The 72,089-nt window shown below is 42.5% G+C and overlaps 1 protein-coding gene across 1 annotated transcript; it reads left to right on the top strand.

Moving 5' to 3' along the window:
* The first annotated feature begins 17,171 nt into the window (after window positions 1–17,171).
* LOC139383756 (leucine-rich repeat transmembrane protein FLRT2-like) lies at window positions 17,172–68,924 on the top strand. The gene is made up of 2 exons (XM_071128318.1): window positions 17,172–17,242; window positions 64,596–68,924. Exon 2 carries the CDS (start codon window positions 65,157–65,159, stop codon window positions 67,203–67,205), a length of 2,049 nt encoding a protein of 682 aa, XP_070984419.1. The 5' UTR covers window positions 17,172–17,242; window positions 64,596–65,156; the 3' UTR covers window positions 67,206–68,924.
* Window positions 68,925–72,089: the final 3,165 nt, after the last annotated feature.

The following is a 72,089-nucleotide window of genomic DNA, read 5'->3' as shown; positions in this document are numbered from 1 at the left end:
GTCTGCCCAACGCATCACCGGGGGCACACTGCCTGCCCTCCATTACATCTACAGCACCCAGTGTCACATCTCCTACTAGCTCTGACTTTGCTGATAGCTATTTATTGAGAGGAAATGTACTTACTATGACTGTGAATGCACTAACTGTAAGTCTCTATGGATAAGACTGTCTGATAAATTACTAAAAATGTAAATGGCCAAGAAGATCATCAAGGACCTCAGCCACCCGAGCCACAGCCTGTTCACCCCGCTATCATCTAGAAGGCGGAGACAGTACAGGTGCATCAAAGCTGAGACCGAAAGACTGAAAAACATCTTCTATTTCCATGCCACCAGACTGTCAAATAGTCACCACTAGCCAGCTTTCACCCAGTACCCTGCCTGGATCTTTAGTCACTGTTACCAGCCGGCTACCACCAGGTATTCAATCCTGCACCCTAGAGGCTAGTGCCCCATTGAGTCATTGAACACTGGTCGCTTTAAAAATGTTTACATACTGTTTTCCCACTTCATATGTACAGTTGAAGTCGGAAGTTTACATACACTTAGGGTGGAGTCATTAAAACTCGTTTTCAACCACTCCACAAATATCTTGTTAACAAACTATAGTTTTGGCAAGTCAGTTAGGACATCTACTTTGTGCATGACACAAGTAATTTTTTCCAACAACTGTTTACAGACAGATTATTTCACTGATAAATAACTATATCACAATTACAGTGGGTCAGAAGTTTACATACACTAAGTTGACTGTGCCTTTAAAAAGCATAGAAAATTCCAGAAAATTATGTCATGGCTTTAGAAGCTTCTGATAGGCTAATTGACATCATTTGAGTCAGTTGGAGGTGTACTTGTGGATGTATTTAAAGGGCTACCTTCAAACTCAGTGCCTCTTCACTTGACATCATGGGAAAATCAAAAGAAATCAGACAAAATTGTAGACCTCCACAAGTCTGATTCATCCTTGGGGGCAATTTCCAAAAGCCTGAAGGTACCACGTTCAGCTGTTCAAACAATAGTGTAAACACTATGGGACCACGTAGCCGTCATACTGCTCATGAATGAGACATGTTCTGTCTCCTAGAGATGAATGTACTCTGGTGCGAAAAGCGCAAATCAATCCCAGAACAAAAGCAAAGGACCTTGTGAAGATGCTGTAGGAAACAGGTACAAATGTATCTATATCCACAGTAAAACAAGTCCTATATCGACATAACCTGAAAGGCCGCTCAGCAAGGAAGAAGCCACTGCTCCAAAACCGCAATAAAAAGCCAGACTACGGTCTGCAACTGCACATGGGGACATCTGGTCTGATGAAACAAAAATAGAACTGTTTGGCCATAATGACCATCTTTATGTTTGGAGGAAAAATGGGGGCGCTTGCAAGCCGAAGAACACCATCCCAACTGTGAAGCACGGGCGTGGCAGCATCATGTTGTGGGGGTGCTTTGCTGCAGGAGGGACTGGTGCACTTCACAAAATAGATGGCATCATGAGGATTGAACATTTTGTTGCTATATTGAAGCAACATTTCAAGACATCAGTCAGGAAGTTAAAGTTTAGTCGAAAATGGGTCTTCCAAATGGACAATGACCCCAAGCATACTTCCAAAGTTGTGGCAAAATGGCTTAAGGATAACAAAGTGAAGGTATTAGAGTGGCCATCACAAAGCACTGACCTCAATCCTATAGAAAATGTGTGTGCAGAACTGAAAAAGCGTGTGCGAGCAAGGAGGCCTACAAACCTGATTCAGTTACACTAGCTCTGTCAGGAGGAATGGGCCAAAATTCCCCCAACTTGTGGGAATTGTGGGAAGCTTGTGGAAGGCTACCCGAAACGTTTGACCCATGTTAAACAATTTAAAGGCAATGCCAACAAATACTAATTGAGTGTATGTAAACTTCTGACCCACTGGGAATGTGATGAAAGAAATACAAGCTGAAATAAATCATTCTCTCTGCTATAATTCTGACATTTCACAATCTTGAAATAAAGTGGTGATCCTAGTTCACCTAAGACAGAGATTTTTTAACTCGATTAAATGTCAGGAATTGTGAAAGACTGAGTTTAAATGTATTTGGCTAAGGTGTATATAAACTTTTGACTTCAACTGTATGTACTGTATTATCATCCTATTTATGTACTACAGTACACACCTTTTCTATTAATATACAATTCATGTCTATACACACAATCATTATACATACATGTATATATTTCTATTCCAGACTCTGACATTGCTTGTTGTAATATTTCTATATTTCTTCATTCTTTTTTTACATTTTTTTACATTTCTGTGTATTTTTGTGCATTGTTAGGTGCATTGTTAGGTGTTTCTGCACTGTTGGAGGTAAGAACATTTCGCTACATCTGCGACAACATCTGCAAAGTATGTGTACAGGAATGAACCCTGAGCAGGGCTGGAATGAACCCTGAGCAGTGCTGGAAGAAGTCCATGACTGCGGCTCCATTGGCACCCTATATAGTGCATTCATTTTGACCAAACCCCTATGGGTAATGCACTACAATAGAGAATAGGGTGCCATTTGGGATGCAGATCATAACACCAGAACCCTCAGGGGGGAAACAAAACATGGCCCCAACCAGCCAGCAAGGTTATTATATATATTTATTTACTATATACATTATAGATAAGGTTCCAGTCAATATTATGTATAAATATTCAACTGAACTTTTGATGAAATAGGATAAGCTTTTCTCCTGCTTCATTGGTGGCTGCTGTATGCTCTCACTTTAAGAGGAGTTTTGTTTCTTTCATTCTTTTTTTCCCTCCACCAGCAGAAAAAGGGGAAACCATTTTGTAGAGACCTTTTCAATGCCATACACTTCTTCCACCGTAGGCTTAAGTTGAGCTCACCCTAAAGCATGTTGTCATTTTCCAGGTTTCTTTATGAGCACTTTGAAACAATATGCTGAGCTTCCTGAATTGTACGGGTTCGGGGGGCTTTAAGTTAACCACAGTCTACAGTGTGCATATGCACTGACGTGGACAAAAATGTACACATTATAAATCAGCGTATAGGAAATTGAATGAAGCCTCTCTCAAGCACTGGTAAAGGCAGCTTGTACAGCATTTTGGGTCATGGAATGCTTAGATACACAAGCAAATCTAACCATTCGCTGGGTAAGAGCATGACTTTTTCTTGGAGAATCATGAATAGGCATCCAAGTTACCCGAAAGAGCAATAGAACAGAAGATAATTGTATAATAACAAGATGGCCTGAAAGTATAAAGAAGACTACAAGAAAATTGGAACAAAATTATCCTTCCTCTTGCTCGGAAACCAAAACCACATCTGTCATTGTTCCTTAAATAACCTTTATACTTTGTTGTGTTTGTCTTATCTCAACAAAGAAGCCAGAAATAAACTCTGCTTGGCCAGAACAAACAGAGTCAGGAATGTGATTGTAGGGTATGAGGTCAGACCGCCTGGAGGTGACTTGTCTGGACAACCAATCACAGACAGCATCAGCTATCACTGTCTGAAGCACAGAGCAAGACCCAGATATCCAGGGCCTGATACCTCCTACAGGAGCAGCTGATACGCCCAGTGCTGGGCTCGACACTGGGCCTGGTGCGGAGTGGAGCTGGAGGAGCTTGGCACCAGACAACTCTTGATGTGTTTGCCTCTGTCAGCATCAGGCTCCAGACAGGCCTGAAGCACATAAAGGCTCCAGTAATGATGAGCAGAGCTGACAGTCCTTGTGACTAGTCGCCTAGTCATCTAGGTGCCTTTGATCAAACCGACAGGGGAGATGACTGGCGGTTTCAGGAATAGAACATACCACTGTTGATCACCAACTAAGAGGGAGGAGGAAAAGGGCCATTGGAGACTATTTACACTATTTAACTAGTTTGAGTTTCTTGTACCTTCCAACTGGGCACAAACTGGTTCAATCAATGTTGTTTCCACGTCATAAAAATGCTATGTCATGACGTTGAATCAGCGTGGGAAACTGATTGGATTAGCAAAAAGTCATCAATGTAAGGGAATTTCGGGAATATTAGCCTTTTTTTCACCCAACTTTTAACTTAAATCCAATGACATGGTATGTTTGTTGTTATTGATATTAATTGACAACGCAATCAAATATAAATCAAAACTAGACATTGAGCTGATTGAGCTGAAGTCTGTCCACAGTTTTATGCAATGATCATGGTGGGAAATGGTGATATTCCATTCACCATTTGAAACTCAGTCTGGGCACAATTTCTCCCTTCAATGAGCGTGAAGACTAATCATGTATTCAAGTAATTTATTGGAGATGACTAAAAACAGCTATCTGAAATATGGAAATAGGACGTACAGTAATGAGGTCTTTTTTATTAGGTTGTTCCTACAGGTTAAGTTATTCTTGACTCATTCCCCTGAGCATATTGTCCTCTGAGGATTCTGAATTACCATGTTACAAATTATTTGAGTTACTGATGTGACATGTAATTGCATCCCTCGGGTTTGTAAACAGCATTGTGTTGAGCAATCATTATATATTCCATGAACAATCTTAACTTGTGTAATACAATATGTACCATGTTGTTCAATGATAGGAAAAAAGGTAACAGATGAATGTGCTTAAAAGTAAGATATCCTTGGATACTCTGAAAACACAATTCTGTAGCCATTTTGAAATGCTTGGTGGATATGATTATAGGTAGACTGTAAAAATATCTAACATGCAGTCAAATATTTATCAAAAGGTTTGGCTTGCACATTTAGAATGGCCTTGGCTGCCTAAACTGTTTGAACAGAACACTGAAATCAAGGTGAATAAAACCAAATGTTATATATGTGAGAAAGTTGCTGATTTAGTCCAAAGTGTTGATATATTTCCTGCCGTAACGAGAAATGGGAAATGGTTGCGAAATATCTGAGTGCTGATATGAAAACACAACTAGAAGAAAAATTGAATACTGGAAGTGATGAATTGAATACGTTTAAGGCTCCTATCCGAGTCAAAACAGCTGTTGAGTCTATCCAAAAACAAACTTTCTATAAACAACATGTTTTATGTGTATGAATCATTCTGAAACCATTATCTCCAGGCTTTTTTCAGTCCGCTTTGTGGTCCTGACTCCATGTTATTCCGGGAACATAAAGTCTTTATGTGTGTGATAAAAAAACACCCACTGTTAATACATGAAGTCTCTCCACAGACACTAACCTGAGGAAATTGCACATTAGAGTACTCAGTCCTGATACCCTCCCCTTCCCACAAATTATACCTTTAACAAATATAAACCTGTCCTTTTATAAACACATTTTCAGTTCTCATCAATCAAAGCTTTGGAACACTGCTCCAAATACAACGGTTTTGTGCTTTAGCATTGTATTCTTACACATTTAATGACTCAGGCAATGCTACTAACATGTATCAACAAAATATTTATCGGTCCATATCTTCTTTACACTTTTATATATATAGTAGAGTATGTGAGAGAAGGCATGGCCATGTTTATGGTCCACTTATCGGTTAATGACAGTACCTCTCAGATGTTGTAACAAATGATTGAGGCTGGCTGTCACTTACTGTTCCCTATTCTACAGGTGTTGCATTTCACGGTTCATATTGCAGGTAATAAATACGCTTTTCTATGCTAGTAAAGAACTGTCAATCCAGTGCCAAATGATGGAATTACCTGGCTATTCAAGCCCTCATAAATATGGTCCTTCGTTACCAACCAACTCTCTGGGAGGTCTACAGGGCCCCACTGCTAAGGCCAATAAAAACGACAAAAAGAGAGGTGTTTTTCATTTTTACCACCTCAAAAATTCAGATGTAGGATTTTAATTTGAGGCAGCAGGAAAATAATCCTGCAGCAACAGGAAATGTGAATTATTATGTGGATTGTAATTAATGAACATTTTTGTAGGGATTGATACATTTTTTGTTAGGGAAAATCAAGTATGACATTTCAAAGTGGAATTTACAAACTTTAAAGCCTTTTAAAAACTCAAATACACCACAACTTTGCATTTCCTGCGTTGGAAAATTCTCAACAACAAAATAGTGATCAAATTAAGATCCTACATCTGTATGCAAACTGGACTATTGCCATACTGAACCAGCTTTTATGGATTTTATTTATTTCATTTTATTGGAATTAATGGAAGCAAACAGATGCCCCATGGCAGTATCTCCCCAGTGAATGACCCTACTACTGTTGGCTCACCTCCCGATGTTGACGAAAGGATGCATGCCTGTCTCTTCTGTTGCACTCACTCCAGGAATGGCTACATAGGTAAAGGGAAACATACATAATGCATGCATATAGCTAGAGTACAGAATATTCCTGAATAGTACAGCTAAATAGTCTTAAATAGTTTCCAAAGCCATGAAAAGATGTGGAAAAATAAACTATGGAAATCATCAATTGAAGAAATATTAATCATATTATTTTTCACCAGAAAATTTCAAAAACTGATGCCATTTAGGGTTCAGCAGCTGTGAAATGCAGATTAGTTTCCAGGACGTGTAGCTATATTGCATTTTCTTGTTTAATTTTCCATTTTACTGGGATTAATAACGTGGCATACTTCACATACAGAGTCCCCCAAACAATACATAGCAGAACAAACACTTAAAGGGATAGTTCACCCAAATTGTAGAATTAGACATTGGTTTTCTTACCCTGTAAGCAGCCCATAGACAAGGTATGACAGCAATCCATGTTTCGGTTAGTTTCTCTGGCACCGTTTCCACATGCTAATGTTTCAGCATTTGTGGCACAAATCCTATTCAAGTCATAGGATGGATATCAGGATTGTTTCTGCATCTTGGGTGAACTAGCCCTTTAAGCCTGTTTAGGGTGCTTAGAAATAATGGGGTTTTAATCGCTTGTTATCCACTTGGCTAATGTTTCGGAATGAGCACAAGGACATTGTTTTGTCTCGCCCACATATTTAATGAGAAATGATCCGTGACAAGAGAGATCATAAGGCCCATAACATCTCTTCTGGCTCAGTCATACTTAACGGACAGACAGACAGTGATTTAGACAACACCCATAACACCTATTTTGGCTCAGTGTGATACTGACAGACACACAGCGAGTTAGACAACACACCCAATGACACCACTCTCAGCTTCTTAAGAAAATGTAGACATTTATTTGGAAAAGTTAAGATGGGCACTGGAGTGTGTTATATAGTTTAGATCAATCAATACCGCTTGATGAGTTGATTTGATTTACCATGCCATGTGATGTTAGTATTGTCTCTGTTGCTTTTTATTGTGCAACTACATTTTATGACTTGACCAACAGTCAAGCATCAGATGAAAATCCAGGACCCACACATTTAAGAAATATGCTACGTTTCTAGAGATGTGTTCATTGCTAGGAAGTGAATGTTGACAAACTGTCATAGAAATCACTACAAGGTCCAGCAAATGCTACAGTTGTACAACTGATGTACAAGGCAGTTGGCACAACTGTACAAAAAGGATTCCAGTGATGTACAAATGTTGTGGAGACGCCACAAAATGGTTATTGTAATATGTTTGTGCAAACAGACTCTCCCAATCAATGCGTCAACCTTTAGCTGCACAGTTGTACAACTTGAATCCATGAACAGGGCCATGAACACCATTTAAAGTGTCACTTCTCTCAGCATCTATAACACAGATATCCCTTGTCACTATAACAACAGCACTGCTTTTGGTCTAAATCTGTTCACTTTTCCAATGCCGTCTTCCTTACTGTTACCATTCACAATGTTGAAGCTTTGAATTTGATCATTTTTTGTCTTTATAATGGCCATTTGGTAACACTTGACACCAAGTGTCATAACATGGTATGACATGGTCACAATCATGTCATAATATGTCATAACAGCTGACAAACTTGCTATAACCTCTCATAATATGTTCCCAACACTGTCATGACATGTATTTACACCTGTTGTGACATATATTGAGTTAATTTCTGGCTGGTTATGACACACTTACAAATTTGGTTTATCCCTGCTAAGAAGTTTCCTTTCATTTGAAAAGTTTGTTTCTTAAATTCTTTGTTGTTGTAATGAATTGTTTACAGTCATGTGTTTTTCATCATATTTTAAACAACTTGTAAAATACTCTGTCAAGAAGCATTATTACCATCTTGTGTCACTTTATATGGACTTAGAAAATACACTTTATAACACTGTCAAGAAGCATTATTACCATCTTGTGTCACTTTATATGGACTTAGAAAATACACTTTATAACACTGTCAAGAAGCATTATTACCATCTTGTGTCACTTTATATGGACTTAGAAAATACACTTTATAACACTGTCAAGGAGCATTATTACCATCTTGTGTCACTTTATATGGACTTAGAAAATACACTTTATAACACTGTCAAGAAGCATTATTACCATCTTGTGTCACTTTATATGGACTTAGAAAATACACTTTATAACACTGTCAAGAAGCATTATTACCATCTTGTGTCACTTTATATGGACTTAGAAAATACACTTTATAACACTGTCAAGAAGCATTATTACCATCTTTTGTCACTTTATATGGACTTAGAAAATACATTTTATAACACTGTCAAGAAGCATTATGAACATCGTAATCATGTAAGCCAGATAGGCCTATCACGTACATCAGTCATCAGTCAGAAAGAGGGTGTCTTGCCCTGCTCCTGAAATCTGCTCCTGCATTCATCTCAGTCATCAGCAACAGAGGATTGGGGTAGCAGTTGCAGGCTATCAACAGGTTCACATGTTATACACACACACACACACACATTCCTGCTGTGGGATGTATCTACACAGACAATAGCAGCACATACCAACCCAACACACAATCCAATAACACCTAACACGGTTAATTTCCTGCAATCCGCAGGTGTAACACTATATTTGTGTCTGAACAGTTAGAGCAAGTGATGTATCGAGTGTTACACTCTAATGTCCTACCTCCTGGGGGGAGAGAAGGGGGATTCCTATGAATAATTCTCACATTCGAGCAGAACATACCGAGAGTCTTTTCTTTGAGTGCTTGTTCATTGATATACATAATGTACAACATACCGAGAGTCTTCCCTTTGAATGCTTGTTCATTGAAATGCATAATGTACAGTATGGGATACTGTCATTGATGTTCCCACACATACCAGTCACACACATTCCTAAGGTGTTTTAGAATAGTGACAGAGTGCTATTTGTTGTATTGTATGTCCTGTATAGATGATCTCAAAGGTATGACTTGTTCTGTACAATGCAGGTTACACTACAGCCTTCCTAAATGTCTAGGGTTCCTGCAGACACATAAAAACATGTTTCATTTAACAGATTGGGCATTGTGCCGTAGTCTGTAGGATCGAACGCTGATACATATTCCAGTTCTTTACTTTAAGGTGTTTATGACCAGTTGGTTTATTGGTTTTGGACAGTATGACATAACACATTTGTTGACAAATCATACTGTCCATTTCAGTTGGTGTTATACTTTCTGAGATACAGTAGCTGTTCGATCATTCAGCCTACAGTAGCATGTGTGATATAGGCCTTCAATATAGGCCTACATTCCATGAGACTAATGCAAAGAACATGCAGGGCTTGACATTAACCTGTTTATCCACTTGTCCTTCGGGCAAGGAGGTGACTGAAAATGTTGTTGTGTTGTTTGATGCCAGAAACCACTTTACAAAATAAAATGCATTATTATTCCCATACATTATTACAGAGAATCAGACAAATCATGTTACTCTTTGCCTATTGGCTACTTAGCTAAATCAAGCCTGTCTCAAAATACAACACTCTTTACCCGATTCACTTTTCAAAGATGGGTAGAAATGCACATGTTTTGTGCTCTTGTAGGAAGCAATCACTCCCATCATTGCTGACTACAAAGTATCTTTAACTGGGATAATAATTCACTAACTAGCAAAGGATATGAACAGATGTACAAATGTGCATTGAAAGTGGCTAATACTGTGTTGATTTGATCACATTTCCAACAGTAATGGGAAACGTTGAAACTTTTAAGGGAGAACATTTGAAAGATGTTACTTTTGACTTTATAGGTTGGTAATGTAAGCTTCTTCTAACCCATTGCTTTCTACTACACATAATAATACAATTAGGTTAAATCTTTACATTAAAACCAAAGTCTGTCATATTTCCAGTCACTCCAATTTATTTATTTTAATACCTAAAACAGAACTGTCACAAGTTCTCAACTGGCAGCTTCTTTAAATAGTACCCGCAAAACACCAGTCTCAACTTCAAAAGTGAAGAGGCGACTCCGGGATACTAGCCTTCTAGGCAGAGTTCCTCTGTCCAATTGTCTGTGTTCTTTTGCCCATCTTAATCTTTTCTTTTTATTGGCCAGTCTGAGATATGGCTTTTTCTTTGCAACTCTGCCTAGAAGGCCAGCATCCCGGAGTCACCTCTTCACTGTTGACATTGAGACTGGTGTTTTGGGGATACTATTTAATGAAGCTGCCAGTTGAGGAATTGTGAGGTTGTCGGTTTCTCAAACTAGACACTCTAATGTACTTGTCCTCTTGCTCAGTCTTTCTATTCTGGTTAGAGCCAGTTTGCACTGTTCTGTGAAGGGAGTAGTACACAGCGTTGTACGAAATCTTCAGTTTCTTGGCAATTTCTCACATGGAATAGCCTTCATTTCTCAGAACAAGAACAGACTGACGAGTTTCAGAAGAAAGTTATTTGTTTCTGGCAATTTTGAGCCTGTAATCAAACCCACAAATGCTGATGCTCCAGCTACTCAACTGGTCTAGTTTTATTGCTTCTTTAATCAGAAGAACAGTTTTCAGCTGTAGTAACATAATTGCAAAAATGTTTTCTAATAATCAATTAGCCTTTTAAAATTATAAACTTGAATTAGCTAACACAACATGCCATTGGAACACAAGAGTGATGTTTGCTGATAATGGGCCTCTGTACACCTATGTACTGTAGATATTCCATTAAAAATCAGCTGTTTCCAGCTACAAAAGTCATTTACAACATTAACAATGTCTACACTGTATTTCTGATCAATTGGTGTTGTTTTAGTAGACAAAAAAGTGTGCTTTTCTTTCAAAAACAAGGGCATTTCTGTGACCCCAAACTTTAGAATGGGAGTGTACATTTGTGAACAGCCATCCAGAACAACCACAAATAGCTAAATGAGAAAGCATCAGCATGATTCACATCAATGTGCTATGTACTGTAGATATAAAAAAATAAGTGATATATGTATAGCCCGTAGGCTACACCACTTCTCTAGTCCTTACCTCTAAGCGTTTATTCTAGTTGGATAATCTTTGGATGCCGAAAGCAGTCGCACCATTGGAAGACATAGTTTGGACTGTAGCCTACAAAAACCTATTCCTGCTTTTTTCCCGCAATCCATCAAATGCATTTTTGTGTTGCTCTGGTGGTCTCTGACTTGTGGTCAGACAAGCTCAGGAAACAAACAGAAACGTGCGCCTCTTCTTCAATGCGGATTGTAATATCATTGAGAAAACAGAAAGGTGTCAAATATTTTTTTACAAAACATCCTTTCTGAATTTAAAAGTAATCCTAGAAGTCATCATCTAGTTTTTCAAAGTATCTGTAATCTGATTACAATATGTTTTCTGGTGACGTAACAGATTGCAATTAGTCAAATGTTTAATAATCTGTTACAACCCTACCTCTGGGTTAAAACATCCCAGTGGTTTTAAATGAGAGGATTTAAAGGCTGTGTCCTAAATAACACCATTTTCCTTATGTACAGTAGTGCACTTCTTTTGACCCAGGCCCAAAAGTCTCTGGTCAAGAGTAGTGCACTACATAGGGAATAGCGTGCCATTTGGGATGCAGACATAGACCAGTGGAAGCCTGAGCTAGCTAGACCTTATCAAAGCACTTTCTCTCACCCCGATAAACTATTAATATGTGCTTATACTTCATCTGTGGATCCACACGGCTCCATTATCGGGGGCCGATTCCGATGTAGGAATTTTCCCCTTTCCTACACACGCCTTTCCTGCACATTTCTCAGTATTTGGTATTCAGACTTACCTTTTTCAGTCTGGTAACGTGCTCTGCAGGTGTGGCCAACTCGAGCTCTATGAATAAATATCATTCAACCGTTCAATTGGGTTTTCAGTACATTTATCTTAAGATATCCCTTTAAATAAGTTGTAACTTTAATTATAATTTTGTCGACAGACTCAATAGAATACATTGAGAGAATGTGTTCAGAATATATGGATCAATGAACGTATGTAATCTGTGTTCTTTCATCTCTGTTTCAGCACCAACTGGTAGATTTAAAAATACTCTGATCTTGTAGATTATTTAGGCAAATGTTATAGTTAAGAAAGTATGTAAGAAGCATAAAAAAGCAGGTTTGGAGTGCCTTTACGCACAAAATATATTGATTAAAAAATCATATTCATCCATGCTCCAGACTCCAGGTTTAACCTGCTACGTGTGGTCTGAGTTCCATAATGATTCACATGTTCAAAATGATTGCACAAAAATGATTGCACAACCTAATTTGATCCACTAATGGTAGCGACCCTCAGGAACAACTAACCCTTACACGGACATGACAGAGGAAAGAAAGGTAAACGGAATGGAATGATGCAAAATGTAAGCTACAAATTGAAAAAAGCAAACACTAAAGTGACAGATATAAATGTATGTGGGTATTACTGACAGTGGCTCCGGATAGTCGCTAATATTTAACATTATATAAATTGTCAAATGAAACAGAGAAAATCCCACGAATAGCACATACATCAACTCGGCAGGTTCAGCCCTACAGAAGCTTAAGCTTGGGTGTTTAAACTTTATCCACGCAAATTATGAGAGCACAGAATTAACATCCAGAATAGCGGCACAGCTATTTATAGCCTACTTCAGTGTGGAATTTGAACTCTTATTTTACCAGGTAAGTTGACTGAGAACACATTCTCATTTACAGCAACGACCTGGGGAATAGTTACAGTGGGGAGGAGGGGGGATGAATGAACCAATTGGATGCTTGAAATGATTAGGTTGCCATGATGGTATGTGGGCCAGATTGGGAATTTAACCAGTACACCAGGGTTAACATCCCTACTCTTACGAAAGGTGCCATGGGCTCTTTAATTACCACAGCGATTCAAGACACCAGTTTAATAACATACCATTCGAAAGACGACACCCTACACAGGGCAATGTCCCCTTTCACTGCCCTGGGGCATTAGGATTTATTTTTTTTACTAGAAGAAGGTGCCTTCAAATAGGGCCTCAATACATGTCATGTTCATTTGATTTTCCGTTTGCTTCGATGTGACTGGTTTCACATTCATCTTCAGGGATCATAAGGAACAATTATCTAAAACAACTGCTATGTGTATTTACAATCCCCTTCTCCAATCGGATTACTCATTTACTGTACCAAGCTCTTATCAATAGCTCTTATCCATTTAGAAATTACAGTGCATAGATAATGCTGTTATTTCAATCTGAAAAAAGAAAGTAGATGCTTTTTCCACTTGTTTGCTCAACCTTATTCATGGTTTCCTTGCACATAAAGGTGGTGGAATTATGAGAGAATTAAGTCAAGGTCAGAATTTGGCTTATCTGTGGACACACCTCCTCCAAAGTTTAACTTATTCGATCTCCACACCTGAACGAATAGCGAGCGAATAGCAAGGTCAGAATACGCATAACAAGGAAATTAAGTTCTAGTTACAGGTACTTAACTCGGGCCAGAATTGGGGCTGGAATCGGGGCCGGAATTGGGGCCAAGCAGCATAAACACCAAGAGGAGAGGGCAGATTGCCTTCACCGTCCATTCCTGTTGATTTGAATTACAGTTAATCACTGTACACTACAGATATACAGTGATTTTCCATAAAGAAAAAACATACATTTTCTCTGTACCACAACTACTAACAAGTTGATAATGAGTTTCGCAACACGGACTCAAAAAGGACTCGTGTAAATAGGTTGGTTTGTCAAACAGTAAATCCAAAGTTTTAGGAAACTGCAGCAAATATACTTCTACAGCGTAACACTTTGGAGTTTGGGGCTGGAGTTTTCTATGTTATGCATACAGCATAATGACTAGCTAGCGTTCTCCAAACAGTTCCATTACCGTCGGTACTGGGAGAGGTTATGAGATGATGTCATTACCGTTAACGATGCAACGCAGATGTGTTCCACAACATTCTGATTAGACACATGATGTAGAAATAGGTCATAGCAAGTCATATAAGAGGACCGTTAATTGACCCTTTTTTAACTGTTTTTCTTACACTGATCTCTGTCTCTCACACACACACACACACACACACACACACACACACACACACACACACACACACACACACACACACACACACACACACACACACACACACACACACTCTCTCTCTCCACATATGCTGCTGCTAGTCTGTTTATTATCTATCCTGATTGCCAAGTCACTGTAACTCCAACCTACATGTACATGTTGCCTCAACTACCACGTACACCTGCACACTGACATTTGCAAATGTTCTTACTTTTTAGCTCTGCATTGTTGGTGGACGGCTCATAAAGTAAGCATTTCTTGGTCAAGCCTACACTTGTTGTATTCGGTGCATGTGACAAATACAATTTGATGGATTTGATAGACTACTGTATGGATTTGATTTTATATGACAGCGCATCACAGTGTAATGAACCTGTGGAAAGCCCCTTCCAAACACATCACACTGTAATGAATCTGTGGAAAGCCCCGTCTAAACTCATCACGCTGTAATGAATCTGTGGAGAGCCCCTTCTAAATACGTCACACTGTAATGAACCTGTGGAGAGCCCCTTCTAAATACATCACACTGTAATGAATCTGTTGAGAGCCCCTTCTAAATACATCACACTGTAATGAACCTGTGGAGAGCCTCTTCTAAATACATCACACTGTAATGAACCTGTGGAGAGCCTCTTCTAAATACATCACACTGTAATGAACCTGTTGAGAGCCCCTTCTAAATACATCACACTGTAATGAATCTGTGGAGAGACCCTTCTAAAGACATCACACTGTAATGAACCTGTGGAGAGCCCCTTCTAAAGACATCACACTGTAATGAACCTGTGGAGAGCCCCTTCTAAATACATCACACTGTAATGAACCTGTGGAGAGACCCTTCTAAATACATCACACTGGAATGAACCTGTGGAGAGCCCCTTCTAAATACATCACACTGTAATGAACCTGTGGAGAGACCCTTCTAAATACATCACACTGTAATGAACCTGTTGAGAGCCCCTTCTAAAGACATCACACTGTAATGAACCTGTGGAGAGACCCTTCAAAATACATCACACTGTAATGAATCTGTGGAGAGACCCTTCTAAATACATCACACTGTAAAGAACCTGTGGAGAGCCCCTTCTAAATACATCACACTGTAATGAATCTGTGGAGAGACCCTTCTAAATACATCACACTGTAATGAATCTGTGGAAAGCCCCGTCTAAACTCATCACGCTGTAATGAATCTGTTGAGAGCCTCTTCTAAATACATCACACTGTAATGAATCTGTGGAGAGACCCTTCTAAATACATCACACTGTAATGAACCTGTTGAGAGCCCCTTCTAAATACATCACACTGTAATGAATCTGTGGAAAGCCCCGTCTAAACTCATCATGCTGTAATGAATCTGTGGAGAGACCCTTCTAAATACATCACACTGTAATGAACTTGTGGAGAGCCCCTTCTAAATACATCACACTGTAATGAACCTGTGGAGAGCCCCTTCTAAATACATCACACTGTAATGAATCTGTGGAGAGACCCTTCTAAATACATCACACTGTAATGAACTTGTGGAGAGCCCCTTCTAAATACATCACACTGTAATGAACCTGTGGAGAGACCCTTCTAAATACATCACACTGTAATGAACTTGTGGAGAGCCCTTTCTAAATACATCACACTGTAATGACCCTGTGGAGAGCCCCTTCTAAATACATCACACTGTAATGAACCTGTTGAGAGCCCCTTCTAAATACATCACACTGTAATGAACTTGTGGAGAGCCCCTTCTAAATACATCACACTGTAATGAACCTGTGGAGAGCCCCTTCTAAATACATCACACTATAATGAACTTGTGGAGAGCCCCTTCTAAATACATCACACTGTAATGAACCTGTGGAGAGCCCCTTCTAAATACATCACACTGTAATGAATCTGTGGAGAGACCCTTCTAAATACATCACACTGTAATGAACTGGTGGAGAGCCCCTTCTAAATACATCACACTGTAATGAACCTGTGGAGAGACCCTTCTAAATACATCACACTGTAATGAACTTGTGGAGAGCCCCTTCTAAATACATCACACTGTAATGACCCTGTGGATAGCCCCTTCTAAATACATCACACTGTAATGAACCTGTTGAGAGCCCCTTCAAAATACATCACACTGTAATTAACTTGTGGAGAGCCCCTTCTAAATACATCACACTGTAATGAACCTGTGGAGAGACCCTTCTAACCAATACAGACACCATAGCTAGCTACATAATAAATGGTTCACTTTGACCTCATAAAACCTTTCCACTACAAGCTTCTCTTCCTCTTTTTTGGGAACCACTCATTGTTCTCAAGAGTAGCATTTACCCTTCCTTGATCTATCTCTGAGGAGGCTGTGGTTCAGTTCTAAAGCCTGGGGAGTTTTAGCATGTCGGATGGATCATCACATGGTCTTCATCCGTGAGAGACAGTGGAGAGAGGGGTTCGCTGTACTACCGAGCCAACCTCAGTCTCCTGACTCCTCAACCATCCTGGCCATTCTCTATTTCTCCTCTCTCGCTTTTGTTCTATGGTGTTCCCCAGGCTCTCTTTCCTTCAAGAGGCCTGGAAACCCGACCCTACTATAGTCATACTGTGCCTGTGAGCTCATCGCTAGCTGGGCTTATAGGTTAAATAAAAAGGAAGTTGAGAATCCAACTGGATGTAGGTTGCCTGCCTATGGAGGGCTGGTCCAGGGCTGAGGGGGAGTTGACGGAGGTAGGGAGGGAGAGGGTTAAGTTACACCAGTGGAAGAGAAGGAAAGGCTGAGGTGTTGATCTCACTGAGAAGTCGCCTGTGCCGCTGAGCAGTGCCCCGGGTATCCCACTCTCTCTCTGAACGTTTACAAGTCATCCGTTCAGGACGGGGACTGGGAAACACCCCAGAGGACCGTGAGACCCCAGGAATTCAGGGTCCCTGACTGTGTACCAATCAGCAGCGCTAGAGAAGGTATAGAGCCAGTCTCCTAATTACCTGCTGTAATGACTGTGTACCTACGGGGCACTGTTAAATTGCTGCTGCATGCACTTAAGGCTGGGCAATAAATAAAATGTATTATGTTGATGTTTAAGACAATTTCGCTAGAGGTTAAATAGTAGTAGGCTATGAGCAGACAATGAACAACAAAAATATATTCAGTTATATTCAAAGTTGAGATCAAATGTGAAATGAGAAACCATATTCAAAGTTATTTTGAAAGTTATATTCAAAGTTATATTGAGATCAAATGTAAAATGTGTATAGTACAAGGAAGAACTGAAGCTGAAAGTGCTCATATACATGTAAGAGTAGTTTTATAGATGGTTTGAATTCTTGCTGGGCTGTCATTTATTATATCCCAAAGACACATCGTGAACACATACTGCACTTCTGCAACTGTGTCTTAGTATATTGTAAGGCAATCTATTGGAAATACAGTATTATACTGTCACTTTATTTATTTGGTTGAGTGAATTTATATTGCGGTATTTTATTTTATTTAATGCAAAAATGATGAATTAATTAAATAATTACTAGGTATTTACAGACAGAATACTTATTAAAATTGAACTTACACAGTATTAACATATAAATGATTTGCTTGTTTAATCAAGCACTGCTTGACTACTACACCGTTTGGTTCTGGGTTGCCATGTAGTTGCACATTTGAGTACCCTTACTATCATACAATCGCCTATTGGAAACAGTAGTGTAAAATACTGTGCTACCACAAAATGTAATTCACTGAAAACACATGGATGTCATCTAGTCTGATCTAATGGATTGATGTTAGTTCTTTGAATCTGAACAAGAAGTCAGAATAACTACTGACGGACGTCCGTCCATGAAATCCCTGAAGCGGTTCACCGTTTCTCCACTACTGGGAATTTGTAGCTGCGAATAAAAGATTCAAAACAACACAGACAGAACCAGATCACATTGTTACATTAGTTGCTTCATTCATCAGAATATAAATCAAATTAAAGTATAATTGGGTCGGGCTTCACTACAATGCCTCTCGTGTGTGTGTGTATGTGTGCCTTTGTATGTGTGTATTGCACATCTCTGCTTTCCTATTGTGTTTGCAGCCATCCACTTGTGTTTTACAGTGTATTGATCGCAGGTGAAAACACAGTAATGGTTTCTATCCCATCAGTGCCTCGGTTTAGCTGTTTGCCCTGCAGTTCTATTTACTGACATTGATTAATGAATTCACATACTACCTCAATCATTACAACCTGGACAGAGCTGTTCAGAGGAATAGTCAAATTCATATGGTCCATATTGTGAAGAAATACATCTCAGAACTTGTGAAAGATAACAATGAAAACTACACTGCAATTTTTACTGTAGATATATTTTACCATTAGAATGCATTGACTTGCCCTTTTACCAAGGTAAATAATCTTAGTGCACTAGCAGATCATTTTTCTTATTTAAAAAATAAAATATACAGCATATTTTTTAAAAGCTTTACACAAGTGGTGTAAGATCATTAATCTAATTTCAAGTTATTTGATCTTAATAAGACATGTTACCAAGACAAATTCCCTTAATGCACTGGCAGATCCTTTTTTTTACTTAAAGCTAAAAGGCTAAAAGGCAGAATATCTTAAAACAATACAAAATCTCTTGATGCATTTTCTGATTAAGCTAAATCAACGCAAAACAAGTCAAATGCGCTTTCTTGGTGAGCCAATTTTTTCTTTAATTTAATTATGTTAATACATTTTAAAACAATCTAGGTAATTTATAACGTTGTTTGCATATTTAATGTTTTTCAGCAAAAATTAGATAGAATAGAATGCAAACTTTTACCAGCAGTTGTTGTTTTAGAGTTCGACATTTAAGTTATATCTAGTGCCTGAAGAAGTTTTGGAAATGTTTTTTTTTACAAAAAATAAGTCACTGTTTAAAATGAATCCTATGGCTCCCAGCCATTTATAATGTGATGAAAATGCATTTATGTTTGCTACTACTCTGTATGTTGACAAAAGCAACAATCCCTTCTAGGGTTTATGCTTCGCTTATGTCACAAAAGTCACTGAGGATTGTTATGTTGCGAGACATGTGACAGTGGCAGACTGCTGACATACCAGCTTCACTGCTGGCCGGGTCGCTGTGGACAGGTGGCAAATGCCGCTGGGTTTGTGGAGAGATAAAACACTGGAAACAAATACGCACGCACGCACGCACACACACACACACACACACACACACACACACACACACACACACACACACACACACACACACACACACACACACACACACACATACTGAACATGACCATTGACAGTGCAGTCATTGGGTACCTAATGACTACAAGACTCACAGTGAAGTATATCTGTAGATCTCCTCTCCCTGGGCTGCAGGGCTGGTTGGATGCTGGTTTCCCTGGCTTTGGAGACAGTTTAAAGTGGCTTCCAGCCCCAGGGCAGAGCTAAAATATGCAGCAACAACACTCTGTAGGAAAATGAAAGTGAGAGCAAGTCCTGGATGGTTCCAGGGGTATTCTCTTACACAAATGAGGGGAGACGTATTGAGGCTAAGCAGTAGCTTGGGGTCTTCAACTCCCAGACTGTGAACAATATCAGGGCATGGGATGTTATTGGGGGGGTTCTCAAGTTAGCTGTTCACCAAGTGCCTTGTCCTCGTGTCCTGCTTACCGTGTTTAGTTATTTTTGGGCAGATTTTCCTACCCCTCAGCAGATCTCTAAAACGTACAGACAACTACACGAACGAAGAGTATGAGACTGAATACATTTTCACCTAATTTTAGAGAGTTGTCTGCGTTTCTCTATAGAGTATGTAGTGAGTAGGTATCGTTATATGAAGCAAAAATACTGGTCTGATGTTTACAGTGCCTTGTAAAAGTATTCACCCCCTTGGCGTTTTTACTACTTTGTTTCATTATAACCTGCAATTTAAATAGATTTTTATTTGGATTTCATGTAACGGACATACACAAAATAGTCCAAATTGGTGAAGTAAAAAAAAGAAAAAAGATAAAAGAAAATAAAAGTGGTGTGTACATATGTATTCCCCCCCTTTGCTATGAAGCCCCTAAATAAGATCTGGTGCAAACAATTACCTTCAGACGTCACATAATTAGTTAAATAAAGTCCACCTGTGTGCAATCTAAGTGTCACATGATCTGTCACATGATATCAGTATATATACACCTGTTCTGAAAGGCCCCAGAGTCTGCAACACCACGAAGCAAGGGGCACCAAGAAGAAAGCAGCACCATGAAGACCAAGGAGCTCTCCAAACAGGTCAGGGACAAAGTTGTGGAGATGTACAGATCAGGGTTGGGTTATAAGAAAATATCTGAAACTTTGAACATCCCTCGAGCACCATTAAATCCATTAATAATAAATTGAAAGAATATGGCACCACAACAAACCTGCCAAGAGAGGGCCACCCACCAAAACTCACAGACCAGGCAAGGAGGGTATTAATCAGAGAGGCAACAAAGAGACCAAAGATAACCCTGAAGGAGCTGCAAAGCTCCACAGTGAAGATTGGAGTGTCTGTCCATAGGACCACTGTAAGCCGTACACTCCACGGAGCTGGGCTTTACAGAAGAGTGGCCAGAAAAAAAGCAATTTCTTAAATAAAACATGGTTATGTTTTTCATCGGCAGGGACTGGGACACTGGTCAGAATTGAATGAATTATGGATGGCACTACATACAAGAATATTCTTGAGGAAAACCTGTTTCAGTCTTCCAGATATTTGAGACTGGGACAGAGGTTCACCTTCCAGCAGGACAATGATCCTAAGCATACTGCTAAAGCAACACTCAAGTGGTTGAAGGGGAAAGATTTAAACATCTTGGAATGGCCTAATAAAAGCCCAGTCCTCAATCCAATTGAGAATCTGTGGTATGACTTAAAGATTGCTGTACACCAGTGGAACCCATCCAACTTGAAGGAGCTGGAGCAATATTTCCTTGAAGAATGGGCAAAAATCCCAAGTGACTAGATGTGCCAAGCTTATAAAGACATACCCCAAGAGACTTGCAGTTGTAATTATGCAAAAGGTGGCTCTACAAAATATTGACTTTGAGGGGGTGAATAGTTTGTTTTCAGATTATTCGTCTTATTTCTGGTTTGTTTCACAACAAAACATATTTTGCAAATTCAAAGTGGTAGGCATGTTGTGTAAATCAAATGATACAAACCCCCTCAAAAATCTATTTTAATTCCAGGTTGGAAGGCAAAAAATGTGAAACAAATCCAGGAGGGGTGAATACTTTCGCAAGGCACTGTAGGTCTTTACACCTTATGATCAGGTTAGATAGAGCGTTTAAAAAATACAAGATTGTTGCTGAATTGAAGTGAATCAGCTTCGATCTATCCCGTGGAGGAGATATCTAGCTTTTGGGAAAGTTACAGAACTTTTGCTACATTAGCCAGGGCTGTAGAACGGGAGTGGAGATCAAACCAATCAATGTAGAATTATCTCTGTAATAACTGGGCAACATGTAGCATTGTTATTGATAGCTGGTGTGTTTCAGATTTTCCAAGAACATGTACTCAGAACTGGTTCCAAGATGGTAACATTAATCTCTCGCTTTGCTCCTAAAGAGTGTGTTGTGCTGCAAAGCACTTGGCCAGAAGAACATATAAGCATCATACTAGAGGCAGAGGAGGAGGGGAATAAGAACAGGAGAATATGACTAAATTCACTTTAATTGGTATTTCAAGGAGGTCTGGCAGAGTATGGTCATGGTGGCTTGTATTCTACTTTTATACATGGTGCTGCCAAGAAACAAAGCTTAAAAAGAAAAGAGGAAAAGTTCAGGTCTGCCAAGTGGGTGTGTTGCTCTGCCTCTTTATTTAATTCTTGATTCCCAATCAGCTCCATTTGGATAAGACCTCGTTTCCGCATGTTAAATTATTTAACCCCAATTAGTGGTTAGGCCTAACTCCTACGTACATCTGGCTTGTAGGCTAGCTGAAAACAGATTCAAAGTGATCCCTTTAAAACAATTCTATGTAACAATCTAAATAAATCTACTATAACAAACTTTTATTGTACTCCCAGGCAAGAAAAAATGGACACAACAACCACTAAGAAATTGGGAGACAAAGAGGATTTGGAGTTAGCCATGATAAGATCAGTAGAGACCATACTAAAGAGAAAGCATCTCATGCAAATTCCCATCGACTGATGTGGACGAGCTGCTGTATTAGCGTTAGGTCACTCAACATTTCCTCTCTCATTACAGGGGATACGTCCCAAATGACACCCTATTCCCTTCATAGTGCACTACTTTGACCAGGGCCCATAGTGATCTGGTTAAAAGTAGTGCACTAAATAGGGAATAGGGTGCCATTTGGGACATACGGACAGGGCCTTCTCCTCCTTTCTTAAAGGGGAGGTGTGGGCCCAGTTGACCCAGGTCAAATTGCAATGCCATGCTCAGTTGATTACCTGGTGGGGGCTGCTGCTGTTTAGTAAGTGGATCCCCTAACCTTGTGTCTTTCACATTAAAGAGGTGTAGTGCTGGCGGCAGATCAGGCAGAAGGCAAAGCATCGACCTCAACTGAGCTGGGGGGAAAAAGTGCGAGAAAAATAAACCGTTGCTAAGGCTCTCTCGCAAACACGTATAGAAATAGACAGACACACACACACACAAGTACACACACACAAGCACACACACAGACACTAAATCTCTGGCGGGGATGTCTCGCTCCGGCCTCCTTTTCTCTTCTCATCAGGGTTGAATGTTTTTTTGAATTGAGAATAGCCAATGAGATTTAAGTGTCAGCTGTGAGAGTGGCACACGAATGGTCCAGCCCTGGGTATGATGTAATGGTGCAGGCAGTGGGTGGCACTCAGTGGTTTAATAAGAGGGTTATAGTGCAGCTAACAATAGAACAATACTTATTCCAGTTCCGTTTTTGTGCATTTTTTTACCCATTTGAACAAAATAACCTGTTATTCTCCTTACAATCACGACATCAGATTAGTATGATGGCAGGTCATGTAGTACATTCAACTCTGAGATGTAATCATTTGGATTGTGATTTGTAGCTGAAGACAGTGGTTAGGGAGCAACATGTACATAACATTACACACCCCGCATGGCATGTGAAGATGATTATGTTGATAGAGAATTAAAAAATATGAAAAAGTTAAACAATGTATGCAGTCACTATACTGTAAGTCGCTCTGGATAAGAGTGTCTGGTGAATTACTAACATGTAAATATAAAGCACCATCTGAGAAATCTGATGCATTATGTGGGTGTGCATGTTGGTTAAATGTCACTCTTTCTGCAGTGTTCGGGTCATTTTATTTATTTATACACACACAAGAAACAAGCAACCTGGAATGCACATACACGTTTACACACACACAACCACATGTACAGTACAATGACATACCACAGAGAATGTTTTGGGGAAAATCATTGTTTTTTAAGCCTATAAATTCTGTCATGTTAAGTATCACATAAAAGCCAATATCACAGTATAAATATCAAGGACAACACTTTAATTGTATGTACATATATTAACCACTAATCATTATTCACTTAGTCGGATCAGGGATTCTAACCGGCGTCCTTATGGTTACTGGTCAAACGATCTTAACCGCTAGGCTATCTGCCACTGCTCTTTATTAACTATTAATATGCCTTTATTATAGCTAAGCTATGGCCAGTTATACATGACATATAATGTTTGAATGAGAAAATAATTAAGAAATAATATATGGCTAATAAGACATAATAAAGGCCTAATTAACTACTTATACACATACGTATAAACTACAAATTAGTGGTTGTATGTGTACTCAAGTTTGAATCTAACTGGACTGGTCAAATTGTGAAAGTACGCTGTGAGTTGCACTGCATTGCTTGTTAGCCTTGTAGTTTGTGCTAGCTGGGGAGGGCTTGTTAGCCACGTAGTTTGTGGTAGCCGGGGAGGGCTTGTTAGCCACGTAGTTTGTGGTAGCCGGGAAGGGCTTGTTAGCCACGTAGTTTGTGCTAGCCGGGGAGGGCATGTTAGCCACGTAGTTTGTGCTAGCCGGGGAGGGCTTATTAGCCACGTAGCTTGTGCTAGCCAGGGAGGGCTTGTTAGCCATGTAGTTAGTGCTAGCTGGGGTGGGCTTGTCAGAACACAAGTCACAAAAGCCTTGTGTACGCCGTGCTGCCTCAGTCTCTCCTATTGCTATCCTGTCCTCTGTTTGAGGTAGCTCACACTTCCACTCTATCCTTTAAAACAAATATTTTGTGAAGTAGTTTATATGTGCAGCAGCTCGATTATCTTGTGACACGCATGTGTTGGGCTTGGTCATGCCTGTGTGTAAGACACTCACAGGGATAAGAGCAGAAGTGGAAACAACATCTATCTCCATTTGTTCAGCTGCTGGGAGACATGATTAAGTGGCACAGATATGATCCAGAGAGACACCTCGCTCTGAGCCCCCTAAACTCAATACACACATGCGCGTCCAAGCATGCACGCAGACACACACAACACACCAGCTACACACACACACACAAACACACACGACACGCACACCAGCCACACACATACCAGCCACAAACACGCACACAATGTGACGGCTTGAGTTTCAGACCCTGGGTAGATTGGCTGGCTGCTGCTCCCTGTCCTGATTTATTGTTGCAAATTGAAATATTCCAAGAAGTGAGTCAGGTTGTGTTGGCAAGGCAACCGTCCAAGTTACAGGCTACAACATGAGCCTATTTTCATAGTATAAACTGTTTCAGCCATGGAATGATATGGCCACAAAAACAATATGAATTAATCGAGATATTGCTGAAATTTTGGCTCTAGACCTGGACTCTGGACATGGACTCTTGACTCTGGACCCTTGACCCTGGACTCTTCACCCTGGACCCTGGACTCTGGACCCTGGAATCTAGACCCCGGACTCTAGATCCCGGGGCCGTTCGGTCAGACTTCCAGTGAATTTTCCCAGGCACCAGCCGGAGTGATGGCTGGGCTGTCAGGGATAAAAGCAGAGGTGTGTAGTTAATGTTGGAGAGATGTACCGTACAGTAATCTGACCTCACTGTCAACACAGGCTATCACAGGAATGTTCCTAATACTGTCTGGCTGGGGGTTCCTGATTACTGTGAGTACAGCTTGGCACAGCCTCCTTCTAAGGTTTTCCACTGCCAGGACCCTGCTCTGCCCTGGCATAGGGCTTATAAAATACATACAATAAATACAAATTAACTAAACTGAAAAAAATGTGGGTCCATGAGTGGTCATATGTAAGAGTGCTCTGGTAATCCCATTCGTTTTTTCAGTGGGGGTCTTCTCTTTCCTTCCCTTTCCTTTCCGCTTGATGGAGTGAAATGAGTGTTCATGCCACAGTCACAGCATACGTCCCAAACGGCACCCTTTTCACTAAATAGTGCATTACTTTTAGCTTGAGCCCTATCAAAATGAGTGAACTATATAGGGACTATGGTGCCATTTAGAATGCTTCGACAGACAACGTGGCATGGCATATGTTGGCCTCTTTGAGTCATGGTCTTTTAGGTAGGGTGTGCCCATTAGCATGGCTTTACAGTCGTAAATTATGACACAGGGGTCAAGTCAGCAGTTTTATGTACAGGTAATGTACACTCACACAAATGAGCTAGCTTGCAAAACACAGGCCAGCTCTCTGTGTGCTGTCTGCACATGTGCTAACTAAAAATATCTAACCTTGAAGAAGTGGGAAGACAAGTCTACATTTTGACAGATGAAGAGTAAGGGATTTAGCTCAGCATGAGTTTGGTTTAGGGGTTAAAAGAGAATACATTTTAACAATAAATACTGTATGCATATCACAGTAGCTGTCAAAACCAAGTACAAGTTTTCTGTAGAGACAACCCACCATTTAAATAAGTCAACCGTTTGTGTAGAACATAGTGTAGCAATATTGAATTAAAAACGAACCCAACCGCACTTAGTCCATGTCCTGGAAATAGCTTTACTGTGACATACATGAGATACATGAATATGCATACTGGCAGACTCAACTCAAAGTTAGACAGCTGACTCATTGTTCAACTCAAAGATAGGCTAAGGGCACCAGGCGAGACCCAGATGCAGACACAGGAGGAAAGAGAAAGTGAGAGAGAGTGAGATGGCGGAAGAGAAAATGAGAGAGATAGATACATAGAGAGAGATACAGAGAGGCACCGAGAGAGAGATACAGAGAGAAAGATACATAGAGAGAGAGAGAGAGAGAGAGAGAGAGAGAGAGAGGGAGAGAGAGAGAGTTGAAAAACAGACAGAGAGAGGGCCATTCTCTCTACGCCAGCGGGAGATCCCAATCTCACCCTCGTTGTGGAAAATAGACATTTGCAAAGTATCATCTCCGAGCTCATTCTTTGCATTGTGATGAAAGTGTTTTGTCTGCTCTGCTGCGCGGCATACTGATAAGAGAGGCTCAGGGCTTGGCCATGGACCTTGAACTCCTTGGAAGTGTCTCAGAGTGGAGACAAAAAAGGCATCAACTAGTCCACTTGTAAACATCATGATAATCTAGTCTACCTGTAAACAGCATGGTAATCTATCATCAACATAAACTGTGGTAGGGAGAGGGATATTCAAAAAGTTTCTGTGTGGTAGTGCTTTCTCTGTGTGTGTGTGTGTGTGTGTGTGTGTGTGTGTGTGTGTGTGTGTGTGTGTGTGTGTATACGTGCATGCGTGTTTGTGTGTTTATGTGCAGGTTTTCATAGTGTTTGGTTTGGAGTGGGTTGTGTTGTCTAAGGTCAGAAGTGGTATAAAAACAAGCTAAAAGTGGACAATACATTTGTTTGACATTTTGAGAACTTCAAGGGCAGCAGGGACAGTACTGAGACTAGAAAATAAGCTCACTGGAATTTGTACATTTTCTTCCCTCTTTCCCCTCTTGGGAAATTTTGGAGGGATAAAACTATTTCACATTAAATTACAGTATGTTTCGTCAAAATCTTCCAGTGCTCTCTTGAGATATCACGTGTGACTAACGTACAAACGGACAGAGACAGATCCACAGTCCCCTCCCTGACTTCATTATGGGGGACAACAATTCCAACAAACCCACCATTCAGCATATATAGCATAATTTACAGATGATCATGAAACAAATGTCAGTGTTTCTACCCACTGACAGATGTTTGGTATGTGAGGCTGTATCTGAATCCTTCTATAAAGTAGGGGGAAGGTAGTGCCATGCACAGACAAAAAGGCTGGTGGGAAGAGCTATAGGAGGATGGGCTCATTAAAATGTCTGGAATGGAGTCATCGGAACGGAGTCAAACACGTTGTTTCCATGTGTTTGATGTTTGGTACCATTCCATTGATACCATTCCAGCCATTACAATGAACCCATCCTCCTATAGCTCCTCTCACCAGCCTCCTCTGGCACAGACCGCTCTCAGACTGCTTATGTTAAAATGTTAGTATGGGCAATCTGACAACATCCATACTGTCAGGGTGCAAAACATTTGATTCCAAATGTGGATGCACAAACTGGCAAAGAGAATGAGTTCAACCTCAGATGTTGCTAGTAAAATAAGATAAGAGATGGAATAATTTGGAGATAAATAATTTAGAAGGGTGAGAAAAAGGGAGGGAGAAAATGAGTCACAGGGAGAAGGAGAGAGCGAGGGATAGTTTTATGACATCGCCAAGTTGGTAATTGCATGCTGTCAAATAAAAACAGTTCATTAGTGGATCCTGTTGAAAGATGACCATCATGCCCTGGGGTATTACTACCCACCTCTGCCAAGATGGACCGTGATGGGAAATGTGACTGCTACCCCCACACACACATACACTCCCTCCTCCTTCTTTCCCTCCATTAAAAAAAAGCACAATACCTCTTCTTGTTTGAGGGATCTAGCTTCCAGCCAGCGTGTGGATTAATAATACAAATACGGCTAAGCCCAGTGCCGCTTGCGTTGATGTGGAGAGAGACAGGAGACAGGAGGGTTAGAGAGAGAGAGAAAGAGAGAGAGAGAGAGAGAGAGAGAGAGAGAGAGAGAGAGAGAGAGAGAGAGAGAGAGAACAACTTTAGAACACTAGTTAGCACTAGAACAGTCTGCAGCATCCGGCCTTACCCTACTAGACTCTGAAGTCAAATGTTAACCGTTTGCAGATGATCTGGTGCTTCTGTCCCCAACCAAGGAGGGCCTACTGCAGCACCTACAGTGCCTTCGGAAAGAATTCAGATCCCTTGACTTTTTCAAAATGTTGTTAGGTTACAGCCTTATTATAAAATTGACAAAAAAAAATGTCTACACATCAATCTCCACACAATATCCCATAATGATAAGGCAAAAACAGGTTTTTAGACATTTTTGGAAATGTATATAAAAAAAAGTTTAAATATCATATTTACATAAACATTCAGACCCTTTACTCAGTACTTTGTTGAATCACCTTCGGGAGCTAAAACAGGCTCGAGTCTTCTTGGGTGTGATGCTACAAGCTTGGCACAACTGTATTTTGGAAGTTTCTTCCATTCTTCTCTGCAGATCCTCTCAAGCTCTGTCAGGTTGGATGGGGAGCATTGCTGCACAACTATTTTCAGGTCTCTGTAGAGATGTTCGATCAGGTTCAAGTCCTGGCTCTGGCAGGGCCACTCAAGGACATTCAGAGCCTTGTCCCAAAGCCACTCATGCAATGTTTTGGCTGTGGAGTTACGGTCGTTGTCCTGTTGGAAGGTCAACCTTCTGTCCAGTCTGAGTGCTCTGGAGCAGGTTTTCATCAGTGATCTTGCTGTACTTTGCTCCATTCATCTTTCCCTCAATCCTGACTAGTCTCCCAGTCACTGCCTCTGAAAAACATCCCCACAGCGTGATGCTGCCACCACCATGCTTCGCTATAGGGATGGTGCCAGGTTTCCTCCAGACGTGACACTTGGCATTCAGGCCAAAGATTTCAATTTTGTTTTCATCAGACCATAGAGTCTTGTTTCTCATGGTCTTAGAGTATTTAGGTGCCTTACGGTAAACTCCAAGCGGGCTGTGATGTGCCTTTTACTGCGGAGTGGCTTCCGTCTGGCCACTCTACCATAAAATGCTGATTGGTGGAGTGCTGCAGAGATTATTGTCTCTCTGGAAGGTTCTCACATCTCCACAGAGGAACTCTAGAGATCTGTCAGAGTGACCATCGGGTTCTTGATCACCTCCCTGATCAAAGTCCTTCTCCCCTGACTGCTCAGTTTGGCCTGGCGGCCAGCTCTAAGAAGTCTTGGTGGTTCCAAACTTCTGCCATTTAAGAATGATGGTACCCTACCACAGATCTGTGCCTCAACACAATCCTGTCTTGGAGCTCTACGGACAATTCCTTTGACCTCATGGTTTGGTTTTTGCTCTGAAATAAACTGTCAACTGTCAACGGTATTGTGTGTAGATTGCTGAGGATTTTTTTCATTTAATCCATTTCAGAATAAGGCTGTAACGTAACAAAATGTGAAAAAAGTCAAGGGGTCTGAATACTTTCCCGAAGGCACTGAACAGATTCTGTCAGACTTGGGCCCTGACAGTTAATGGTGTTCCAAAAAAAGTCCAGTTGCCAGGACCAAAAAATACAAATTCCACTGAGAGACTGTTGCCCTAGAGCACACAAAAAAACTATATCTACCTGGTCCTAAACATCAGCACCACAGGTAACTTCCAAAAAGCTGTGAACAATCTGAGAGGCAAGGCAAGAAGGGTCTTTTAGGCCATGAAAAGGAACATCAAATTTGACATCCCAATTAGGATATTACTTGAATCAGTTATAGAACCCATTGCCCTTTATGGTTGTGAGGTTAGGGGTCCAGTCACCAACAAAGAATTCACTAAATGGAACAAACACCAAACTGAGGCTCTGCATGCAGAAGTTTGCAAAAACATACCCTGTGTATAATGTAATGTAAAACACCAAATTATGCATAAAGAACACAATTGTCACGATTCCCACTAATTATAAAAATCCAGAAAAGAGCTGTTAAATTCTACAACCACCTAAAATAAGTGATTCTCAAACCTTCCATAACAAAGCCCTCACCTACAGAGAGATGAACCTGGAGAAGAGTCCCCTCTGCCAGCTGGTACGGGGACTCGGCTCACAAACACAAACAGACTCCACAGAGCCCCAGGACAGCAACACAATTAGACCCAACCAGATCATGAGAAAACAAAAAGATAATTACTTGACACATTGGAAAGAATTTGCTATTTGGCCCTTAACAGCGAGTACACAGTGGCAGAATATCTGACCACTGTGACTGACCAAAAATTAAGGAAAGCTTTGACTATGTACAGACTCAGTGAGCATAGCCTTGCTATCGATCAGGCTCTCAAGATATGACAAGCTATGTGCACACTGCCACACAAAATGAATTAGAAACTGAGCAACCCTTCCTAACCTTCTGCCAAATGTATGACCATATTAGAGACTATTTCCCTCAGATTACACAGACACACAAAGAATTTGAGAACAAATCCAATCTTGATAAAATCCCCTATCTCTTGGGTGAAATACCACAGTGTGCCATCACAGCAGCAGAAATTGTGACCTATTGCCAAAAGAAAATAATGAGAATGATTTATTTCCACTTTTATTTCTTTCATCACATTCCCAGTGGGTCAGAAGTTTACATACACTCAATTAGTATTTGGTAGCATTGCCTTTAAATTGTTTAACTTGGGTCAAATGTTTTGGTAAGCCTTCCACAAGCTTCCCACAATAAGTTTGATGAATGAATTTTGGCCAATTCCTCCTTACAGAGCTGGTGTAACTGAGTCAGGTTTGTAAACTTTTGACTTTAACTGTATATACATAATATGACATTTGTAATGTCTTTTTTCTTTTGGAACTTCTGTGAGTGTAATCTTTGCTGTTCATTTTTATTGTTTATTTCACTTTTGTATATTATCTACTTCACTTGCTTTTGCGATGTTAACATATGTTTCCCATGCCATTAATGCCCCTTGAATTGAATTGAGAGAGAATGAGAGAACGAGAGAGATATGAGGGGCCTGTTTGCCTGCCTGTCTGACTGCCTGCCTGCCTATCTTCCAGTCTGTCTGCCAGTCTGTCTGCCTGTCTGTCTACCTGTCTGCCTGCCTGTCTACCTGTCTGCCTTTGATGCCTACTGTCAGAGAGCCCAAACGTTATGTTCCCACTCAGCCTGCAAAGACACAAGAAAAAGGCCATTCATTAAAATGTCCTTCTTGTTAAGCCTAGCTATCAGTTGGATTGGACACAAGCCAATCCCTGACCCCAGGGGGATTTTAGCATGTCCCAGGAATGTGCTTTGACTGGGAATGTGGAGTTCTAGAATACCCCAACTGGAGTTATCTGACATTTCTACGGAATGCACAGAATTCAAGGACACATGGAACATAGAACACACGGAACACATCAAATAGCACCCTATTCCCTATATAGTGCACTACTTTTTTACCAGGGCCCATAGGTAATAGAGTGCCATTTGAGATGCAGGCCGTGCCTGAGGGGCGGCGCTGTGTTCCTTCCCGAACATGGCTAATGCATATCTGAAACAGTGCCCACTCCGCTAGCCTTGAAATACAGTATGCCACATGCCACATGCCACATGCAATGAATTGGACAGTGCTATACTGTACATCTTGATTTATGAGTCAATTTCTCTGTTGGCTGGACTTTAATATGAAAGGCCTGGATTGTTTTGATGTATGGCTCGCTTTCTGTTGGCGTTGGACTGTCCATGTTTCAAATGTCAACATCGCATTAACAGATAAAGTAATTCACAATGTTCTGACAAGACTATTCCAGTGTAAGTCCTCACCCCCTAATTCACCACCATGAAAATCACTATGGTTCCAAAGAAGTCCTTTTGTATTTTAGTTGGTTGTCCTTGAATCCATTTTTACATTGAATTTTGCGGTCATTGAACAGACTGTAATATTGCTCTCGAGCTAATCTATTTAATCTGTAAATAATTACAAAAACAAAACTTTGTGAGGCCCTTTCAGGAGCCCATTCTCTTGCGATTAAGTTAGTCTTGGGGCCTTTAAACACACCTTTCAATGGTCTCTCTCGCCTTGGGGGCCTTAGGGGCATTTACCGGGCCTGATAAATAATGATCGCGGAGGGCTGATTTCTTAATGCTGATGTATGGCTCTGACGGGACAGGTGCTGGCTCCTCAGGTTCCTAATGCCACCGTAATTAATCTCATGTATCATGTGATTAACCTAAAGCCCAGGTAGAGTCCGGAACAGCCCAGAACAGCCCAGAACGCATGAATTATACAACGGTTAAAAATCACACTAAAAACAATTGCACATGTAGACACACACATGCAAACACACACACAGGTAGATAACCTTGTGTCTCCATTATATAAATGTTTCCTTTATCTCCCTTTTCTAGAAGATGCGACTAGTCCTATGTCCAATATTTGTTGATTATTAGTTATAGTACTTGTACTTTTCCCTGTGCAGAAGGATATGAGCCACATGTGATCCATTTGCAGCGGTATACTTCCATTAATCTGGCGTGCGAGGTGGCAGCCTGGTGCTTGGCATTGTGCTACCTGAAGAAGAGTTACACTACATGGCCAAAACTATGTGGACACTCCTTCAATTAAGAGGATTCGGCTATTTCAGCCACACCTGTTGCTGACAGGTGTACAAAATTGAGCAAACAGCCATTCAATCTCCACAGACAAACACTGGCAGTAGAAAGGCCTTACTGAAGAGATCAGTGACTTTCAATGTGGAACCTTTCTAACAAGTCAGATCATCAAATGTCTGTCCTCCTAGAGCTGCACCGGTCAACTGTAAGTGTCAACTGTAAGTGTCTAGATGCAACAACGGCTCAGCTGCGAAGTGGTAGGCCACACAAGCTAACAGAACGGGTCCGCTTGGTGCTGAAGTGAGTAATGCGTAAAAATCTTCTGTCTTTGGTTGCAACACTACCGAGTTCCAAACTGCCTCTGGAAGCAACATCAGCGCAATAACTGTTCATCGGAAGCTTCATGAAATGTGTTTCCATGGCCGAGCAGCCGCACACAAGCCTAAGAGCATCATGCGCAATGCCAAGCTTAAGCTGGAGTGGTGTAAAACTCACCGTCATTGGACTCTGAAGCATTCTCTGGAATGATGATTCACACTTCACATTGTGGCAGTCCGATGGACAAATCTGGGTTTGGCAGATGCCAGGAGAAAGCTACCTGCCCCAATGCATAGTGCCAACTGTAAAGTTTAGTGGAGGAGGAATCATGTTCTGTGGCTGTTTTTTTGTGATTCGGACTAGGACACTTAGTTCCAGTGAAGAGAAATCTTAATTTTGCTGCACAGAATGACATTCTAGACGATTCTGTGCTTCCGACTTTGTGGTAACAGTTTGGGGAAGGCCCTTTCTTGTTTCAGCATGACAATTTTTTATTTTATTTCACCTTTATTTAACCAGGTAGGCTAGTTGAGAACAAGTTCTCATTTGCAACTGCGACCTGGCCAAGATAAAGCGTAGCAATTCGACACATACAACAACACAGAGTTACACATGGAATAAACAAAACATACAGTCAATAATACAGTAAAACAAAAGAAAACAAAAAGGCTATGTACAGTGAGTGCAAATGAGGTAAGTTAAGGAAATAAATAGGCCATGGTGGCGAAGTAATTACAATATAGCAATTAAACACTGGAATGGTAGATCGGCAGAAGATGAATGTGCAGGTAGAGATACTGGGGTACAAAGGAGAAAAATGAATAAATAAATACCAGTATGGGGATGAGGTAGGTAGATAGATGGGCTGTTTACAGATAGGCTAAGTACAGGTGCAGTGATCTGTAAAATGCTCTGACAGCTGGTGCTTAAAGCTAGTGAAGGAGATGTGAGTCTCCAGCTTCAGAGATTTTTGCAATTCGTTCCAGTCATGGGCATCAGAGAACTGGAAGGAAAGACGACCAAAGGAGGAATTGGCTTTGGGGGTGACCAGTGAGATATACCTGCTGGAGTGCGTGTTACGAGTGGTTGCTGCTATGGTGACCAGTGAGCTGAGATAAGGCGGGGCTTTACCTAGCAGAGACTTGTAGATAACCTGTAGCCAGTGGGTTTGGCGACGAGTATGAAGCGAGGGCCAACCAACGAGAGCGTACAGGTCGCAATGGTGGGTAGTGTATGGGGCTTTGGTGACAAAACGGATGGCACTGTGATAGACTGCATCCAGTTTGTTGAGTAGAGTTTTGGAGGCTATTTTATAGATGACATCACCGAAGTCGAGGATCGGTAGGATGGTCAGTTTTACGAGGGGATGTTTGGCAGCATGAGTGAAGGATGCTTTGTTGCGATATAGGAAGCCGATTCTAGATTTAATTTTGGATTGGAGATGCTTAATGTGAGTCTGGAAGGAGAGTTTACAGTCTAACCAGACACCCAGGTATTTGTAGTTGGCCACGTATTCTAAGTCAGAGCCGTCCAGAGTAGTGATGCTGGACGGGCGAGCAGGTGCGGGCAGCGATCGATTGAACAGCATGCGTTTAGTTTTACTTGCGTTTTAGAGCCGTTGGAGGACACGGAAGGAGAGTTGTATGGCATTGACGCTAGTCTGGAGGTTAGTTAACACAGTGTCCAAGGAGGGGCCAAGAGTATACAGAACGGTGTTGTCTGCGTAGAGGTGGATCAGAGAATCACCAGCAGCAAGAGCAACATCATTAATGTATACAGAAAAGAGAGTCGGCCTGAGAATTGAACCCTGTGGCACACCCATAGAGACTGTCAGAGGTCCAGACAATAGGCCCTCCGATTTGACACACTGAACTCTATCAGAGAAGTAGTTGGTAAACCAGGCGAGGCAATCATTTGAGAAACCAAGGCTGTCGAGTCTGCCAATAAGAATGTTGTGATTGACAGAGTCGAAAGTCTTGGCCAGATCGATGAATACGGCTGCACAGTAATGTCGCTTATCGATGGCGGTTATGATGTCGTTTAGAACCTTGAGCGTGGCTGAGGTGCACCCATGACCAGCTCTGAAACCAGATTGCATAGCGGAGAAGGTATGGTGGGATTCAAAATGGTCAGTAATCTGTTTGTTAACTTGGCTTTCAAAGACCTTAGAAAGACAGGGTAGGATAGATATAGGTCTGTAGCAGTTTGGGTCTAGAGTGTCACCCCCTTTGAAGAGGGGGATGACCGCGGCAGCTTTCCAATCTTTGGGAATTTCAGACGATACGAAAGAGAGGTTGAACAGGCTAGTAATAGGGGTTGCAACAATTTTGGCTGATAATTTTAGAAAGAGAGGGTCCAGATTGTCTAGCCCGGCTGATTTGTAGGGGTCCAGATTTTGCAGCTCTTTCAGAACATCGGCTATCTGGATTTGGGTAAATAGAGAAATGGTGGGGGCTTTGGCGGGTTGCTGTGGAGGGTGCCGGGCAGTTGACCGGGGTAGGGGTAGCGATGTGGAAAGCATGGCCAGCCGTAGAGAAATGCTTATTGAAATTCTCAATTATAGCGGATTTATCAGTGGTGACAATGTTTCCTAGCCTCAGAGCAGTGGGCAGCTGGGAGGAGGTGCTCTTATTCTCCATGGACTTTACAGTGTCCCAGAACCTTTTTGAGTTGGTACTACAGGATGCAAATTTCTGTTTGAAAAAGCTTGCCTTAGCTTTTCTAACTGCCTGTGTATATTTGTTCCTAACTTCCCTGAAAAGTTGCATATCACGGGGGCTATTCGATGCTAATGCAGAACGCCACAGGATGTTTTTTGTGCTGGTCACTGCCCCCGTGCACTAAGTGAGGTCCATACAGAAATGGTTTTGTCCAGATCGGTGTTGAAGAACATGACTGGCCTGCACAGAGCCCTGATTTCAACCCCATCAAACACCTTTGGGATGAATTGGAACGCAGACTGCGAGCCAGGTCTAATCACCCAACATAGGTGCCTGACCTCACTAATGCTCTTTTGGCTGAATGTGGACGCAAGTCCCTGCAGCAATGTTTCAACATCTTGTGGAAAGCCTTCCCAGAAGAGTGGGGGCTATTATAGCAGCAAAGGGGGGACCAAATCCATATTACAGTTTTTCCCAATTTTTTAACACCCGTTTTGCTGAAACTACGTCTCATGTCCTCAACACTCTAAACACAAAACAGTTAGCCAATTTCCCTAAACCCCACAAACATCTTGCATAATGAAACACAACAATCAAAATCATGTACTCTCTGTTCAAAATTAAACTCTGGATACAAATGAGACACACACACACACATCAAATGAATCCAACTTAGTGACAACCGAGATCACACTAATATGACATTCAAAACACTACTATTAAAATCCATTTCAGTGTAAAGACTAAGATTGTGTTGTTAAACTGTTTATTGTTTTTGTACTCAAACAAGAAAGGAACACAAATGCAAAAATGTACGTTTTATATTTCAACATCATTCAGTACATGTCAAACAGCAAGCACACATACAGTAAAACTGCAAACATATAGTAAATATATTTTTCATATGCAGAGGACGAAAAATATACTTATTTGTACTACTCTACTGTATGTTAGATGAATTGTAGGGAATACATTTTTAAAAACTTTCGAAATACAGTAAAATCAAAATCATCAAGAAACAAATACTCCACTGCGAAAACTAAATCAGTCATGTGTGTCGTTTTGGTCCGGCCACAGATTTTCATCAACATCACAGGCGATATTCTCCTTTGCCAGACAGCGGGGAAATATATTTTGGCATGATGCACCTACCCCTGACAGGAGTCTGCTGGAATGTCACCACAGGCCTCCTCAATTGACTGGAGAAGAGCCATAGGTTCATGGGGTTTTGCGATCATACACCTCCCACCGCCATGCTGAAAACAACTCCTCAATGGGGTTGAGAAATATGGTGGGAGATAGGGAATTGTAAACCTGTGATGGTCATGGAACCAGTTGCGGACCTGAGCAGCCAGATGGAAACTCACGTTGTCCCAAATTAGAACATACATTTGCTGCTCAGGATCACTTGGCCATCTCTGCTCTGTCTGAAAAAGCTTGTCATGTAAGGAGTTCAGGAAATGAAGGAGATGGGCAGTGCTGTATGGTCCAAGGGTGGCATGGAAGTGGAGGACCCCATTGTGGCTCATAGCTGCACATTTGGTGACATTACCAGGTAACTCAATAATGGCACCTTGAGCAATGATGCTCCTTCTTCTCCTCCTCGTCTTCGCTAAATTGAATCCTTCCTTCTCTATGAATATGAGTTCATGTGGAATGGGACGTGCATCAAAATCATATGAAATAAATTGTATATATCTCATGCGCCGAATACAACAGGTGTAGTAGACCTTAACGTGTACTGCTGAATACAACAGGTGTAGTAGACCTTAACGTGAAATGATTACATATAAGCCCTCAACCGACAATGCAGTTCAAGAAATAGGGTTAAGAAAATATTTACTATATTAACTGAAGTAAAAAACAATATTAAAAGTAACACAATAAAAAATAAAATAACAATAATGAGGCTATATACAGGGGAAATCGGTAAAGAGTCGATGTGCGGGGGTACAGGTTAGTCGAGGTAATTTGTACATGTAGTTAGGGGTAAAGCAGCAGCAGTGTAAAAACAAGGGGGGGGGTATCAATGTAAATAGTCAGGGTGGCCATTTGATTAATTGTTCTTCAGTCTTATGGCTAGTGGGTAGAAGCTGTTAAGGTGCCTTTTTGACCTAGCGCTCCGGTACCAAATTTTTAGCCTGCCTCTTACACCGCCTAATACATATGTCCTGGATAGAAGGAAGCTTGGCGTCATTGATGTACTAGTCCGTACACACTACCCTCTGTCGGATGGTGAGCAGTTGCCACACCAGGCGGTGATGCAACCGGTCAGGATGTACTCGATGGTGCAGCTGTAGAACTTTTTGAGCATCTGGTGACACACGTCACTTCTTTTCAGTTTCCTGAGGGGGAAAAGGTGTTGTCATGCCATCTTCATGATTTTCTTGGTGTGTGGACCATGACAGTTTGTTGGAGCTGTGGACACCAAGGAAGTTGAAACTCTCGACCCGCTCCACTACAGCCCCATCGATGTGAATAATTTTACTGTAGTCCACGATCAGTTCCTTTGTCTTGCTCACAATGAGGGAGAGGTTGTTGTTCTGGCACCACTCTGCCAGGTCTCTGACCTCCTTCCTATAGGCTGTCTCGTCATCGTCGCTGATCAGGCCTACCACTTTTGTGTTGTCAGCAAACTTGATGATGGTGTTGGAATCGTGCTTGGCCACGCAGTCGTGGGTGAACAGGGAGTACAGGAGGGGATGAAGCACACACCCCTGCGGTGCCCTCATGTTGAGGATCAGCGTGGAAGATGTGATGTTGCCTACCCTAACCACCTCGGAGTGGCTCGTCAGGTAGTCCAGGATCCAGTTGCAGAGGGAGATGTTTAGTCCCAGGCTCCTTAGCTTAGTAATGAGCTTTGTGGGCACTATTGTGTTGAATGCTGAGCTGTAGTCAATTAACCGGTTGCTGTCTTTTTCTGTGGCTAGGATCAGAATTTAACAATTGTATTCATATTTACAGGATCGGAATTTAACAATTGTATTCATATTTACAGATGGCATACAAGGTTGTTATTAAGGCACACGAAAGTTCACATGTTCCAGAAGGCATTTCTGCCCCCCCAAAAAACGCATTTTGAAAAATAAGAAGATTTTATTCAAATGGCTCTCGTATGAAGAAGTGACCCACGATGTACGCCCAGTTTCTTGAAACAGGTCACATATTATCCGTGTTGTCGTTCAGCCACGACTCTTGAAACATAAGATATTACAGTTTTTAATGTCCTGTTGGTAGGATAGTTTCGAATGGAGATCATCCAGTTTATTCTCCAGTGATTGCACGTTGACCAATAGAATGGATGGTAGAGGTGGGTTACCCACTCGCCGATGAATTCTCACAAGGCACCCCGATCTCCGACCCCTGTATTTCCGTCTTTTCTTCATGTGAATGAAGGGGCGTTTGGGCCTAGTCTCAGAGAGGCAGACTATCCTACCAATGGGACAAACTTCTTAAGACTAGTCGTCCCATTAGCGGGAGACCTGTCGACAACGTCCAGTGAAATTGAATGGTGCGCAATTCAAATAAATAATCTTAATATTAAACATTTATGAACATACAAGTTTCTTATATCATTTAAAAGCTGAGATTCTTGTTAATCTGACTGCGTTGTCCGATTTAGAATAGGCTTTACAGCGAAAGCATACCATGTGATTGTTTGAGGATGGCGCCCCACATCAACATATTTTTCTACCAGCACAGGTTTCATAAAATTACAAATGACGATTAAATAAATCACTTACTTTTGAAAATCTTCCTCTGTTGGCAATCCCAAGAGCCCCAGCTACAACATGAATGGTCGTTTCGTTTTAGATAAAATCCTTCTTTATATCCCAAAAAGTCAGTGTAGTTGCCGTCATCCATTTCAGTAATGTACTCGTTCAACGTGCAGACAAACGATTCCAAAAAGCTACTGCTAAACTTTGTTCAAAAAGTCAAACTACATTTCTATGTAATCCTCAGCTATCCTAAAATGTAAATAAACTATAATATTTCATACGGAAAGAAGTATGTTTAATAGAAAAGTAAAATTAGCAGGCGCTCCTCTTCGCCGTGCTCCGACAGACTGATTTTCCACTGGGACCAAATTCTTCCTCGTTTTGGAGGAAACAAGCCTGAAACAAAGACTGTTGACATCTAGTCGAAGCCATATGAATTGCAATCTGGGAGCTAGAATTGCATAGGACCCATAGCTTTCCATTACAAGAGCCTGGGACCTTGGATTATAGTATACCATATCAATTGTGCTATAGTCTCATACATTGCTTTAACATTTCTACAAACGTCAACATGTTTTCTATCTAATGCTACCAATTATATGCATATCCTGGCTTCTGGGCCTGAGTAACAGGCAGTTTACTTTGGGCACGTCAGTCAGGCTGAAATTCAGGAAAATAGATCTAACCCTAAGAAGTTTTAAAACATTGTAATATCCTATATTTCACTGAGTCGTGACTGAACAAGGACAAGGATAATATACAGTTGGCTGGGTTTTCCCTCCATTGACAAGACAGAACAGCAACCTCCGGAAAGACGAAGGATGGTGTTCTGTGTTTATTTGTCAATAACAGCTGGTGTGCCATCTCTAATATTAAGAAAGTCTTGAGGTTATGCTCGCCTGAGGTAGAGTACCTCATGATAAGCTGTAGACCACACTATGGTTAGGAGCACGTAAAACGGCTGCCGTCCCATCTGGCACCATTATGTCTGTCTCCATGATTCTCTGAAATGAGAGTAAATGTAATTACTGTATAGTAAAGTTCACTGGCAACATCAATTAGTCTCTAATGTTTCAAGAGTGTAATAATATTACATTACTTACTTGCAGATATTCGTACTGTTTATCCTTCACTCTTTGGGAATTCCTTTCTTCCGGAGATGGTGTTTCTTAAGGATGCGGGTTATGGTTGATAAGCTCACTGTGATGTTATGAAAGATGGCAGGGTTTTCAATAATCTGTTGTTGGATTTCTCGCTGTTTTATTGCATTATTTTCAACTACCATTTGCACAATGGCAGCCTCCAGTTTGTCTGTAAATAGATATGTGGTGGTCGTCTTTCAGTTCTGCAAAAAAATAGCATACAGTACAGTAAACACTACAGTAATACAGTATACTAGATAAACATGTTACAAAGTAGTACAGCTCCCAATTTCATACAGTAATACATTAAATATTTACTTTGTTTCTCCTTTCAGTATGTATTGGAATCTACAGTATTTCCTGTGCTTCATGTTGTTCTCCTGTCAAGTAGTAAAAGTAGTAGAGCGGTCCAATGTCTGCAGTACATACCTATTCTCATTTTGGAAGGTCCAGATGATGGATGCTACGGTGAAGCGGCTCAGATTGGGCAGCACTCTCTTCCCAGCCTCTCAAGGTCAAACCACAGGTGACCAAATGGTCCACCACAGTCGCCCAAATTTCATCAGAGATTACTCTCCTTGTTCTTGGTCTACCTCCACCCCCACCTCTTCCTCTTCCTCTTCCTACACCTCTACCTCTACCCCTACCCCTACCCCTACTTCTCTCCGCCAAGTTTGCTTCCAAACATACTAAAAATACTAAAGGTCTGATTACAAAGTGAACATTTATGCAATTAGTGTTTGCACATGTGCCGGGTGAAAGTGATCAATTGGACATTGAGTTTAGCTTGTTGAAAAGTGTTGCTTTTCATTTGCACACAAGGGCTTTTGGTCGTGAAGGTTGTGCCAAAGGTAGAGAATTGTGTGTTGTGTTTTGCCAAATGTTTGTTATAGAATTGCAATCTGAGTGTAAAGCAAAACATGTGCTAGTTGTATTGCAGATTTGGTGTATGGTTCTGCTAAATTAGTTACAGGTTTGGGTCATTGTGCCTCATGGGCCAGTTTTAGTGTGTAAACAATTGGGAAAAACTGGTGGCAGGCGTCCACATACTTTTTTCCATGTAGTGTATCTCTTCAGGTCCAACCCTCTAGTAAATAATGATACAAAGCAAAAAAAGAATCCTGTTCTTTATGCCTGACATTACCGTCACTCACTTGCCTACTTATTGTTTACTGTATACTGTACAGCAGGCCAAACTGTTGCAGACTATGTCCTGATCGATCCTTGCTGAAGATGAAAACATATATACAGTATGTTATTTAGCTGTGTTGATCCTGGATAGACTTTATGTTGTGTTGATCCTGGATTGTCTTTATGTTGTGTTGATCCTGGATCGTCAAGTAGCTGTGTTGATCCTGGATCATCTTTATGTTGTGTTGATCCTGGATCGTTTTTATGTTGTGTTGATCCTGGATCATCTTTATGTTGTGTTGATCCTGGATCGTCTTTATGTTGTGTTGATCCTGGATCGTCTTTATGTTGTGTTGATCCTGGATTGTCTTTATGTTGTTTTGATCCTGGATCGTCATGTAGCTGTGTTGATCCTGGATCGTCTACATGTTGTGTTGATCCTGGATCGTCTTTATGTTGTGTTGATCCTGGATCGTCTTTATGATGTGTTGATCCTGGATCATCTTTATGTTGTGTTGATCCTGGATCATCTTTATGTTGTTTTGATCCTGGATCGTCATGTAGCTGTGTTGATCCTGGATCGTCTACATGTTGTGTTGATCCTGGATCGTCTACATGTTGTGTTGATCCTGGATCGTCTTTATGTTGTGTTGATCCTGGATCGTCTTTATGATGTGTTGATCCTGGATCGTCTTTATGTTGTGTTGATCCTGGATCGTCACGTAGCTGTGGTGATCCTGGATCATCTTTATGTTGTCCAGGATCAACACAGCTACATGATGATCCAGGATTAACAAAACATAAAGACGATCCAGGATCAACACAACATAAAGACTATCCAGGATCAACACAGCTACATGAAGATCCAGGATCAACACAACATAAAGATGATCCAGGATCAACACAACATGTAGACGATCCAGGATCAACGCAACATAAAGACGATCCAGGATCAACACAACATAAAGACAATCCAGGATCAACACAACATGTAGACGATCCAGGATCAACACAGCTACATGACGATCCAGGATCAACACAACATAAAGATGATCCAGGATCGTCATGTAGCTGTGTTTTTCCTGGATCGTCTACATGCAATTCGACCATAAAGCCCTGATTCACACAGTCTCCTTCCCGCAGTAAGAGCATTGAAGATGGGTTGCGGCTGGGTCTTCCAGCATCACAACGACCCGAAACACACAGCCAGGGCAACTAAGGAGTGGCTCCGTAAGAAGCATCTCAAGGTCCTGGAGTGGCCTAGCCAGTCTCCAGAACTGAACCCAATAGAAAATCTTTGTAGGGAGCTGAAAGTCCGTATTGCCCAGCGACAGCCCCGAAACCTGAAGGATCTGGAGAAGGTCTGTATGGAGGAGTGGGCCAAAATCCCTGCTGCAGTGTGTGCAAACCTGGTCAAGAACTACAGGAAATGTATTATCTCTATAATTGCAAACAAAGGATTCTGTACCAAATATTAAGTTCTGCTTTTCTGATGTATCAAATACTTATGTAATGCAATAAAATGCAAATTAATTACTTAAAAATCATACCATGTGATTTTCTGGATTTTTGTTTTAGATTCCGTCTATCACAGTTGAAGTGTACCTATGATAAAAAATTACAGACCTACTTTGTAAGTAGGAAAACCTGCAAAATCAGCAGTGTATCAAATACTTGTTCTCCCCACTGTAGCTGTGTTGATCCTGGATCGTCTACATGTTGTGTTGATCCTGGATCATCTTTATGTTGTGTTGATCCTGGATCGTCATGTAGCTGTGTTGATCCTGGATCATCATGTAGCTGTGTTGATCCTGGATCGTCTTGTGATACTCAGCATTTTTAGGAAGTTAAGACCAACGCAGCCAAGAATGTTACTGTAGAACTTTGATTAATGGATCTACTGTATTACTCTAACTGTGTGTGGTTAAATTAATTAATTGTGAGTTGGGCTGAGAAGAGAGCAATATGTTTGTTGATTTTTCTTTTTTCTCTCTCTCATGCTGGTGATGGTATAGTGTCAGTCAGAACACAAACTGTCCTTCCAACTGCCCAGCTGGGTTAGACTGGGCAGGCTATTACTGCTCTACTGACGTCATATGGAACATGGAATGAAAAAATATTTATTTACAAACCATCAGGTTGTCGTCCCTCTGACTCTTTGTAACAACATAGTTCTGAAGAGCTCCACGTTTCATTGCACTATAGTGAGGATAGATTTGGAAGTAGGAAGCGTGGTGGACAGTTGCGTGAGAGAGTTGTAACAGTTCAATGGAATCTGGAATCTGAGGACTACATCCCAAATGTCCCAAAATCTGAGTCTGCATCCCAGATGTAACCCTATTCCCTGTCTAGTACACTAGTTTCAGAACAAACCAGTCATATGAATCAGACTGGATCAAGAAGAAAGGAAAGAATAGCAGATTTTGGGACATTTCAACTCTCTAGAGACAGCAGGAACGGTAGAGATACTCTTATTGATCGGCTATGAAAAGCCAACTGACATTTACTCCTGAGGTGCTGACCTGTTGCACCCTCAACAACTACTGTGATTATTATTATTTGGCCATGCTGGTCATTTATGAACATTTGAACATCTTGGCCATGTTCTGTTATAATCTCCACCCGGCACAGCCAGAAGAGGACTGGCCACCCCTCATAGCCTGGTTCCTCTCTAGGTTTCTTCCTAGGTTTTGGCCTTTCTAGGGAGTTTTTTCCGAGCCACCGTGCTTCTACACCTGCATTGCTTGCTGTTTGGGGTTTTAGGCTGGGTTTCTGTACAGCATTTTGAGATATCAGCTGATGTAAGAAGGGCTATATAAATAAATTTGATTTGATTTGATTTTGATTTGATGTCAGAGAAGACAAAACCCCATCTAGAGTCTATTGATGAACTGGTGCATCAATCTAAGTATTATCATTTAAAAAATCCCCATCAAAATCTGTCAGCTAGAGATATCTGTTTTATTGCATGGGCTGCAACTCAATCAACAGCATCCGCCAATGTCGCCGTTCTGCATCTGAGGTGGAAAGTGGCAGAGCTACAGCGCTGTCTGTCAGACAAAGTCTTCTCATGGAAACATCTGCGGCCTGCAAACTAATTCTACCATTCTTTAGTTGGGGAGACAGTCACAAAAACAATGTTGTTCTCCATTTTGCTCTATGTGTCACACCCTGGTCTTAGTATTTTGTGTTTTCTTTATTATTTTGGTTAGGCCAGGGTGTGACATGGGTTATTTATGTGGTGTGTTTTGTCTTGGGGTTTTTGTAGGTTATGGGATTGTGGTATAGTAGAGTTGTCTAGGTAAGTCTATGGTTGCCTAGAGTGGTTCTCAATCAGAGGCAGGTGTTTATCATTGTCTCTGATTGGGAACCATATTTAGGCAGCCATATTCTTTGAGTGTTTCGTGGGTGATTGTTCCTGTCTCTGTGTTTGTTGTCACCAGATAAGCGCAGTCACTTTGGTTTTTTATTTTTTCCTTGTTTTGGAAGAGAAGAGAACGAGCGCCATTCTCCTTGCGGAGATGGTGCAAAATACATCAACACGGTCGGTCCCTGGGATTGGGCTGGCCAACACGATTCGGTTTGCTTGAAAGGAAAAGGAGTTGGAGCCTTTAGGACGGGAAACTTTTGGAAGGATAATATTGATGGGGATTCTAAAGCTGACGGTGAAGGACGTGTTTTGTTTCCAAGGCAACTCGTTGGAGGGAGCATACGACGTGGCACTATATACAGAGGAGAAACACGATGATATCCTGAGAAGGGCAAGAGCAGTGGGAGGTGAGAGGCCGATGAGCCACTATGAAATAACAAGCCTGGCGAGGAACAACTTTAGGGTTGTAACTGTCAACATATACAACCCATACGTTAAGGACGAAGAGGTGAGGGCCTTTCTGGGGAGATACATGGATAACGTCTCCTCAGCAAGGCACCTCAAAGACTCCCTTGGGTTTTGGAATGGGAGGAGAGGCTTCCAGGCCCTCCTCAGGGAGGACCCAAAGGGACATGGTGGCTACCTCCATCCTCCTGCTATGTTCTCCCTGGGGGCTGACAGGGGGACGTTGTTTTATGCACATCAGCCTCCATTTTGCAGGCGCTGTATGGCCTATGGCCACATCTTCGCCTCGTGCAGAGCAAGAAAATGCAGATTTTGTGGATCTGGGGAGCACGAGGCGAAGGATTGTGACGAGCCTAAGGCGTGCCACGGGTGTGGCTCGTTAGCACACCTGTGGCGGGGGTGTCCGGCTCGTCAGAGGTCATACGCGTCTGTGGCTGGGGGGGGAGCAGGAGCGGGGGATGGGGGAAGAAGAGGAGGGGAAGGAAGAATGCCTCATGACCAGAGTACAGGTCCAGAGGGGAGGGTCGCAAGGAAGGAGGAGGAGCAAGAAGTGGCGGATGGAAGAGAGAAGGAAACGGAAGACACGGGAGTAGGAGAACCAGGAAAAGCGGCGGAGGATGGCAAGCGAGTGGAGGAGCATGAGAGAGAAGAAAGCGAGGGAGGAGTGGTGGAGAAGGAGATGGTGGAAGAGCAAGTGGAGTGGGGGGAAAGTGCCCTGGTGGAAGAGATGAGGGGTATGGTGGAGGAACTGGCGGGGGGGGAGGGTGGTATCTCTCCACTGCCGCCATCACCAAAGAAGAGAATGAAGAGGAGGGTGCGATTGGCCGACAGTGAGAGGGAGGGGATGGTCAAGAGAGTGATGGGGGTGGGAGAAACCTCTGGGTTGCTGCTGGTTTCCCCAGGCCCTCAACTCTTGTTGGGTGGGGACACACCTAACAAGTCTCAGGACTGGGTGCATGAGGAGGTGGGGAGTTTTTTGTTTGGGGACTCGGCCTCCCCTATTTTTTTTCCAAAACAGCTGCAGCGCTGGGGAGGGGGAGGAGTGTGGGGGTAGACCCAGGGTGCAGGGCACCCCGGAGCCAAACACTATTCCTGCATCCTGGGTTGGTGAGATGGAGGAAGAGGGGGGGACGTCGGGAGTACAGATGGTGTTATCACCGGTAGATATGGAGCAGGGGAGCATCGGGTGAGTCTCCTGTTTTTGTTTTTTTTCTTTCTGGGTTTAGTATTTGAGTGTATTACATGTTTCTATTTTATTCTTTCATGGGGTCTAATTTGACTTTTGTTAGTTTAAATGTAAGGGGTTTAAGGGATTATGTTAAGAGGAGGGCGGTTTTTAGTTATTTGGAAGGTGTGGGGTTTGATTTTTGTTTTTTACAGGAGGTTCACCTGAGGGATGGAGGGGATGTTAGTAGGTTTAAGAAGGAGTGGGACAAAGGGGAGTCGGTTTGGGGTATTGGGGGGGTGCACTCACCGGGGGTAGGGATTTTGTGTGGGCACAGGGAGGTAAAAGTGGAGGGTTCTTTTGTGGTGATGCAGGGGAGGGTTATAGGGGTGGATGTCACAATAAGGGATTGTACATTTAGATTAGTGGTGATGTATGGGCCACAGGTGGTGGCAGACAGGAGGGAGATGGTGGACTGTCTGGCGCCCCTGTGTGTCACAAATAGGAAATTAGTGATAGGGGGGGATTTTAATACCGATTTAGGAATAGCAGTGCAGGCGCCATCACCGGGCTAATGGCTTGCCATGGTCTGATTGATGGTGGCCTGCACACTACTCCGAAAATGTCCGGTCCTACATGGCGCAACTCCAGGGGGGTTGCGCGGAGGCTCGACTATATTTTTGTACCCAGGTCTTTGGGTAAGTTGTCTGGGCGGCTGTTGCCTGTTTTCTTTTCGGATCACGACGGGGTGCTTCTGCAGGTGGGGTCGCCAGTCTGCCTCTTTGGTAGGGGGTACTGGAAGTTAGATCGGGATGTGCTGGAGGAGCAGGCTTTTGTTGACGGGATTTTTGGTTTCTTTTGGAGGCTTGAAGGCCTCCGGTCCATGTGCGAGGGGGTGTTAGAGTGGTGGGAATTAGTTAAGGTGAGGATTAGGGCGTTTATAATAGGGTATTGCAAGAGGAAAAAAAGGGAGGAGAGGAGGGAGGTGGATCGTATCCAAAGGTTAATTGAACTCGAGTACGAGGCAGGCAACCTCGGCGGGTCGTTTGACTGGGAGAGATCCGCAACCCTAAAGGTGCAGCTCAGGAAGTTGCAGGAGCGGAAGGCTCGAGCTTTCCTGGAGCGTGCGCATAGTGGCTTTCTAGAACACAATGAGACTTGTTCTGCTATGTTCTTTAAGTCGGTTAGGGCCAGACAGAGTAGGAAGGTAATGCATGGCGTTAGGGAAGAAAATGGTAGTATAGTTAAAGAACCAGAGGATATGGTCAGGGTGACAACTGATCATTTTCAAGGTTTATTTAAGGAAAGGGAAATAGATGTAGAGCAGGGAAATGTGTTTTTAGAACACTTGTCCAGGCGGTTGCCGGAGGACATTAGAGAAGTGATGGAGGCCCAGATTTCACTAGAAGAGGTTGAGAGCGCTCTTAGGAGGATGGGAAAAGGGAAGGTGCCTGGGATGGATGGGCTGCCGGCTGAGTTTTATCTCAAGTTTTGGGGTATACTTGGACCAGTGGTCCTCGAAGTCTTGAAGGCCATCCTTGAGACGGGGACACTTTTATATAAGAAGGGGGAAGTAACAGACCTTGGCAACTGGCGGCCGTTGACCATGCTGTGTGTAGATTACATGCTACTTGCAAAGGTTTTAGCAGACCGGTTGCGCACAGCCCTTCCCTACGTCGTCCATGAGGATCAGACGTGCGGGGTAGAGGGCCGCTCTATTAGATGGAACCTACAGTTAATCAGGGACTCCATCTCTTGGGTTGAAGATAGAGGACTGCCTTTAATGGTAGCAGCGCTAGATCAGGCGAAAGCCTTTGATCGCGTGAATAGATCCTTTTTATTCAGAGTGTTAGGTCGATTAGGATTTGGGGAGAAGTTCATAGGATGGATTCGTACATTATATGTCGGAGCGGGGTGCCGAGTTAGTGTAAATAGTCACTTGGGTGACATTTTTGACCTCTCGTCTGGGGTCAGGCAGGGGTGCCCACTCTCGGCTCTCCTCTTCGTTCTGTACATGGAGCCTCTGGGGGCTGCCATTAGGGCAGACACAGGGGTGGAAGGCTTGTTGATCCCTGGAAGTGGTGGGCTGCGTGTTAAGATGACGCAGTACGCCGACGACACTTCCTTGCTGCTGTGCAAGGACTCGTGCCTGACAAGGTCCCTTGCCATCTTTGGGGATTTCACCCGAGCGTCGGGAGCAGTTCTGAACCATGCAAAGTCTTCCGTCAAGTTTTTCGGAAGATGGCGCGGTAGAACGGATGTGCCCGGGGGGTTATCTCTCTGTGAGGGGGCTCTGAGGATTCTCGGGGTCCATTTTGAGACCTGCGGCTCAGCGACGCTAAACTGGAACATGCGTATCGCAGTGCTACAGAGGAAGCTAGCAATGTGGAAGGCTAGGTATTTGTCTTTTATGGGCAAAGTCCTGGTCCTAAAGGTGGATGTGTTGCCGTCTCTTTTGTATTTGGCGTCATCTACCCATTGCCGGCTAGTCTGAGGAGGCCTCTAGTGAGGCTTGTGTTTCAGTTCATGTGGAGTGGCAGGTGCGAGTGGGTCGCCAGGGTACGCATGCTCTGTCCCATTGGGGAGGGAGGTAGGGGGGTACCACATTTCCCCCTCAAGCTGGACGCAATTTTTGTTTCTTTCTTGTTAACGGAGCTTGCTCATCCAGTGATACACCCGTCCGGTTACCTCCTGCGGGTGTTCTTCTCATATCAGGCGAGAAGCGTAATGGGGTGGTCTAACACGGGTCCTAGGGCGGAACAGCTGCCGTGGCACTTTGGTCATGCGGCCAAATGGCTGCGTGCGCACCCTGAGGTTGAAGTTGCCCGAGTAGGTTTAGATCACAGGCACCTGTACGAGGAGGTCAGAAAGGCAGGGAGTCCGGCGCCTGTAGTGGGCATCTCGGAAGTGTTCTGGGAGGGAGTGCAGGCGCGGGGTCTGGACAACAGGCTCAAGGACCTGAATTGGTTGAGCCTCCATAAGTGCTTGCCGATACGTTCCATCATGTACCGGTATAGTTTGGTGCAATCCCCCACCTGTCCAAGATCCTCTTGTGGCAGGGAGGAGACTGTGCGCCATGTCTTTTGGGACTGTGCCTTTGACGGAGTAGTATGGGCTAGGGCACGGGTGTTGTTAGGTTTGGTAAGGGGGGATTTTGTATTGACGTGGGCCTGGTTAGAGAGAGGTGTAGGGAGAGCGAGAGGGACGGATAGGGACAGGTTTCTGCTCTGGCTTCTCATGAGTCTCTTTAAACGGGGGCTGTGGGAAGCCAGGCAGAACATGGTGAAGACAGGGAGAGATTGGGGGGTGGAAGGGATAGTGAGGAGGGTGGAAGGAGATTTGAAGGGGAGGATGAAGAAGGAGGAGAGGAAGTGGGGGCAGCATGCTGCTCGGGAGAGGTGGAAGGGGGGTTTAGGGCTGGGTGTCATTTAGATTTGTAAGAGGATAGATTAGGGACGGGAGATGGGGAAAGGTAGTTTGTAGGATGAGGGAAGATGCTCCCCTGAGGTTTTGTTTGGGGTTTCTTGTTTAGTTACATTAAAATACCATTATTGAAGTATGAATGAAAATTATGAGTTGTAAAGAATTAATGGTATTGAATGTAATAAATTATTTAAAAAAAAATAAAAAATAGGGCTGTTTCTGGTTTTCACGGTTTTTGTATATTGTTCGTTTTATCATCTTGATTAAAGATGTATAACGATAACCACGCTGCAGCTTGGTCCGCCTCTCCTTCCCAGGAAGAATCTCGTAACACTATGTGAATTGTCTGAAGGTAATCCATACAAATCAATGAAGTATGGAGGTAGTTTTGTGCAAACAAAGATAAGGGGTTAAATATGTGTAAGTATATACAGTACCAGTCAAAAGTTTGGACACACCTACTAATTCCAGGCTTTTTCATTGTTTGAACTATTTTATACATTGTAGAATAATAATGAAGACATCAAAACTATGAAATAACACATATGGAATCACGTAGTAACCAAAAATGTATGTTATATTTGACATTCTTCAAAGTAGCCACCCCTTGCCTTGATGACAGCTTTGCATTCTCTCAACCAGCTTCATGAGGCAGTCACCTGGAATGCTTTTCCAACAGTCTTGAAAAAGTTCCCACATACGCGTAGGACTTGTTGGCTGCTTTTCCTTCAATCTGCAGTCCAACTCATCCCAAACCATCTCAATTGGGTTGAGGAGGCCAGGTCATCTGCTCTGCTTCTAGGACAAATTGCCCCTACACAGCCTGGAGGTGTGTTTTGGGTCATTGTCCTGTTGAAAAACAAATGACAGCACCACTAAGCTCAAACCAGATGGGATGGTGTATCGCTGCAGAATGCTGTGGTAGCCATGCTGGTTAAGTGTGCCTTGAATTCTAAACAAATCACTGACAGTGTCACCAGCAAAGCACCTCTACATCTCCTTCTTCATGCTTTATTAAGGTGGGAACCACACATGCGGAGATCATCCGTTCACCTACTCCGCGTCTCGTAAAGACACGGTGGTTGCAACCAAACATCTCAAATTTTGACTCATCAGACCAAAGGACAGATTTCCACTGGTCTAATGTCCATTGCTCTTGTCTCTTGGCCCACAGAAGTCTCTACTTTTTATTAGTGTCCTTTAGTAGTTGTTTCTTTGCAGCAATTCGACCAGAAAGGCCTGATTCACGCAGTCTCCTCTGAACAGTTGATGTTGAGATGTGTCTGTTACTTGAACTCTGTGAAGCATTTATTTGGGCTGCAATCTGAGATGCAGTTAATTGCCGATTTCTGAGGCTGGTAATTCTTATTCTATGCAGCAGAGATAACTCCAGATCTTCCTTTCCTGTGGCGGTCCTCATGAGAGCCAGCTTCATCATAGCTCTTGATGGTTTTTGCAACTGCACTTGAAGAAACTTTCAAAGTTCTTGAAAAGTTCCCTATTGACTGACCTTCATGTCTTAAAGTAATGCCGGAATGTCATTTCTCTTTGCCTATTTGAGCTGTTCTTGCCATTGTATGGACTTTTACCAAACTTATTGGCTCAAACGCATTAAGAAGGAAAGCAATTAGGGATAGCTCCCTTTTTTTCAACTTTCGCCTAAATGACAAACCCAAATCTAACTACCTGTAGCTCAGGCCCTGAAGCAAGGATATGCATATTCTTGGTACCATTTGAAAGGAAACACTTTGAAGTTTGTGTAAATGTGAATTGAATGTAGTAGAATATAACACAATAGATCTGGTAGAAGAAAATACAAAGAAAAAAACAACTCTTTTTTTCTAACACCATCTTTGAAATGCAACAGAAAGGTCCGGTTCCAGCCATCACTCTGGTTGTAATTCAGATGGTGTCCACAAGATGGTAGCAGTGTATGTGCAAAGTTTCAGATGGATAACTAAGTATGAGTAACTAAGATAACTAAGTATGAGTGAACTACAAGACATTAGCGTGAAGTCACCCAGATACATTTGGGCAAATCGTGAAGGAGACATTTGCATTCATATTACATTTTTTCTGCAAGAATATCGTCAAATCTGTATACTTGGACTTTGATTTAGCTTTTCCAGTATTAGTAGTCATATTATAAGTTCAACATTTGCAAAACAACTAGTTTTTGTATCTTCATAACTCTGAATATTCGTATAATTTTTGTCCAAAAGGCATGCTGTCATACAAGGTTAGTAGCTACATTTTACGACACATAAAAGGTTTCCAGATACTCCCGTAAAGCCCAGCTCATTGGCTATCTAGCTAGCTTTGTCACTGGCGTGCCATGCAGGTGTCGCTCTCTGACCAAATATGGTGTCCTATAGGATATACTACACCCCTAATGATAGAGTGAAGTCTCGTTACGTTCTAGGATCTCTGAGGAGTACATATGAATGTGATTTCACTCTTTGAAACAACATTTAGGGTTAGATTTTCACAGATTCATTTCTTTGCAAATTGAACGAGTGGAAATACAAAGTTGATCGTGCATGCTATATGGACCTTTTAACAATATTAAAAATGATTTTATCTAACAAAACGACACTTCATGTTATATCTGGGACCCTTTGGATGATATATCAGAGCAAGATTTCAGAACGTAAGTACACATTTCACCTTCAGAAGTGAATTTATCAAACCTATCGCAGTGAAAAAAGTGTTTTTTGTTGTTAGGAGCTCTCCTCAAACAATGTCATTACATTTTTTTGGACAGCGTAGTTATATATACAAGAATGTAAGCTTTCAGCCGATATAAGACACTTATATGTACCAACATTTGTTGTTTCTCTAAAATCTGCAATGGCAACACAAGGCGCTGCATAACTTACAGCTGTCCCGTTGACGGGATCCCTAAATAATTTTTAACAAGGCACACCTGAAATGAAATGCATTCTATGTGACTACCTCGTGAATCTGGTTGAGAGAATGCCAAGAGTGTGCAAAGCTGTCATCAAGGCAAAGGGTGGCTACTTTGAAGAATATCAAATATTAAATATATTTTAATTTGTTTAACACTTTTTTGGTTACTACATTATTCTATATATGTTATTTCATGGTTTTGATGTCTTCACTATTATTCTACAATGTAGAAAATAGTGAAAATAAAGAAAAACCCTGGCATCAGTAGGTGTGTCCAAACTTAATTTCACCAACACTTCACTTAGGGCAGCAAAATCAATGAATGTCACCAACTGACATTTTGAACTACTGTAATTATGGGCTGAGCAACTACTGCAACTCCTCTGCAGTTTTTGTGGAAAGGGGCAACATGATAGAGCGTTGTTTACAAGGGGGAACGTGATTAAGCGCTGTTTACAAGGGGGAACATGATAGAGCGTTGTTTACAAGGGGGAACGTGATTAAGCGCTGTTTAGAAGGGGGAACATGATGGAGTGCTGTTTATAAGGGGGAACATGATGGAGCACTGTTTACAAGGGAGAACATGATGGAGCGCTGTTTACAAGGGGGAACATGATGGAGCGCTGTTTACAAGGGGGAACATGATGGAGCGCTGTTTATAAGGGGGAACATGATGGAGCACTGTTTACAAGGGAGAACATGATGGAGCGCTGTTTACAAGGGGGAACATGATGGAGAACTGTTTACAAGGGGGAACATGATGGAGCGCTGTTTACAAGGGGGAACATGATGGAGCGCTGTTTACAAGGAGGAACATGATGGAGCTCTGTTTAAAAGGGGGAACATGATGGAGCGCTGTTTACTTTGACAAACATTCATTTCTGTATGAAGCATAGATATGATGCTGATGCACATGAAGAAAAGTATGTGAATGCAATCTAGAGAGCCTTAATTGTCATACAGACCAAGGGCAAGGCTGTGTCCTATCAACATCCATTTCAGGCGGATTAATTAATCCATGTGAAGATTCACTCAAAGACTAGAAGCCATTTTTCTTTCTTCTACAACATATTTTTCTCCTCTCTTCAAGATGTTACTTTCTCCTTTCTCTCCCTCTCCTCCTCTCTGGGGGAGGTGTGGGCTGCAGCAGCTAGCTATGTGTAGCAGGCAGCAGGTAGCAGCCGGTGTCTTCAGTGGTGCGGTGCAACTGAGATCAAGCGAGGCACGCCTTAGCTCGGCCCTCGGCCCCCAGTTCAGCCCCTCAGCACCCAGTCCAGCCCTCAGTCCCCAGCTCGGCTTTCAGCCCCGAATCCGGGCCTCAGCTCGGCCCTTCAGGCGAGAGCACAGCCAGAACCCTTTCTGAGTCAGTGGAGTGGAGCCTTCTCCTGGCCCCGACCATCTGGTCGGCCCCTGCAGGCTGGGTCCATACTGATACAGACAGCCCAGGGCACAGAGCAAGAGGAGGAATGCAAAGAGGAAGGAGGAGGTGGAAAAGAGAGGAGAAGACGGAGAGAAAGAAGAGAAAGGAAGGAGGTGGAGCGGAGGGACGAGAGGGGGAGACAGGGAGGAGATCTTGTCAGCCACTGCAGACCTAGTGATACAAGCTCCACAGAGCACAGAGAATGAGGAGGAATGCTGAGAGAGAGAGAGCGAGAGAGAGAGAGAGAGAGAGAGAGAGAGAGAGAGAGAGGAGGTACAGTACATAGAAGGGAGTCGAGGTGGGGGAGCAAGTGTGGAAAGAGTAGAAGATCAGAGTAGAAGTAGAAGATCAGAGCTACGTTGATGTCAGGAGAGAAACCTGGTTATTGCTTGAAGCTATTTATCTGTTTACTCTGTTTACTCAACCTCAACCTGGTGCGATAATCACAAAACAGCCATCAAGCACAGTACTGGATGTTCAGTGAATATTAACAACGATATCACTTGTATCATGGGATGAAATGAAAGTACAGGACAGAAAAATGAGGCGTTAGATTGGGCTGAGTGAGTGTTGTTGTGTCCTAGTACATGGATGCCTGTGGGCCTGCCTGAGGGTGTTGGTTGGTGAACCGGACTCCATGACGGTCTCTCAGGACGTTATTACTGTAGCTTACTACTCATTCCATTCCAACAAGTAGGAGTTGTATCTATTCAGACACGCTTTGTGTTCTAAACAAACCTCCATGGGTTCATGGTGTGTATCGCAAATGGCACCTGATTCCCTTTATAGTGCAATGCTTTTGACCAGAGCCCCATAGTCAAATGTAGTACGCTGTAAAGGGGATAGGGTGCCATTTGTGACACAGACCATATCTCTACTCTGAACCTATGATCTGAGATTGAAGTTGAACTAAGATAGATCTGAAATGGAACACACTGCTGGGAACTCCTTTGTTGTCTGATGATGTCAAAATGGGTCACACAAATAATGGTAATGGTCAGCCAAAAGAGCGCAGAGAGAGAAAAGACACTGGCAGAACTACAAAGCATTTAGGATGTAAAACTCAGAGTGGAACATCCCCAATCAGACTTGATATCAAAGACAACGTATGGTGAGGAGTTTTTGGAGAGAGTGGTGGAGATAGAGATCCGGGGAGAGATAGAATTTGACAGAGAAGAGTATAAATAATGAGCTGAAGAGAATGAGAGATGAATGAGAAAGCTGATGTGTGTACTGTTGAATAGAGGGGGTAGAGTTTGATAGATGGGAATTAGATTAGATAGTTTGATAGTCACATATACAGTGTTGCAGATGTAATTACAGGGCACAGTGAAATTATTCTGCTCCGAGCTCCAACAATGCAGTACACAGCTAAAAACAACAAATATAGAATAAATACAAATAATAATATATACACATTAAGGGGAGGGACAGGGGGAGGAGCTCCGAGCTCCAACAATGTGGTCCGCGGTGGTGGAGCTGAATTGCCGTACCAGGCTGTGATGCAGCCCGACAGTATGCTCTCGATGGTGCTCCTGTAGAACACTGTGACGGCCCTTGGGGACAGGCCACATTTCTTCAGCATGCTGAGGTTCAAGAATCGCTGTTGTGCTTTCTTCACCACAGTGTTTGTGCGGTTTGACCATTTCAGCTCCTCAGAGATGCGTACGCTGAGGAACATGATGAGGATGGGGGCGTGCCCAGCCTGGTTCCTCCGGAAGTCCACAATCAGATCCTTTTTTTCTGACATTAAGGGAGTGATTGTTTTACCTGGCACCATGCTGTCAGAGTGGCAACCTCCTCCCTGTGGCCGTCTTGTTGTTGTTGGTGATCAGGCCTACTACTGTCGTGTCATCAGCAAACTTGATGATGGAGTTGGAACTGTGTGAGGCCACGCAGTCGTGTGTACACTGCATGCACAATTATTATGCAAATTGTATTCCTCAGGATGAATTTTATTGTTGAACAAACACAATTGTAAAAATGTACGCTGAGAGTCAGGAAGCAAGTTCAGGGAGTGAATACATTTAATAAATAAATGAACTTAACAAGAAACACAAACAGCACACCGACATGAAACAGCAACAATGACAACTGGGGAAGAACCCAAAGGGAGTGACATATAAAGGGCAGGTAATCAAGGAGGTGATGTAGTCCAGGTGTGTGTCATTATACGTGTAACACTGGTGACAGGTGTGTGCCATAACGAGCAGCCTGGTGACCTAGAGGCCGGAGAGGGAGCACACGTGACAACAATGCTCTCAGTCTATCCAAAATGTGATTTAACCTCAAACCTGTATGTTTTACAAAGGAAAGTATAAACCTGCAACGTTAAGTAGGAGCTTTAGGCGAGACGGCCTCCGTCAGGGCCATCTTAGCCACAGGGATAAAAAGTTCAAGCCAGAAAATAAAACAGAGAGGAGAGTTGAGAAGAGGGGATAGAGATTTTGTAGAGCGGGAGAAAGAGTTGTATGGACAAAGAAAGTGAGGGAGAAGTAGTGAGAGAGAGAAAGATAGCGAAAGAGAGCTCCTGTTACCTCATTGACCCTCCCTGTCCTTAGCTATCCTGTCTGTCAGTGTGTCTGTGGTCTGGCCAGTAACAGGCGTCTCTCTGTTAGAATCCAGTCTGTGTTTTCACAGCTTGACACACATTACCGAACCACATCCATGTGCTGCCATCCAGATCACGTATGTTGTACCCAGGATCTTTTTTTAGCCTCTTAATTTGCCTCAGACTGAGAACTGGCTGATTAAATAAATACGTTTCTGATTGAACACTGACACCCTTTCTCTCCTACTCCCCGGGTCTGTTTATTGTTTCTCCCTTTGAGGGGGCTGATGAGGTGTTATGACTGTATAGATGTCTAGATGTCTCTCTCTCTCTGCCTGTCTCCCTCTCTCTCTCTGTGTGTGTGTGTGTGTGTGTGTGTGTGTGTGCTAAAACGGTTCATAGCTGTGACTCTCGTCAGACATAGAGAAGAATGTCATTCATATTGTTCACATCTCACAAAAGTACCCTTGGATAGATGGATCTGATGGTAGCATGAAAACATGAGAAAGTCATAGGAGGCTGCTGAGGGGAGGACGGCTCATAATAATGGACGGAACGGAGTGAATGAAATGGCATCGTACACATTGACACCATGTGTTTCATACTTTTGATACCTGCTCCAGCCACTACCATGAACCCGTTCTCCCCAGTTAAGGTACCACCAACATCCTGTGGAGAATGATATGACATAAGGCTACATTGGCTTCATTGGGTTTCAAGTCAGAATGTAATATCATTTAAGAAGGTAATAACTTTGCCCTTTATAGACATTGAACAAAAATATTGTATGAAGCATCGTCCATATTGTTTACTTTTACAGCAGATTAATATATTTTCTGGACAGATATTTATGCCCTGATAATCAACTGTACATCTCTATGTACTCGCAGGGTCACAATGATATGTTTTAGAGACTGTTCATGGCACAACATTTCAAGGGGTCAAAGGAAAGGTCTATATCCTTAAGCTTGAGTGTGTATCATGTGACTTACCATGACTCCCCCTCTCTGTAAAGAAGTGGTACAATCCTGTACACTACTGCCACCTTCATATAGCCTGTTGAACTTGCACCACCTGACTGAATGTGTGCATATAGTCCACATAAAGTATCCACTAGGTTTCATTTCATGGTTCACGTACAACCTTTGACCTCCTTTAAAACCTCCAACCCTGTAGTCTCTCAAATCAGAAGTGCAATATTGGTTTAGATGAAACGTGCGAAGTTGTGGCACACTTAACATAACAAAAACATATTCTATAGAAACATTATGCTTCCCTCTTTTGAGCTAGAGAGTGAATAATCCATTTCTGTAAAGTCAGACAGTGCTTTGAATATTGAAGACTGTGCTTAGAGACACTGCATTTGTTGATTTAGCAGCTGACTCCTAAAGCCTTCATTCTGTAGGCTACATAATCTCATAATAACACAGGTTATTCCAACACAACGCAAACAAAATACCATGAGCAATTCATTGTCAGTGAGGGCCTGATATAGCCCATCATCTCATTAATAACAATAACCAACTGGCAGATTTGCATATCGTTTTAATTATGGAAGTGGTCAGAGAGAGAGAGCAGATGTGGCATTTGGCAGTTGAATTTAAAGCCATAAGCCCCAGATAATGTCACAATGAGGCAGTGGACACATAATACTAATGATGATATTCAAAGGCTAAAGGCCTGTGTATGTGTGTTTGAGAGAGTTATTCATGAGTGTGTATGTGCGCACACACGCATGTGTGGTGTGTGTATGTGCGTGTGTGTGAATAAACCAGATATAGTTGTTGTGGTGGGAGGCCAGAGGGAGGTGCTGATTTTGGAAGTGTCCTGCTCATTCGATTGTTCCATGGAGCAGGCTTTTTCTGAAATACTCCTTAAATACCAGCCCATCAAATCACGCTTGGACAGCCTGGGATACAGATGGAAATTGGTGGCATTGTTATTTGTCAGTCTCGGCTACAAACAGTACATAGTATTACGGTACGTGGCCTTCAGATCGCAAGCTTGAAAACAACTGGCTAGGTACTGCTCTGATTCAGCCGTTATGGGCAGCCTAGCTGTGTGGAAGAGAGGGTGCTTTTTGTTTCCTTAAGTGTCCATGCATCAATGACCTTTGAAATGTTTGAATCCTTTATGATGTCATGTGATTTGTGGATGCAAAATGTTAGTATTCAAAATGTGTGTGTGCGTTCCTGTGTGCGTGCGGGTGTGTGTCATCTACATATGACTAATGATCACAAATTGATCCGATTGATCAATCAGTCTGCCTTTTGCATTGGTTATCCATATAGCCCATCCATTAACACGTTCTCTACCCCTTTACATGCTGTCATTGTATCTGCATTGATACCAGTAATTAAAAAGCACACGTCAACCATTTCCAGGCAGGGTCATGTGGGGATTTAAATTTGGCTGGCAAAGCAGCATCAAGGTCACAGGCAATAGCTGCTTCATATCTGGTACATTACATGAGTGGACAATTGACTGAAAATGACAATTACAATGCTTTTGAATTAGGATTCATGTATATTTGCCATTGGAATTGTTGATTGAGTGCTTTATCCACAAATTATACTAACACAGACAATAATATATTATCTGCACTGTGTATTAGGATGTCCACTCTGTTGTTTTTGTGTGGAACTCAGAATGGGCCATGTGGTGCTTCTACATGGGATTCTACTGACTGAGTGTGTGAGCGGGCTGAATCAGTGCTGTGTAATGTGCTGTAGGAAAAACTGGATATGAACAAATACTGAGGGAATGTATCCAAATGACTGTTTGAATACTGAGGGAATGTATCCAAATGACTGTTTGAACACCGAGGGAATGTATCCAAATGACTGTTTGGGGGGGGGGGGGGGGTGGAGTCCTGAATCAAACTCATCTGACCATTTGACTTAGCTACCCATTTCAATAAATCATAACAGCATCCGCTCCCATCTGAAACCGTCATAATGAACACGTTTCATCTCAGCGGGAGACTGTCTGCCAGCAGTGGTCGGAATATTCTGGTCCTGTAACATTTTGTAATCATATCCCAGTCCAACTCTTCACAAGAAACTATTAGCCACTTAGAGTTCCTGATTAGAAGGAACCCAAAATAGTATTTCAAGACTCTTTTATTTCCATCTTGGTAATAGTCTTTTTGAAAAATAAATTGTGTACATTCATTATATGCGGAGCTGTGGTTTATATGTTATAGCCTCATGCAATATAGCCCAATAGCATAGCAACAATGGTTAAATGAGACACATGTATCTGGTATGCAACTAGCTAATGACAGAGGAGCAACGTTGACTAGTTAATTTGTTTCATAGCCAGGCACTGATGCCTCTTGTGAGGAAGTGATTCCCACACATTCCACCACAAAGCCAGCACCTACAGTTTAACCTACAGAGGAGGACCCTCAGCCAACTGGTTCTGCGGGCTCTGTTCACAAACACAAACAGACCTCACAGAGCCTAGGACAGCAACACAATTAGATCCAATCAAATTATGAGTAAATATTTCCTGGCCCTAAACAGAGATGACACACTAGCAGAATACCTGATCACTGTAACTGACCCAAAATTAAGAAAATCATTGGCTCTGTACTGAATCAATGAGCATAGCCTTGCTAATGAGAGAGGTCACCATAGATAGACCTGGCTCTCAAGATATGATATGTGCCCACTGTCCACAAATACATTAGAGACACATATTTCCCACAGATCACACAGACCCACAAAGATTTTAAAAACAAAACAAACATTGATAAAGTCCCATATCTGTTAGGAGAAATACAAACAACATTGTAAATACCACAAATAGTCATCTGTTTCTTTATTTTCCCCCACTAGTGTACTACAACGACTTGCACATTGCTAAAACACAGAGCTAGATAGCTAAAACACGGTAGATAGCTAAAACACGGTAGATAGCTGATAATATAACACTAGAAATGTCTTTATCTTTTTGAAACCACTGTGAGTGCAATGTTGAATGTTATTTTCTGAAAGTTTTTTGTTGATGCTTTTATTTCTTCTCACTTTTGTTTATTGTTTATTTCACTTGCTGTGGCAATTTAAACAGATGCCAATAAAGCTCCTTTGCATTGAATTAGAGAGAGAGAGAGAGAGAGAGAGAGAGAGAGAGAGAGAGAGAGAGAGAGAGAGAGAGAGAGAGAGCAGTGGCAGTGAGGAGAGATCGCTATCAGCTGAATTGATTGCAGTAAACGTCTCCCAAGGGTTTCAAGGGGAAAAGGCAATTCTTGCATTAGCAATAAACTATCCGATGTTAGTCACTGTGACTGGGAGATCGGACCGCTTTATTGGGAAAAGCGCTCTGCCGCTGCATTCGGGTGTACACGGGGAAGGGGTGGGTGCCAAAAGTCCCCCGTTCTTCGCCTAATGTAATCATTTAATCTTTTGAAGGCAACACGGAACTCGAGGGCGCCTCTGAACCAGCCCAAGAGGCAAAGGACTGCTGCTGGGGCATCTGTATCCGTACTGCGGATAAACTGAATCGTTGCCTGGACCCGGACCCAAGTGGACAGCATGCCCCCCGCAACACCACCCACCTTCGGGGACTCTCGGACAGAGTCACTAGGACTACGGAGTACACCCGTCAAGATGTGGAATCGCAGCGTTGCCTGAAATTGTAAACGCCTGAGCTAGGTGTCATTTACTGGGGGATCTGACCAGGGATAGTTCACCATGCTCAATGGATATACAGTAAAACGGCTTTCAGCATCTCCGAAAAAGGTGAAGTAAGACACATTACTTTGTTGTTGCCCGTCTTACTGGTAGCCGATAGGCTATCCTACGTTTTATCGCTAACATCTGGACATGCGTTATGAAATACATACTACGCTGTCCACTAGGTATATAATAGCCCTGCGATGGTTAATATACATATATATTTTAAAACTTTAAATGGGCAATCTGCTGTTGAAACAATAACAGAGTGGTACCCCGCCACTGATTTGATAAAGAGCTGAGGGATGGATGGGGCTGGACTAATGTCACCACTCTCAAATTCATAGACAGAGCTATGGATGCAAGGACTGACCATCCATGATATAACAATTGTAGTTTCAACTATGTTTTGAGGCTATACATTGTTTGTTTACAAGTGCATTGTTTACAAGCAATAGAGTAAAGCAAGCTTGTGTTTTGGGTTTTGGTGTGGTATGACAGTTAAACTAAGGTCATGAGGCATTCATAAGTTCTACTCTTTAAGTATCAATGGGCATATACCATACATTTTTAAGTCTAAAAACTGATGTAGCAGTCGCAGATTGCTGCTTTAACTAAAATATAATTAATTGGATTTTACGCATATGTTTTACGCACACATATTATGTTTATTTCGAAATGGAAAACAAGCCTACAACACTAACTGCATATTTTCAACAAAATACATTTATATTTGTTTATTGTATTTGAATAAGACACTGCAAGTGAGCCGTTTCAGACATGAAATATATTGGCACCGCAAGTCTCTCGCTATATTCCCTCTTTTTGCGCAGCGTTTGAAATTCACCTGCGGTCTGTGACAAATTGGTAATGATGAGGAACTTTTACCTACGCTGCTGCTGGCGACTGTAATCAACCTTAAAATTGATGGCTATGATTGATACATCGGCCAAGGTTTTTACGGACGTTGCCGAGGCTCTACCTGTGATAAATAAATACGTATCCAGTTAGAAACTGGTGATCCATGTTTTGCAGTCTACCATTCGCTGCGGGGGAGGCACACCAACTAACCTCCTTGTCAGCCAGGCTTCTGATCCTCCTGCCCTGACAGTGTAAACAGTGGAGAGTTACATTACATCATCAGATAATGTCTTAGCCATTTTGGATGACATTTGAGGAAATGACAGCCAGCCATATGTAATATCATTACTTGCCCCCTTCATCTCTTAACTACCTTTATAATTAATTAATGTGGTTCTATCTGAAGATCACTCCAAACAGCTTTAAAAATTGATACTGTCTGAGATGGACAGTGGTGATATTGTCAATTATGGGAGGTGGGTTGCAAGTTTATTTGTGACTGCTTGAATACAAACTGTATTGGCCCACTTTAGTGTATTCTCTTACACTCTCTTTGCATAACAAGTTAATTAAAGATGTCAACTCTCCAGAGAGGTTGTATGTTTTAAAGCACAATCGTCATTAACTGCATATTGCGGGCATTCAACTTCACATGAGTATTGTGTCTTGTCTTGTGACCTTGTGCATTCGGCACCTCTTCCTTCAGAGAAGTAGTAGTCCACATCGATCTTAGTTTCTCTCCGAACAGTAGACATTTGTCCAGTTTTATCTCTGTTGACAGCCCATGTTCATCATGTCCAGCTTTAGCCTCAGTTGCAAGTTGCTCTTCCCCCTCTAACGAAAACAACTGAATCACAACATTTTTTATTTAAATAGAACTGTTTTCACTGATGTTTCTGTGCATCTCTCTCTCTCTGTGTAAGGGCTGTGTTATAAAATGTTATTCTTCATGTCATGTGCATCTCCCTCTCTCTCTCTCTCTCTCTCTCTCTCTCTCTCTCTCTCTCTCTCTCTCCAGTCTCTCTCTCTCTCTCTCTCTCTCTCTCTCTCTCTCTCCCCCCCCCCCCTCTCTCTCTCTCTCTCCCTCTCTCTCTCTTTCTCTCTCTCTCTCTCTCTCTCTCTTTCTCTCTTTCTCGTTACCATTGGAGGACTGCTCTGTGCTTCCTGTGAGTGCAGTGGAGCAGAGCTCTGTCCATCACCGCGGCATTTGACAGATTAAACACCTCAATGCCCTCTACAAGTTTGAGTGCACAGAGCCAGTGATCTCTTCAGCATCACTCACTTCACGACTCAGTGCTCATAAGACATTTGCCAGCTCGTCTTTATTCCAGACTCAATTTACTTTATTTATTGATCTATTTATTCATTTATGTATGCATTTGTTTTTCTATGTATTTATTTCTCTCTCTGTGTTGAGTTCATTTAGCATTTCTTGTCAGCTTCAGCACATGCTGAAGTTTAAAAAAAGTACAACCTGCACATTGATAATGTGCAGCGCCACACGATTATGTTTCCATTGTTGATTTTGATATGGATTAAACCCACAATGCTTTACTGAAATTTTCATAGACACTTCATTTTTACAACTTTGTAATTATGAGTTACAATACTTCTTACATTGTTCATTCTAATGTAATTACACTGTAAGAACACTGTAATGTAAGTGATATCTAATTATTTTTTACAACAAGAGCGTGGTTCAACATCAACTTTCTTTAAATAATATCCACTGCTGCAGTACATGTCTGGTGAGGAATATGAAATAAGAGTCAAACTCATTACCATGCACCAGTCTGTTCTATCCAATTGACAACTCTTCACTTTGTCTTTGAGTTATTCAAATTAAAGTATTCCTTTATGTTTATATAGAGGAAACACAAGCATTCTAAGAAAGAACAGCCCACTGATTTCTCTATTTGTTTCTTTGAAATAGGCCTCTGGATCCAAATTTCAAGTCCAACGGAGGCTGCATCAGTCTGTGCCCAGCCTTGTGTGAAGCAAAAGAGAGAAACAGCAAGAGAGAGACTGAAAGAGAGGAAGAGAAGGAGGAGGGAGGGCTCTCCAATGATAACCCTGAGTGTACGTTACACGGCTCTCTGGTAGCCACCATTTTAAATTGGCCCTCACAGTGCTCCGCAGCGGCTGACTGAGAGTGAAAATGTGATGAGCTTTTCTGTCGTCCCCATAGCGAGCGAGCGTGGATGGAGGCCGGCGAAGGAGGCGCATTGCTTAATGAGACCATTGCTCTTGTGTTGGGAGGCTTAGGACAGGCAATTACTGAGGGATTACCACCAGAGGCCTCCTCCAGCAGTGCTGCTGCCGCTCCACCACTGCTGACTGCTGGGGCAGGGAACTAAGCAGACACAGCTTGTTACAGAACATTTTTTTCCTCTTTGGATTTTATTGTTTTTGTTCCTTTTTTTGTTGTGGTGGTTGTTGGTTGGAATTTGTCATTTTTCTCACAACAAATCGTCTGCATGTCATATTGTTAATAATGGAGCTCCATCAGTCAGGGCGTGTGTGGAATAAGGACTGGGTCTCTTTCCTCAGGCCGTGGATACCCATACTGCTGGGCCTGCACATGCAGTTCTCCCGGGCGTCCGGGTCCAGCTGCCCAGAGGAGTGCCGCTGTGACAGGACCTTTGTTTACTGCAATGAGAGAAGCCTGACCTCGGTGCCTCTAGGGATCGGAGAGGGCTACAAGACCCTCTACCTCCACAACAACCAGATAAACAATGCCGGCTTCCCCTTGGAGTTTCACCACATAGCCTCCGTGGAGAATGTCTATCTCTACGGCAACCAGCTTGACGAGTTCCCCATCAACCTGCCCAAGAATGTTCGGGTGCTGCACCTGCAGGAGAACAATATTCAGACCATTTCCCGGACCGCACTGGCCCAGCTGCTGTGGCTGGAAGAGCTACATCTAGACGATAACTCCATCTCCACGGTTGGGGTGGAAGAAGGGGCGTTCAGAGAGGCAATCAGCCTCAAGATGCTCTTCCTTACAAAGAATCACCTGAGCAGCGTCCCTATTGGTCTACCGGAAGATCTCAAAGAGCTGCGATTGGACGAGAACCGGATCGCGGTTATCGCAGAGGAGGCGTTCAGGAATGTGACGAGGTTAGAACGCCTCCTGCTGGATGGGAACCTGCTGACAGACGAGGGTGTGGCACCTGGAACCTTCCAGGACCTGGTAATGCTCCGGGAGCTGTCTCTGGCGCGGAACTCCCTCACCTACCCACCCCCCCTGCTCCCGGGGGACGTTCTGGTGAAGCTGAACTTTCAGGATAATCAGATGAATGAGATCCCTGTGACGTCTTTCGAGGGACTGAGAAGGCTAGAGAGACTGGATATTTCCAACAACCAGCTGCAGTCCCTGACACAGGGGGTCTTTGACGGCCTCGTCAGCCTCAGACAGCTCACTGTTCGGAACAACCTTTGGCTGTGTGACTGCAGCATTAACTGGGTCATACTGTGGTTAAAGTCCCTGCCAACCTCCCTCAACGTGCGCGGCTTCATGTGCCAGAAACCTGAGAGGGTCCGTGGCATGGTAATCAGAGAGCTGAACACTGAGCTGATCCAGTGCCCTCACAGCACCACAACTGCCCCGCCGCCCATCAACCTGCCCCCCACCTCACCAGACCTGACCTCCTGCTCCCCTCCCTCCTCGACAAACTCCCCATCAGACATGCACTCCCTCTCTCCCCCCTCCAAGCTCCCCTCCTCACCCACACATCACCCCCCTCTCTTCTCCTCTTCCCCTCCCAGAGACGGGGAACAGAGGACTAACCTGCCACCCCTGGACCCAGAGCGGGAGAACCTGCAAATCAAGTTCACCATACTCAACGGTTCAGCCATCCACGTCAGCTGGGTGGCCTACTTCCCTGTCACAGCCTACAAGGTCACCTGGGCCAAGATGGGTCCCAGCCTGTCTGGAGACACGGTCCGGGATAGGATGGTGGGAGGGGAGCACCGGGGCATACGGTTGGCCAACCTCGAGCCTAAATCCACCTACCGAATCTGTGTCATCCCCTTAGACGTGTTCAATAACTACCGGCCCAAGGATGATACAGTGTGTTCAGAGGCTGTGACTAAGCCGGTCTCCTATGGTCCAGATAATAATAAAGGTCCATTGTGGCCGGAGCAGGCCACCCAGCAGGACCCCAGCTCTCCCTTCCTCCTGGCTGGCCTCATTGGAGGCGCTGTGATTGTTGTCCTGGTGCTTCTCCTCAGCATATTCTGCTGGCACATGCACAAGAAGGACCGGTCGTCCTCGACCAATTGGAAATACAACAAGGGCAGGAGAAAAGATGACTATGGAGAGGCAGGAACCAAAAAGGATAACTCTATACTGGAAATGACTGAGACCAGCTTCCAGATAGTGTCCCTGAACAACGAGCAGCTCCTGAAGGGAGACTACCGCATACAGCCCATGTATACCCCTAATGGGGGCATAGGCTTCAGAGACTTCCCTGTGGGGAACAATAGCACAGTATATTGCAAGAACAATGTTCAAGCAGACACAGACTTTTGCCGTGCATGATGGTTTTGCACAACATAGTGTTATAGAACCCCCTTTGTATTAACACATACACTTAACTACATACAGTACCCTGTACAGTATATATTTCATAGACCCCTGTGTCTACAATGTAATTTATACACCAGCTGGACTATAATGTTGAATTCAGCTACCTTTTATATTCCCTTAGTTAAAATGCTAATTGATTTATAAGTTATTGGTTTCTTGAAGTTGTGTTACTCAGTTCTGTGCAGACAGATTTGTCCAATCTGAGTTCTCTCATCATTTTATATAAAGTTTGGTTCTGATTTGAGCTCCATAACCGCTGGGCCATTTTTTATTCAGTTTGGTTCTGATTTGAGCTCCATAACCGCTGGGCCATTTTATATTCAGTTTGGTTCTGATTTGAGCTCCATAACCACTGGGCCATTTTGAAGTCGCGTGGTAGCCAGACAGTGTACTCATTGCTAAAAAAATTGCCTCACCAGTGATGAATCTAACAAGCACAGTGTCCATAACAGATATGGCTATCCCATGTTTTGGCAAAGGGAATTGAAATAATTGGGGGTTATGTAAATTAGACTTGCTGTGTCAACTCAATGTGACAGAGAGAACCAATATAAAACCAGCCATTCAGGAAATTATATTTGGAGAGAAATCTTTTCTCACGGTAAGGATTTGAGAGAGAGAGGATGAGAGGGACAGAGGGAAGGAGGGAGGGAGTGAGAAAGAGAGAGAGAGAGAAATAGAGAGAGTGAGACGGGGTGGAGAGAGAGAGAGAGAGAGAGAGAGAGAGAGAGAGAGAGGGAGAGAGAGAGAGGGAGAGAGAGAGAGGGAGCGAGAGAGAGAGAGAGAGAGAGAGAGAGAGAGAGGGGGAGAGAGAGAGAGAGAGAGAGAGTGAGCAGAATCTGTGCTTTCAGATATACCACAAGAGGGCAGAGTTGTTCATTATGGTCAATTAGTCATTACATTAATTTCTTGGACATTGCTTAGTACTGAACAGAGATTCTACCGATGTTGTCCTGATGCAGTGAGTGACATCTCTCTCATCTTCACATATCACAACAACAACAAAAAACAGAGAGATCTGTTGGTCTAAAAGCTGCACGGACTCCTTGGTTTGGAGTGCTGATCTAGGATCAGTTTAGCCTTTTAGATCATATTGAATAAGAATTCAATGGACAGGAGGGACCTGATTCTAGTTCACCTCTCCTACTCTGGAATGCTTTACGAATACTAGCCCTGATCCAAGTATTTCTCTCAATAACAACCCACTCCTATGTTATTGGCCACTGGTCACTTACCACAACTTGGATATAGAGTTTATGAAACAGTAGAAGTAATCAAGCTTTGTTGAACCTTTTGATTGTTTCCAAAGCTGTTGAAAGATTTTTTTTTTTATGGACTTGACTCATGCACAAGTCATACGTTTGCATCTTACGGTTGGTTTCCTTTAAGTAGAATTACAGCGTAAGGAAACTGTACTGTTTGTTATAGTTGAGAATGAAAGATGGGTGTTAAACACATAGCAGAGTTAACTGGAACAAGCATGTCTGTCCAGAAAGATGGAAAGCAACTATTTCAGTTTTTGTTCAACAAAAAATGATGTTATGGTATTACATTATATGTGCCTTGAAATGATCCGCTCATAATGTAATGTCTTTTGAATCCATGTTTTTGCACAAACATGTACTGTACTGTATATACATACAATTGACATTGAATTGTTGTTGAAAAAAACTATTTCCTGGTATTTGATGATTTATTTTTGTCGTATTGTTTTTTCTTTTCTTCTTTTACCTCACTTTAAATTCACTTCACATTTGATCTCAGAATGTTCCTGACTTCTAAGATAATAGGAAATCATTTTTAGAGATTTGATCCATGATGCTACTGTCTTCTCTGGGAGAAATACACAAATTATGTAGAGAAGCTATAATGATGCTTTGAGTTATTTTCCATCAACATGTCTCTTCAGATCTCACCAATTTGGAACAGACTTTACATGTGTAGGCTGAATAATTAAGAAAAGTCTGAAACACTGAATGTTACCCATGAGAACCAAGTCTGGGGAGATGATACTGCAATTTGCTTGTTACAAAATGTATTGTGTCCCATATCAAATCACTTGTTAAGGGGATGTAGAACATTGAGGGGTTGCATTTATATCGCTAACATTCCAAAACCATATAGAGTACTGTAGTAAGTTGCATCCCTCATCCTCAGACATTCATTCAACCTCTGACATTTGGTTTCATGAAGCTTCTATTTCATAATCTATTTACCAAGACTCTATTCTAATTCAAGGTCAACGGACATGTTGTAAGGCAGAACTTCTTCGTTCACAATTGATACCTTAGCCAGACTCTACCCACATTGAAGGGCACACAAACTAGTAGTCCTCTTTGGCTTTCTGACACCTTTTCTACTGAAGGATGCAATTACATGAACCAGTACAGAACCAGGCCAGTTTTCTGCTGTTGTCCTCATTAGTCTTGTGTTGTGTGTGTGTGTGTGTGTGTGTGTGTGTGCGTGGGTGGGTGGGTGGGTGCATATATGTACACACACTCTCCTGTGATTCCTATGAGGGCAGAGAACTAAAAGAGGCCTATAGATAGTATGCCGCTCTAAATGACCTCTGACCTTTGTCCTGGTGGACCTGGTGGAGACAGAAATCAGCCTTTAGACTCACACTTCTGTGCCCTCCAGTTATGTGGTCACCCATAAAAGAGTTCAACTACCAAACAAACACTCCCTCTCTGGGGAGTCTAGTGTCCATGAGTGAGATACTTTTTTGAGGACATACAGTATTTGAAGATAGTGTATACATACAGTATAGTGTATGTGCGTATACTTGGGCTCCCGAGTGGCCTAAGGCACTGCATCTCAGCAAGAGGTGTCACTACAGTCCCTGGTTTGATTCCAGGCTGTATCACATCCGGCTGTGATTGGGAGTACCATATGGCGGCGCACAATTGGCCCAATGTTGCCGGTGTAGGCCGTCAATGTAAATAATTATTTGTTCTCAACTGACTTCCTAGTTAATTAAAGGTAAAATAAAATGTCCACGTCTTCCATGGTCCTAGTGTGGAGGAGACATTGAGGGATGAATGTGAACTTTATCTAACTTTCATAACTCATGCATTGCTGTTAATGTAATAATATCCACAGAATGTTTAGTTCTTCATGCATATCTCAAGAAAGATTTTAGCTCTTGGTGAATGTGCTAAACCAGTGACTTAACTCAGCAACCAGTTTCTGAACCAACAAAGTCTCTCACATTCTGTATCCACACAGTGGCGACCAACTCTCCTCAATCGTTTATGCCTTGGAGCGTCTATCAGCTGAAACTTTATGTCCTTGATTGATCCACTGTCTTATTTGCTTAGGTTTGTTTCTAGTTTGAACGTTATAGTGTCAAGGGCTATTTTCTGAACCAAGGGAAGCACAGATAGTCATTTTTCTCCAGTCATAAATGCCTGGGAGCAACCATCAGTTGAGAGTTTTATATTCTCCCTTTCCATGGTATACTTACTTACAATTGATCAATTGTACGCTATGCTTACAGAGGGTGTGCTTAGACTGAGTGTTTTCAAGGACCATTGCGTTGAGTTTTAAGATGTGTTTGATGTTTTGGTTGGTGAGACATGGCCCAGAATGATTCTAGTAGAGGTTGACTACTATTTAAATGAAAATAATCTAGTTTATACGCATATTATTTACTATAAGTAAAATACTTATCTGTTAAGTTGGTCGTATATCAATCAAATAGCATTCCAATGCGCTATGCTTATATGGTTATTACCACAACCACAGCACATGGGAATCTCACATTGCAGTTTAATCTTGGAGTCTTTAGCCTATCGACTCTGTATATTAAATGTTTAAGTAATCACCTCGGTTGCCCATGGTCATCCCTGAACCACAGTAGCTGTGCTGGCCAGACAACTAATAGGCCGGCCACTGTTAACTTGACAGCCTGATTCTCTCAGTACCAGAGGGTCACCGCAGGGTGAGACATCACACGGTTGACACTGAGTGCCTCCCAACTGACACCCTATTCCCTATATAGTGCACTACTTTCAGACTCTGGTCCAAAGTAGTGCATTATGCAGGAATTATGGTGCCTTTTGGGACACAGGGTCTTAGTGCCTGAGGGTGAAACAGAACACACCATATTTTACACTTTCCTCACAATGAGAGAGAAGATGCTTAGGAATGGGGCAGGAAAGGAGGGAAGGGATTGATTGAACATACATTGTGATAAGTTCCCTTGGGAGAGTTGAAGAGATTTGAAGAGATTTACCAAATGTCTGGGGTCGCTGGTTGGCTGTATACCGAATAGAGCCATAGTGCCTAGTGCACAAATTCGAGTGACTAGGATGCCATTTGAGTCGCTAGTTGGCAGTTTCTGTTCCTGCTGTGGCTTCGCTTATGGTTTTTAGACAGCTTAGAACAGGATGAGGGAGCAGAGGTTCAATCTGGTAACTGACTAATAACTATGGAGGTTTTGGCAATGTGCAGAAAACAATAGTAGTGGATGATCCCTGAAATCAGTCCATAACGCCTGGCTGCAGCAGCTGGCTATAATGGTTCCCAGCTCACAGGAACATTTGGGCTGCAATAACTGGATATGTTGGTGCCTAGCTCACAGGAACATTTGGGCTCCATTCCTCATGGTCATTAGCATGGCCAGCTTCCATTAAATGAACGCACACACACACACACACACACACACACACACTGGGGACTGTTTCTAATGAGTAAGGGACCCCTGAATGATGGTCTCCCAGCTTCCTGAGCCAGAGGTATAAAGATTGAGTACGCGCACACACACACACACACACACACACAAGTATTGATCTAAGGGGCTCCACTGGATTATGAAATATGATTCCCAGCCCT

The sequence above is a fragment of the Oncorhynchus clarkii genome, chromosome 25, assembly GCF_045791955.1.
Source record: "Oncorhynchus clarkii lewisi isolate Uvic-CL-2024 chromosome 25, UVic_Ocla_1.0, whole genome shotgun sequence".
NCBI lineage: Eukaryota > Metazoa > Chordata > Actinopteri > Salmoniformes > Salmonidae > Oncorhynchus > Oncorhynchus clarkii.
This window is presented reverse-complemented; position numbering and strand designations above follow the sequence as displayed.

What these genes read in the sequence shown, in the direction of transcription:
- LOC139383756 (XM_071128318.1), top strand. Translation starts at nt 65,157, where the DNA reads ATGGAGCTCCATCAGTCAGGGCGTGTGTGGAATAAGGACTGGGTCTCT.